Source organism: Aphelocoma coerulescens, assembly GCF_041296385.1.
Source record: "Aphelocoma coerulescens isolate FSJ_1873_10779 chromosome W unlocalized genomic scaffold, UR_Acoe_1.0 ChrW_unloc_scaf_2, whole genome shotgun sequence".
NCBI lineage: Eukaryota > Metazoa > Chordata > Aves > Passeriformes > Corvidae > Aphelocoma > Aphelocoma coerulescens.
Window position 1 is genome coordinate 4,896,131 of NW_027184081.1, and position 72,089 is coordinate 4,968,219.

At 46.0% G+C, this 72,089-nt stretch overlaps 1 long non-coding RNA gene across 3 annotated transcripts; it reads left to right on the forward strand.

The window, feature by feature from the left end:
- The first annotated feature begins 2,262 nt into the window (after window positions 1-2,262).
- On the forward strand, window positions 2,263-16,928 carry LOC138102809 (uncharacterized). 3 transcript variants are annotated; one of them, XR_011147551.1, is made up of 5 exons: window positions 2,263-2,386; window positions 2,900-3,106; window positions 7,045-7,227; window positions 9,883-10,010; window positions 16,208-16,928. It is a non-coding gene; the product is annotated as an uncharacterized lncRNA (long non-coding RNA). The 3 variants fall into 3 exon arrangements; XR_011147550.1 differs by lacking the exon at window positions 16,208-16,928 and having other exon boundaries at window positions 9,883-10,679; XR_011147552.1 differs by lacking the exons at window positions 7,045-7,227; window positions 16,208-16,928 and having other exon boundaries at window positions 9,883-10,679.
- The last annotated feature ends 55,161 nt before the right edge of the window (window positions 16,929-72,089 follow it).

A 72,089-nucleotide genomic window follows, 5' to 3' on the forward strand; every position in this document is an offset into this window, starting at 1 on the left:
CTCCTTATTAGCACTAGGCACTAGCCAATGGAAATTGTCCAAAATATTGCCAGAGTGGGAAAGCATAGAAGAGCGTGACCATGAATTAATCATTAACGCCCTAGGCACAGCTAGTGAAAACATTTCCTTAGCCCTTAGATGTACACAAGCACAGTTGTGGATGCAATCATTAGCTGCTTCAGTCATTTGAGAAAGAAGAGAAGGTACATCCCCTACCAAAATTCGTAAAATTGTTTGGGATAAAGCCTCAGATTTAGAAAAAGAACTCCAATCCTGGTGGGTTTTAGATAATTTTACCTATAACCCTGTGACAAGCATAGTAACAGCTTTTGTTTTAACTATATACAATGCATCAGTAAGCTTGATACATACAATTGTTGCTTTATGGTTAAATCATGAGGGGACCATATTATATCCCTCTGAACAGAGGATGTGGGCACAAAAAGTTGACAGAAAGTGGAAAACTATTAACTTAGAATCCTGCTCTATAAAAGAAAATTTAAAGTTTATATGTGAAAGAAGTGTAAATGATGACAAAGATATTTGTTTAGATACAGAGCAGAGCATTTATCACTTTGAAATGCATTCCATTAACCAAACAACCCTACTTGTATATACAGGACAAGGTTGTGTAGGCCTTAGAACATCATGTCCTACTATAATGGTAGATGAAATCACTGTGACTGAAACTCAATTTAACCTGTGCATTTGTAATTTTATCAAAATTGAAGGATGTGACTTTTCCTATCAAGCACCTGTTATATTGCACCAACAGATAAAAGAAAATTTGATTATTGTGCAAGAAATATTGCCTGTGCCTATAGGAATGAACTTAACCTTAGTCACACAATTACTGAAACACAATGAATTAAAGGAAATTCTTGAAGAAGTTAAAAATGCAGGAAAGAAAACTCTAATTACAATACACCATGACAGAGACCATACAGAGAGTATTTAAAAGATTAGAAAAAGACTCATCTCATCATTGGTGGGATGTGCTTTTTAGATGGTCACCAACAGCAACCGGTTTACTTAATGCCCTGGTGCACCCAATTATTGTTTTACTTATTTTAGTTAGTATAAGTTTGATTTTGCCTATTGTAATATTTGTTTGGAACTGGAGAGTGCTACGACGAATAGCAACCCTGACTTCAGCATCAAGGGCATATGGTACTATTTTAAGACTCCTACTGTACAACTTAGATAGATGAAGAAGAATCTATATATTAGTAAAAGAATTTACTAATCCTAAAGAAGAAGGGAGGAAATGAGTCAAGGTTCTAAAAAGTTAAAATTTTAGCTAAGAGTTAAAAGAAATTTGAATTGATTAAGATATAAAGTAGAAAAACAAAAGATAAGTTAATGATTAGTAGATGCCTAAGCTAGACCTAAGTGATGTATTATTTGCCATTATATTTTTGTTTTAAGTTTTGTTTATAGAAAGTAACAGAATAAATGAACTGTCATCAAAACAAATTGAAACTAATAGAACCAAGAACAGCACCTGGGTTTCATAATAATTAATCAAAAGTAGGAGATCTTGGACTACGCCAAGAAGTCATGAAGGCCTGCCAACAGCAAGAAGGTAAAAAGGTCACTGTGAGGAAGACATTCCTAACTTCATCTTTCAGTACCACTGACCCAATTCAAGACCACTGACCCAATTCAAGAGAGAAACTGCACATGCGTGAAAGACTAATGATCTCATTTTAATACAAAGCGGAAGATGGGAGGTGCTGGGGTCATACATATGTAGAAGATGTAAAACTTTGAGTAATAAATAGAGAACAAAAAACCTTGTATTTTGCTGGCATGTCTTTAGGAGGCTACTCCCATGCCGCCTGCCGGTGCCTGAATAAACATACCACTCTTTAATTAGTTAGAGGATCTTTTGTCTGTGGATATCGGGATTTAACAAATCAGTACCTTTAAGTTGAGCCTGTTTTGCCCTTGGAGTGTTTTCTCCCTGTCCTTATCTCAACTCATGAACCCTTCATTAAATTTTCCTCTCCTCTGTCCAGCTGTAGCAGGGGAGGGTGTGTGAGCAGTTTTCGTGGGTGCTTGGCATTTGGGCAGTGTAAAACCACGACTCCACATAAATGACAATAATGTCCACAGAGTCCTTTTGATACAGGGAGCTTAGAATTTTAAGAGTTAACTACTGACCGTGGTATTGCTAGTATTGCTAAATTTTGCAGCTCCTTGCTTAACACTCGTGCTTGCCAGGCAAAGGGAATGATGTAAGGGAGGATAAGGGGAGGATCCAGGACCACTGACAAGGGGAAGAAACTGTGACCAAAGATCCTACTCTTGGACCCTGAAAACCAGCCTAAGGCAGCTTAGAAGTTTGGACTTGGGCAGGAACACAAGGAATCTGCACAAGAAGGTGAGGTAAAAAGTTCAACCCTGTTGGAACCCTGGGTTTAGAGAATTTAGGTTTCTGGGATATAATTATATATATATATGGAGGATTTTGGGAGTGGATTTGTTCTTCTTTTCTCCTTCTTCACAAATCTGGGTGTTCTGGTATTGGGTCAAAAAATCTGCAGTGCGGATCATGAATAGTTAGTTATTGGATTATAAGTAAAAATAAATTCTTTGGCATTTCATAATTGGACAGTTTGGACTTTAAATGGCCTTGGAAGTTAGAACTCGGGGCCATTTTCCACCTTGTTAACTTGGAGGCACACTCTGTGCAGCTGTGCTATAGATAAGAAAATAATAAACATCATTTAGAAGAAAAGCCTGGCGTCTTCTATGTTTCAATCCGAACTCTGAGTAAAAGAACTCGTGATTCAGAGGCAAAACAAAAATAGAGACATGGACAATTGGTGCCCGCGTGTGAGGACTCAGAGTTTGGAAAATGAGAAAATTAATAATTGGTGCTCCCTTGTGCCAGGACTCAGAGTTTGGACTCCCTGAAGAAAACAAGAGAAAAGAAGAAAAAGCAGCTTTGAGCTGGAAAAGGAAAAGGAAGAAGAATATTCCCCAGGGAAAAAAGAAAAAGGACCTCGGACCCTAGTGGCGGGTGAAAGGAACCAGGACCGTACTTCTGAACAGTTACGGAACAGAGGGAACTGAGGAAAACTTCTGACGGCAAAGTCAGGTATGGATTATATGCTTCAGGGTTAATCCTAGAGTCATAATGGGAAATGTTATGTCAAAATCGCAGAGAGATGCTTTTAATAAGTTAATAAGCAGCCTCCCGTGGAAATGGTCCAGCTGCAAAGCTTCTTCCCATTTGCAGAGCTGTATACAAAGTTATAGCAAGCAAAAATCAGATAGAACAGCGCAGCGAGATGCCAGCAGCTTCTCACACCGATATGGCTCACGCACAGCCTATGCTGCCTGGACAGGAGAGGGAGGGAGCCCCGCCTCCTTCTCAGGCTCAGGCGGCGGGAGCTAAAACTCCGGAACAGAAGGAGTTTGTAACAGAGCACGAGCTGCCTGAAATGCTAAACACAATTGCCAGCGCAGCAGGTACGGCAAAAGCAAAGCAGATGTAAGGAATGAGACAACTCTTAGTAAAAGTTAAAATAATTTATTAAAAACAGAAAAATTGAAAAAAAAATACAAAAATTAGCAAAATATAAAAATTTGGGATCCTAGTGGCTCAGGAGGTATGCCCCAGGAGCGCAGGGATTAGAGATCTTCAGGCTTAGACAGCACTGAACCTCTGGTGGAAGAACTTGCAGTGCTGGGCTGACTTTTAGCTAATCCAAAAGTCAAAGGTAAAAATTATTAAAGGCTCCTTAATAGGAGTAAGGCTTAAGTACCCAGCACTGGCACCCACTACAGCTGATCTGCACTGGTCTGCACTGCTCTGAGGGGTGCATCATTGTTTTATAGTGCCTTTGCTCAGCCCCAGTCCGCCCACAGCCCGCCCACAGCACACCCCTTTGGTCCAAAGTGATTGGTGCTTTCCTTTTGACAGATCATCTCTGTCTACCAATAGCTCGTCGTTGTCAGGGGGGTGGTAACAGCTGAAGTAAGGGTGGTAACATGTCCTCATTAAGATTCAGGTTGCTATGGAGCTTGCCTGCAAAATAACGGCTATGGGCTAAAAATAGCTGCTGGCTGTTAGAAACTGGGGTTTTGAAGTTGGTCCTGAGGTTAAAGTGCAAAGCAAAACCCTCAAAAAAACCCTTAAAATACATCCAATACCTCCCAAAACATCCACAAAGCAGACAATGAACATAGGAGAAACAACTCTTACAGTGTACAAGTGGTTTAAAGTTTGAAAAAAGGGATTTTTAACTAGGAAACTTCTAACTGGGAATTTTAACTGGGACTGGTGCAAATACACTGTTTTGAACAAGTGAAAACACTAATAATGAAGCTTGATAGTGAAAACCCTAATAATAAAGCTTGATTTTTGTACCTGGGTTGATGGGTTAACTTTATCATTCAATTAAAAGAACTGTTTAACTCAAAATTAACTAATTAAGGCACTTAACATGCAAAGACCAAGCTAATTAGGGATTTCATGTATGACAGCAGATAACACAGGGGGTTCAGGGAAGCCCGGGTTCATCCCTGGTCGATTCGCGAACCGCGGCGTGGACCGACCCAGGACTGGAGCAGTCAAAGCAGTAGGGGCCGCCCCAGACAACCGAGAGAGAAGCAGAATGTGATACTTTACCCGTCGCTGCGGTGCGTGGTACCCCTCAGTTGCCTGCTTTTGTGCAAAATTCTGCAGAGTCCAACCCTGGAGACTTGCTCCAAAACTTTTTAATACAGCTACAAAGCTGCACACGGGACATGTGCTTCCTGCAAAATGGCGGCGCACAGCTCACTTCCGCCGTACAACAAAATGGCGGCGCCCTAGTCACTTCCGTAAACAATGCCTACGTACTTCGGCCTGCGCCATCTTGTGACCAACAAGTTGCTTGTCCTCCAGCTACAGCACCACCTGTGGCCACTTCTATTATTGCACCCTCAAATATATATAATTGTATTAGTTTGAAAACAAACTAGTGGGAGACACCAAGTCAGAATAACAATTTCATAGGGAAATAAAAAGAGGGAAAAAAAATAAAATATAAAGGCAGATAACACTGGGTTAAACTGACAGAGTCAAGATACAACCTGACACCCTGTTAATCAGGGTGGTGGTAGCAGTCCAGTAGAATGGTGGCTGCAGTCCTCCTGAAGCAGTGATTCTGTAGAAAGAAGGTCTGCTCTTCCTCAGAAGGTCCAGTGGTGGCTATGTAGCTCCTGTCCTCTGGAGATCCAATGGACAGGTTGTCTCTGGTGTTCAGAATCTCAAATTATATCCAGGATGGGATGCTTGGTTCCTCCCTCTGGGTGGAGCATCTCACAATGGGGTAATGAGTCATGAGGCCAAGTGTTGATGAGGCTCATTAACAGAAGATAGTCTGGGGGGAGGAGGGAAGGAAACACTGCCCACCTGATTTCAACAGCTCATGAGGATGGTAATAGAATACACTGCAACCCAGGACAATAATAAACAGACACAAAGACAACCACATTTCTGCACAGGGGAAGAAAGCATGAATGCAGCTTTGAAGCCAGAGGGAAAAACATCTTTACAAGGCATAAATGTACAAAATGCAAATAATCTGCACAATGCAAATAGAGAATTAGTCACATTTTCTCCTAATTTATGAGTATTTTCAAACAATAATCCAAGTAATTCTTCAAAAGATATGCCTAACCCTACCAACTGGACAGAGATTAGAAGAAAGGCACTGAAGGAAGGAGATTTCAATATGGCAGCAACAGGAATGATAGTGATGCCAATAAGATATGGTAAAAAGAATGCAAATCCCTGATGGATACCGCTGACACATGACATCATTTAAGACTTGAGACAAGCGATTAAAGACAGCTGCTTATGTTCTCCATATTTCAAACAGCTATTGAAAGGCATCTTCAATAACTATGATTTGGTGCCTTATGATTGTAAATACATAGCATCTATGGTCCTGACAGACTCACATGCTACGGGAAGTCAGATGGAGAAGAGCTCTCGCCAAACTGATAGAGACTTATGCTGGGGATGTAAATGCAGCTCTTACATTAACAGAAATAGCAGGTGATGCTCCCCATGACAAACCAGAAGACCAAGCGGACTTGCCTCAGGAAGTGATTTCAGACATCAAAGAAGAACCTCAGAAGGCAATTCTGCAAATTCAACCTACTGGAATCCCAGAGGGTGTTTATACAGAAGTAAGACAAGGAGTATCTGAATCATTTGCTTCTTTTGTAGACCGCTTTACTCAAGCAATAGAAAGACAATGCAGTGATGAAGTGGCACATCCCCATCTACTTCGAAGCCTCGCATTTGCTAATGCAAATGAAGAATGCAAGCTCCTAATAAGTGCCTTACCGGATCCACAGCCAACCTTCCCTCAAATGATAGAGACCTGCAGCAAGATAAGCACTCCTCAACATATAGCAGTAATACAAGCGAACATCTTAGGGGAACAACTTGGGAAAGTCCTTGAAGCAGCAGACCAAAGACTTGCAAAAACCCTTGCTGCTCTCCATGTAACTCCTCATTAAGACGATTCCGCAGAAGTAATGGCAGCATAACTCAGTCTCATAATCTGAAGGTTGTGAGTTCAATTTCTTAGAGATTTTCTTACCCTACAGATCTCCAAAACCAATTTTCACAACGCTTGAAATGATAGCTCAGATCGTAATCAGAGCCAGATCAAGGTTGCTGTCAATGGCAGGCAAAGATTTTGCAATATTTTGATTGGGCATTGCAAAACAACCCGAGGAAGACTACATACTTCATCTGAGGAAGACCTTTACTTCATCCCAGGGACCCTGGCCCGCGACCACCAGGCGTCACTGCACAAGCGCACTGATATGTTAATGACTTTAGAGCTAATTATAATGTGAAGCAGGGACAGGTGATGAATATGTATAGGCATATTGTGTAATCTGATGCATATGTAGTTTGTAACTAGATAAATATTAAGCCAAGAGCCGCTGAAGATGCGCATGTCTTTGGAGGAAAAATCCCCCATGTGCCTCAGCTGATTAAAACATACCTACTTTGCAACTTTCAAGTTGTGGAGTCTTTTCCGCGGATCACTTTGGCGAGCCATCCAGGAGCTTGTCTACCTGGCTGAAGTATTGGCTGAGGGGGCAGACATGCTAGCCATGGCCCGGGAGATTTTCCTGGTGGAACTCCACTTCTCGGCTCGCTCACTGCGGGGGCAGACAACGACCTGCTGGGACTGCGGACAAACGGTATGTTTATGTTTCCTAATGGGTGGTGCCTGTAAGTTGTACACAAGGCTAGGGCAGCTGATAGGTCACCAGAGATGTCTGGTGCACAGCACAGTCCTCATTGTAGAGCCCAGATTAGGAGCCAGCAGTTTGAGGGGACCTATTATCGGTCCCAAGTGTGTCCCTGGGCAGGTAAACCAGGGGACTGTGTGTGTGGGGCCCCTCTGTATAAACAGTATTGACATTTATTGCTGCTATTTTATTGTTGCTGCTATTTTGTGTGTGCTTGTGTATGACTGAATTTTGTGTGTGACTTATTAGTTTTAAGCTTTGTGAGAAATGAAGCAAGAGATGGAATGCATGAGTAATAAACAATGAGTGCTTGGCTGTGGCTAAGTGTGACTATTTTTGGTTTATTAGTGTGTGTTTGGGCTGGTTGGTTGCTTTATTTTTATTGTAGGGGTGAAAATTTGCCATGTGCTCCATGCATTTAAAAGTGTGTCTTGGGGTGACTTTATGATGTGTATCCCATATCGCTGCCCTATGCCCAGAAATTAATTTTTGTGCCTTTCTATGCCTTTAAACTGAGCCTGAGAGGGGGAAGGAAATTTATTTTTCCCAAACCTGGTGGGGGAGGGGTGGTGACATGCCTTCTCTCAGAGGATATATTTCTAAATTAGGCCAAACCGGCACAAAGTGTAAAGTTATTAATTTTTAATAAGTAAAAACAACAGTGGCTAAGCAGGGAGGGAGGTCGTTGCCCCCCTCCATCCCTCAACAATTATATAATAGAAGCATAGCCCCTAACTCCTTTAGTTCTTTTGTCCTACCTGCACGCATGAAAGAAGGGATTTTTTGTTTTGTGTGTGAGCATAAGGAGACTTTAGCCCCACACCAGCTGTGGGTTTTAGCACAGTGTGAGTTTGGTGGTAGTCGGAGATACTACGATTCGACCTATTTGGCAGACAGACATCCATGCCCAGAGTGTCGGGAAAGAAAGGGGCACCTTGTTTTAAAGTTTTTGTGTGGAAAAGAGTATCATGGGCTTAAAAACAGTAGCATGTTAGAAAAGGATTGGGAGGAGGTGTTAAAGGTAGAATGCAGGTGGGAGCAAGGAAGGCTTGGCAGAAAGCTTAGAAAAGCTTACAAGGAGTGGCTTATACACAATATGGGAGACATGGAGTGGGTGACACAGTATTTGAGTGAACTTGAGCTTTGAGTAAGATGGGAACCGGACAGAGCAAGGAAATCTCTAGAGCAAGCCCGCTTGGTTGTGTTTTGGCACGTTGGAAAGAGATAGTAGGAACTGGAGGCACGGAAGATAAGAGGACTCTAGTAAAGTATTGCATCCAATGGTGGCCACTGTATAAATTAGAAGATGGGACAAAGTGGCCACCTAATGGAACCTTAGATTTTAATACTTTGTTGCAGTTAATGTTGTTTTTAAGGCAGGAAGGCAAATGGGAAGAAGTGTCCTACAGTGACACATTTTTTTCTCTCCGAAATCACCCTGAATGGCAAAAAGACTGTGGACTCACAACCCCTCGTGATCCTTTGGTGTTAGCTCTTGAAAAGGAAAATAAGAAAGACTGAGGAAGGATTAGGCGGTGTTGTTCGTCATGCAGTATAGGTCAGAGATGCACAAGGTCGGATAAAGTCTATAAGGCAGTGGCTCAGGGAAAAGATGATGACTGTTAGAAGCTCCGCGGGACGAGGAGCCCGGATCCCAGCGGGGGGAGAGAGAGAGACAATCCAAACCAATATGGTTGATAAACGAACTCTGTTTATTAGCAGTCTAAAGGCACTTATATAGTATACTAGCTTGTTAGCTCCTAAGTGGCTTAAAGCTTATCAAGACACATTTCTATTTCTACATAATTGGACTTACATTGGTGTGGGAGACAGAGGAGTAGAAACTCCTGCAATTAAAGGAGGCTTTGATTTACAACCCTGGAAGAGACTAGGTCTGGCTTAATTGACAGAGATTTGTGGACTTTAAGCAACAGGATTACAAACTTGTGTTCCTATCATTATAAGTAAAATTGTACACTGGGTGTTTTGGTGAAGGGTTTTAAAATATAATAGTGTGATTTTATATAGTTTAAGTTAAGAATTTAGATGATATAAGAGAGACATCTGTGTGTACGTGACATGAGAAGTTATTGGTCAAGACATAGCTGCATTGCAGTGAGAAGTGCCACAGGTGATAGGTCATTAATCTAAAACAAAGTGTCGTGTTAAGTATCTATTGGATTAGAAAGTTATAAATTACGATGTAACCCTAAATCTTGTGACTAGTCACCATTACTCGTATGTGTTGTAAAATCTCATGCCTCGACTGATGCGTTTGTTATTTTAAACAATAAATTCGTGTAGTTGCATAGTCCCATCCCTTAAAGTTATTTTCCTCCCACACGTGAAGCGCGAGAAACAGACACATTGGCAAGTTTCCACAGTCTTGTTATGATCAAAAGAATTCTGTGCTCACCTCCCTTGTTCACTCCTGGATAGCACAGCTGCAAGTTTTTCACTCCCGTGCTCTTTCTCAGGCCTGTTTGTTTCCTTCACACAGGGACTTTCCCATGGAAAGTTTTTCTCACACACAAGCCTAAAATCTTCCAGGCCTATTGCTTGCACAGTTCTTTTATTGATCCCAATAATTCTATTTCCCAACAGATGACGAACTAAGCAATTTGCTCAAGCCTTCCCTCAGGAGACGGGAAGAGGATGAGGACTCGGAAGGAACACCAACACCAACTCACTCTCCTCCGGGAAGCCCTGTTTCGTCCCAAACCAGGAAGCAGGTATTGCTGGCGCCCCTACGAGAAGCAGTGGCACCTGATGGGGGCACAATGTTGGTTAGAGTGCCTTTTTCCACTGCTGACCTGGACAGGTGGAATTAGGTTGCTAAAAATTACCAAAGCGACCCAGGAGGTACTGCCGAATGTTTGCGGCTCATAATAAAACAACATAATCCAGACTGGGGTGATATACAATTATTGTTGTGTGGCTTAACGGAAACAGCAAGACAATTGGTTATGAAAACAGCAAAAGATTTTGCATAAGATTGGTATAAAGCACAACAATTAGATGTAAAAGATTAGTTTCCACTCCAAGAACCACACTGGAGTCCAAATAGTGTTGGAGAATGGTTAGAGGATCAGGGACATGGATCATTGATAAAGGGAACAAATCAATAACTGTACAAGCAAAAGCCTGCAAGCAAAGGCCTGCATGAGGAAAAGCCTCCATGAGAAAGTGCCTGTGTGAGAAACAAGCCTGGAAACAAAAAGGGAGTTTTTTAGGAGGTACAGTGCTGTTCTCATAAAAATGTGCTGACCATGAGAAGGGAGGAAAATCTTTGATCTCTCAAGACAAAACATAAAGCTTGCCAAATGTAGCCTTTTATCTAACCCAATTATGTAGAAGTAAGAATGCACCTTTGTAAGTTTAAACTAATTAAAGAACTGATAAGCTTGTATACTTTCACACTATATAAGTGTCTTTGTATTGCTAATAAACGAAGCTTGCTTACCGATCACATTGATTGTCTGCATGGCTTCCCCCTACCCGAAGTCGGCAAAATAGAACAGTCGAATTGGAGAAATTAAAAGCTTATCAAGAGTGGGTAGCAAAAGGTATGGAGAGGGCCGTTCCCAAAACTTTAAATTGGTCGGCTTTATATGTAGTAAAACAGGGTCCTTCCGAGTCGCCATCTGAATTCTTGGATCGCCTGAGGGACGCAATGCACCACAATAAATTGCTGGACCCCGAGACTGAGGTAGGGATACAACAGCTTGTATCCTTGTTTCTAGGGCAATCCACTGCAGATATTAGACATAAATTGCAGAAGCTTCAGGCACCAGGGGGGAGAAACCTAGAGACTGTTAGAAGTGGCATGGAAAGTATTTAGCAATCGGGAAGAAAGCTCCAAACAAGAGTTGAAGAAATTAGTTGCAGTAGTGAGGGAAGGAAATAGCAAAAGACTTAGACAGGGAGCCCCCAGAGAAGGACCTCACAGACAGGGCCCACCCTGGCTAGGTAAAGACCAGTGCGCGATTTGCAGAAAGTTCAGTCATTGGAAGAATCAGTGCCTGGAAAGAAAACAAGAAGATTGCCAGAATAAAGGAGACCACCGAGAGAGGGGGAAGGTGGTTGCGCACGGAAAAGAAGATTGAAGGGGACCAGGGGATTCTACCCTAGCAGATCCACTGGTTATAATGAAGCTAGGGGAAAAAGAAAAAAAAAGTGGAATTTCTGGTGGATACCGGAGCAACACATTTGGTTTTAAATAAAGCTTTGATGCCTGTGAGGGATGATTATATTGTGGTTACAGGGGCAACTGGCCAATCTGAAAAAGCATACTTTTGTAAACCATTGAAGTACAAACTTGGAAAGCAATGGGGTATTCATAAATTTCTATGCATACCCAACTCCTCGAAAGCACTTTTGGGCAGAGATTTATTGGAACAATTACAAGCGGTCATTACATTCAAAAATGGGGAAATTACTCTGGAGGTAAATGATCAGCAGTATGTAGAAATACTGAGTTTAATATTAACAACTACTGAAACCAAAGAAGAAATTAATGAGGAAATATTAAGCCAGGTGTACCCTGGAGTATGGGCAACTAAAGTACCAGGAAGACCAAAGAATGCACTTCCCATCCAAATTAAAGGGGGGAAGCAGGCAGTCAGGATTAAACAATACCCCCTGAGAAAGGAGGATAGAGAGGGGATTACCCCAGTGACTGACAATCTTTTACAATTGGGATTGCTAAAGGAGTGCCAATCAGATTTTAACACTCCCATTGTCTTGGTTTTGAAAGACAGGTGTCTGCTAAGGAAGGCAGAAGCCTCCCTTGAAGTGGCAGATGTAACCCCTTTCCCTCCGAGTTATTATAATTTTGAAATCAAGGGCCTTTAGGCAAAGATGTGGGAAATAGGAATAACAGTTCTTTACTATTATATATATAACCAGTCAAACAAACAACAATAACTATGGCAGTAACAGCAAACAATCACAAACCCAGTCCCAGCCTTCTCCGCTGTCAGGCCCTTTCCCCTCGGGTGCAGTTCTGCTTGCAGCCAGAAGGGGCGGTGGCGGCTCCTGGTGAGCAGGGCAGGTGCAATGGTTTCCCCGTGGCTGCAGGGGGCACTCTGGAGCGAGCTCGGGGAGCACGCAGCACCGGTGGCCTGGGGTCCCGGGGAAGGATGGAACAAAGAAGCTTCACAAACCCCTGGACAGCTGGCCCTGGTTTCCGGCTGGACCTTCGGGAACAGCAGGCTGGAGCAGCAGGCTGAGCACAAATCCCGGGTGGCAGACGGGATGTATCCAAGCGGGGAATCCCCCGGAGGTCTAGGCAGGCAGGGCGAGCACAGCTACAACGCAGCGAAGGCTCGAAGCAGCGGCGGGGCAGGGCGGCCACAGCCCGGCCTCCAGCGGGGCAGGGAAGGTGGGCTGGGGATCCTAGGATCTTTCTCCGCAGAAAGAAAAAACGGCCGAAAAAAACCAGCAGCTTCTCTCTCCCAACACCGAGAGTGAACTGACCCCACACCCAGGTGAAACAAAAGAGTAGCCAGGCACACCCCACCCCCAATGGGTAGCTCTTTGTTTTCTTAAGTATCCAGCGATCAGCGATTAGTTCCCTTAGCAACATGTATGGGGGGGGGGGGGGGGGGGGAAATTCCTTTAACAGAAAAAAACCTAGGACTAAACTAAAATCCCAACACCCATTTTACCTGTTAGAAAGCCTGATGGGTCATACTGAGTGGTACAGGACCTAAGAGATGTTAACAAAATAACTGAGGATCTCTATCTTGTGGTGGCCAACCCATACACTTTGCTAAAATGTTTAACACCAGAACTAACCTGGTTTACTGTTTTAGATTTGAAGGATGCCTTCTTTTGCCTCCCTCTCCATGAAGTCAGCCAGAAAATTTTTGCATTTGAATGGGAAAGTCCTAAGAGTGGATGAAAAACCCAGCTCACATGGACAGTGTTGCCTCAAGTATTCAAGAACAGCCCCACACTGTTTGGCCAGCAATTTGCAAAAGACTTGGAATCTTGGGAAGCTCCGTGAGAGGAAGTGTACTGGTTTGGCTTAATTTAGAAATATATCCTCTGAGAGAAGGCAGGCCACAACCACCCCTCTCCCACCAGGTTTGGGAAAAAATTGAATTTTCCCTGAAGGAAAGTGAAAGAGATAAAAACTATTTATTTAGCAAACACACAGGAAAAGAATAATAATGCTAAATAATATAACTTCTTGCTGTGGAGAGAAAAACCTGGGAAAATTTCAGAGTCCTCCCGTAGTCTCTCTCTCCCCCTCCTTGGTGCTGGGACGGGGTGGTGGGCCCCCCTCCAGGGCCAAGGCCTTGGTGGAAATTCCTCCCAATGTATTCTGATGTTGAAAGAGTCCAGCAGAGAAAAAGGGACAAAAACGAAATCCCAGGAAAACAAAAGTTCAACTCTCCGGAGGAAAAGGAGCTGAAAAACTGGCCGAAAGCTGGCTGGAAAGCAAGCAGGATGCTTTCTCTGCTCCTGCTCTCCCAGCCGCAGAACGCCAAAGCCAAAAAAAAAAAAAATGCAGAGAATGAGAGTGTATTATCTCTGTGTCCTTGAGGGTTTTTTTTCTTCTCTCTCCACTCAGGTTCAGTTTAAAAGCATAGAAAGGTATATATACTAATTTCTGGGCATAGTGCAGCGATAAGGAATACAATATCAAGTCACCCCAAGACAGGAAGGAAAACTACTACAGTATGTAGACAACCTCCTAATAGCTACCCAGACAAAAGAGGCTTGCAAGGACTGGAAGGTAAACCTCTTAAACTTTTTGAGGCTCCAGGGATACAGAGTATCCAAGAAAAAGGCTCAGGTGGTAAAGCAGAAGGTAATTACCTGGGCTATAAAATCAGTGCTGGGCAGCGAACTTTGGGGCAAGACCGCAAAGAAGCAATATGCCAGACTCCAAAACCCCAGACAGTAAAGGAGTTGTGGACCTTTTTGAGGATGAGGGGGTGGTGCAGGTTGTGGATTTATAACTATGGACTACTTGTAAAACCCTTGTATGCTCGTATCACAAATGGAAGCAGAGACATCCAGTGGACAAAAGAGGCCACATGGGCCTTTAACCAGCTGAAGAATGCTCTTATGTCAGTCCCAGCCTTGGGACTCCCAGACGTGAGTAAACCATTCTTTCTGTTTTCCCATGAAAAACAAGAGATTGCTCTAGGGATCCTGGCACAGGACCTCTAACGCAGTTCTGTGCTCGTGGCACGAGCTCTGGCGTGCCCTCGATCAGAGAGAGTCCAACTGCGTTACTTCTGTGCGTCTCAGAAGTGACTTCGGCATCAAGAAGGGTGCTGCTGGTTGAGATAGCTAGCTGGCTTCTTTGCAGAGGAAACACGGCAGGAACTGATGATATAGGTTCACGTTAGTTTGGAGGTAAAGGAAGGGAGAGGCTGTTCTGGTCTTGCCGACTTTGGGTAGGGGAAGCCATGCAGACAATCAATGTGATCGGTAAGCAAGCTTCATTTATTAGCAATACAAAGGCACTTATATAGTGTGAAAGTATACAAGCTTATCAGTTCTTTAATTAGTTTAAACTTACAAAGGTGCATTCTTACTTCTACATAATTGGGTTAGACAAAAGACTACATTTGGCAAGCTTTATGTTTTGTCTTGAGAGATCAAAGTTTTCCTCCCTTCTCATGGTCAGCACATTTTTATGAGAACAGCACTGTACCTCCTAAAATCTCCCTTTTTGTTTCCAGGCCTGTTTCTCACACAGGCACTTTCTCATGGAGGCTTTTCCTCATGCAGGCCTTTGCTTGCAGGCCTTTGCTTTGTACAGTTCTGTTATTGATTTGTTCCCTTTATCAATGATCCATGTCCCTGATCCTCTAATCATTCTGCAACATGGTCTGACTTCTAACAGGTTTATTGTCAGAAGTTCAGCAACCAGAACATGGCAATGATCTTAAGCTGGGATCCTCCCGAGCGGCTTTCCCTCAGTTTTATAGGGGGTTTGAAAACCACGGGGAAAGGGGAAAGCAACCAATGAGTTACAAGCCAGGGGGAGGATACAATTCAACAAGAACCAATGGGGGAAACTGAGAGGCAGGAGATACAACAAAGAACCAGTGAACAACTGAGTAACCAAGAATTTTCCCGAACGGGAGGAGGCAGCTTAGACCCGGGCGCCGCCTAGGGGGGATACAGCTTAGGCTTCTGAGCCGCCCCTCGACCCATCCTCCGAGTCTGTGTCTTGGGGAAGCTCGATCCAGGGGAGGGGCTGGGATTGATTGGCATCTTTTGAGGGGGGCCCGCGTGCTGGAGAGCTCGCCAGAGTAACGACATGAACACCGATACAATTTGAGCATCATTCTCCCCTTTAACTACACAAGCTCATATCTACTTTTGCAAACATTCACGCCCAGTCCGTCCCTCTAGACCACCCCTAATCTGCGGGGGAGCCGACCAGTGTATTGCTTTTCCCAGGACTTTCAGGGGTGCCTGCTGCCAGGTGCTTTCCAGGCTTGCCTGCATCCGGGGGCCAGTTCAGGGGTTTTTCCTCAGCAACCCTGGGTTGTCCAATTTTTCCAGGGGTATCATATGCCCCTGTTCCACAAGAAATCCCTCTACAGGCATCTCGCTGCCCCAGCCCCGCAGTGGGCTGGGTCATAGCGACAGACCTCGGCCCGTAACGATGGGCAGTGGCCTACTTCCCTAAGTAGCTAGATGCAGCAGCCAAGGGATGGCCCAGGTGCCTCAGAGCTGTTGCAGCAGTCGTGCTAAACATCCAAGAAGCACGCAAATTCACATTAGGCCAGAAAATGACCATGCTAGTGTCCCACACAGAGTCTGCAGTGCTGGAAACAAAAGGTGGACACTGGCTTTCCCCACAGAGGTTCTTAAAATACCAAGCCATCATGGTGGAACAGGATGATGTTGAAATAGTGGTAACTAATATTATCAACCCAGCTTCTTTTCTCTGCAGAAACCAAGGGGAACCTGTACACCACGACTGTCTGGAAACCATTGAGGCTACCTACTCCAGTCATCCGGACCTGAAAAATACCCCTTTGGACAATGCAGAGACCTGGTTCATTGATGGAAGCAGTTATGTCATCAGTGGAAAGTGACACGCTGGATATGCAGTTACCACTGGCCCAGAGGTATTAGAATCTGGGCTTCTACCAACAAACACCTCTGCACAAAAGGCTGAGATAATTGCCCTAATCTGTGCCTTGGAAATGGCAAAAGGAAAGAGTAAACATCTACACAGACTCGAGTTATGCATTTGGGGTTGTACATGCACGTGGAATCATTTGGAGAGAGAGAGGACTGTTAAACTCACAATAGAAAAACATCAAGCATGCACATGAAATAACACAGCTGTTAGAAACTGTCCAGTTATCTGAGAAGGTAGCAATCAAGCACATTAAGGCACACCAAAGGGTGAGTTCAGAATTGGAAGAAGGAAATGAGATGGCGGATTGAGAGGTAAAAAAAGCTGCATAAGGTGAGATAATAACTGAGGGAGCCCTGATCCCAGATGGACAGATTTCTCTAGAAGGTAAGCCGATGTATAACAAAAAGGACAGAAAGCTAATTAAAATTGAGACAGGAACATATAATCAAGAGGGATGAATTATTACTGCAGAAGGAAAATTAGTCATTCCCTCTTATTTGTTGTGGTCATTAGTAAAGGAAGAACACCAGAAAACCCATTGGGGAACAGATGTCCTATATAACTATTTAATTGAAAGAATTATCACAAGAAACCTACAAGCTACTGCTATACAGGTAACCCAACTAACGCAGCATTTGGTGCTCGAGGCACGAGCTCTGGCGTGCCCCAGGTCAGAGACAGTCCAGCTGCGTTACTTCTGCCCCTCACAGAAGCGACTTCAGGATCAGGAAAAGAGCTGCTTGCTGGGCTAGCTAGCTGGCTTCTCAGCAGAGGAAACACAGCAGGAGCCAATGGGATCGGCTCACGTTAGCTCGGAGACAAAGGAAGAGAGAGGCTGTTCGGGTCTGGCTTCTAACAGGTTTAATGTGATGGGATGATGATGGGATCGGATTGATGGGAATCGATGGGATGGCTCCTCGGAGCCTTGTCCTCAGTTTTATAGGGAATTTGAAAACCCCGGTGAAAGGGGAAAACAACCAATGAGTTACAAGCCGGGGGGGGGGGGGATACAATTTAACAAGAACCACTGGCGTAAACTGAGAGGTGGGAGTTGTAACAGAACCAATGAACGACCGAGTAACCGAGAATTTTCCCGAACCGGGGGAGGCGGCTTATACCCGGGCACCACCCAGGGGGGTGCAGCTTAGGCTTCTGAGCCGCCCCCTGAGTCTGCCTCTTCGGGGAACTCAATCCAGGGGAGGGGATGGGATTGATTGGCATTACGCAGCCCCAGCCCGGCAGTGGGCTGGGTCACCCCAACACCCAACAATGTGATCTTTGCCTCCAGACTAAGCCCAAGAATACCCCTAAACCAAAAATGGGTCAAATTGGGAAGGGCCATGGGCCTGGGCAACAGTAGCAGATTGATTTCATGGAACTCCTTAGAAAAGGGGGGTACCGATATTTGTTGGTATTAACAAATACCTTTTCAGGAGGGCCAGAAGCCTTCCCCACCAGAACCGCTAAAGCTCGGGAGGTAACTAAAGCATTGTTACAAGAAATAATACTACGTTTCAGAGTCCCAGCCACAATTTCCTCAGACAGAGGACCACAGTTTATTTCAAAGGTGGTACAGCAGATTAGCTGTCATTTGGGCATAGATTGGGAACTTCATACTCCATATCGCCCTCAATCAAGTGGCCAAGTAGAGAAAATGAACCACTTAATTAAACAACAAATTGTACGGTTAGGACAAGAAGCCAACTTATCTTGGCCCCAATCTCTCCCACTTGCATTTTTACAAATAAGAACTAAACCCAGAACTAAGGAAAAGTTAAGTCCTTTTGAGATGCTTTATGGGAGACCATATGGAGTGCAAAAAGGAATATCTAATCAAATTGGGAAAGAAACACTAGCCACCTATATGGTAGCTTTGAGCAAGCAGCTCGGGAAATTGAAAAGCATGTGGCTGAGACCCAAAGCCTGGGTTTAGATGTTCTTGTACACGATATACAGCCTGAGGATTATGTATATGTTAAGTCTTTTGCAGAAAAGACTCTGGAGCCAAAGTGGGAAGGACCATTCCAGGTGCTTCTCACTACTTTCACAGTGATCAAGATTAAAGAACAGAACACCTAGATTCATCACACCTGAGTAAAGAAAGTTCCAGAGGCCCTATGAAGAGTGACCCCTGGTGGTGATGAACTGAAACTAAAGCTTACCTGAGGTAGAACTGTGGCTGACAAATAACGAGTTCATGACTCGTCCTAACCAATGCAGCTGTGCAAATTGCAAACCGTGGGTATTGTGTTACTGTGATAGCTGTGGGGAATGTTTTTATTGCCACATTTCTAGGGCGCGACCAAGGTGTAGGGAGTGTTTTAGAGGTGAAAACGAGGAGTTGATAATTTGTGAATATTTGTGTGGGAAACAAATCACATTGCCACACAATTAGGAAGTCCCAGAATGCGACTGGGAAGGAGCCAAATTAAATTGGAAAGAGATAAAGGCCAACCCATCATGGGTTTAGTGGAAATCATTCTTTCCACAATTATATTTGTAATTCTAATCTGTGAGGCTGCCTATGGACAAAAAGACATCTGGTCACAAGGAGGAATGGCTGTGCAAAAGAAACATGGGAGTATTACAATAGATGCCCCAACAAGTGTTTTTGTAGAAATTGTAGTTTTGCAAGATGGACACTTATACGAGAAAGATGAATGGATTATCAAAACAGAACACCCATATAATCCAGCACCACATTGCTTCCTTATTGGAACTAAAGGACCCACCAGTGTAGGATGCCGAATAGCTGATCACAGAAAATATGAGACCAACCTGGATAACCATAGCAGATGATGAGGACAGGAAAAACAGGCAAACACTCACTTGCTATTTAGATAATGATCTTAGCCCAGTGTGCTGGTTTAACTTTAAGCTAAATAACACACAAATAATTGCCTGTTATCTTTGCTATCCAGTAGTTTGGAGATTTGAGTTCCAACTTCAAGCTCTACCCAAACTCACGACAACTACAACTCAAGCTCCAACAACTCAAACCACCACACAAGCTAAAAGAGAAAAATCTAGACCAAGGATTTATGAAATTGCTCCATATGTGGTACGAAATACAGGTCAACAACTATTATTATTTAATTCGGAATGGTCTCTTAAACGTGTAGAGCTACTAATGCAGATCAATATTTCTGAGATCCAGCCAGCCTGTTCCCCCTTAATACAGACTTCCTTTAAAGGATGGGCTGCATGGCTGCAAAAACAAACACCCCTCAGAAGTAGAACACAAAGAGATCTAACCCGCATGTTAGGAACAGGACTGGGGGTCCTAAATGGAATTGATCAGGAAGTATTGATGAATAAACTAGCCACTGCAACCAGTGACTTGACAAAATTGAAACAACCTCTGCAATCATCTTTACTGGAACTAGGAAATAACCACTGGCAAATTTCAAAAATACTCCCAGATTTTGCAAAAGCCAATGATCAAGATCACAAGCTAATAATTAATGCACTTGGTGCAGTCCAAGACAATGTATCACTAGCCCTTAGCTGCATTCAGGCACAGCTGTGGATGCAGTCAACGGCTTCCTTAATTATAAGAGAAGGGAATGAAGGGGTTTTCCCTATTGAAATCTGAGAAGCTGTCTGGAATAATGCCACTGGGCCAGAAAGAAAACTCCAGTCTTGGTAGACTTTGGTAAACTTCACTTATGATCCAATTACTAATATAGCTGCAGCCTTTGTTCTAACTATACATAATACTACCATTCACGTAATCCACCCTATTGTTGCATTAGGACTAAGTCATGAGGGAACAGTCTTCTACCCCTCCGAACATAAAGTATAGGCCTGGATGACAAAAGAAAAGTGTCAAATTGTGAATCTGGAATCCTGTATCACACGAGAACAACAAGGGTTTATCTGTGAAAGTAATACAATTAATGCCAAAGGCATATGCCTTGATGCTGAGCAAGGCATTTGTCATTATGAAATCCATCCAGATACTACTCAGAAGACAGTACTCGTATATATCGGTCAAGGTTGTCTATGTTTGAGAATTGCTTTTGTAGAAATAGATGATAACAAAGTTTTCTTGAAAAAATATTCTAGTTTTTGTGTTTGTAATTTTACTAGAATGTCTGGGTGAGACTTTTCGTACTCAGCACCAATTGTATCCCATCAATTGGTAAGGTCAAACTACATCCTGTACCACCAATTGTCGCCCACGCCTATTGGAATGGACCTCACATTAGTAAAGCAACTAGTAGAGTATCAAGACATGATTGAAATTCTGAAAGAAATCCGAAGAAATGGGAAAAAGACATTGGTTACTGTTCATCATGACACACAGGAAATAAGTAAAGTTTTGGAAAGGGTGAAACAAGATGCAACCCATAACTGGTCAGATGCGTTATTTGAATGGTCACCCACTGCAACTGCCATTTTGAATACGCTATGTCACCCCATAATTGTGTTGTTGATTTTAGTAAGTGTTAGCCTTGTGTTATCCATCATGCTGCTTGTTTGGAACTATAGAATGTTAAGAAAATTATCCTTTTTAACCATTCTGATAAATGCGCATGGTAAAACACTAAGAGATGCTTATCGTAAGTTTGTTAGATGAAGAATCTGTGTATTAGTAAAATAATTTACTAACTTTATAGAAAAGGGGGAACTGATACAGGGGGCTTAGAATTTTAAGAGTTAACTACTGACAGCGGTATTGCTAGTATTGCTAAATTTTGCAGCTGCTTGCTAAACAATGTATATTGCTTGCTTAACACTCGTGCTTGCCAGGCAAGGGGAAGGATGTAAGGGAGGATAAGGGGAGGATCCAGGACCATTGACAGGAGGAAGAAACCGTGACTGAGGATCCTGCTCTCGGACCCTGAAAACCAGCCTAAGCCAGCTTAGAAGTTTGGACTTGGGCCAGGAACACAAGGAGTCTGCGCAAGAAGGTGAAGTAAAAAGTTCAACCCGAGGAAGACTACATACTTCATCTGAAGAAGACCTTTACTTCATCCCAAGGACCCCGACCCATGACCACCAGGTGGCACTGCGCAAGCACACTGATATGTTAATGACTTTAGAGCTAATTATAATGTGAAGCAGGGACAGGTAATGAATATGTATAGGCATATTGTGTAATCTGATGCATATGTAGTTTGTAACTAGATAAATACTAAGCCAAGAGCCGCTGAAGATGCACATGTCTTTGGAAGAAAATTCCCCCATGCACCTCAGCTGATTAAAACATACCTACTTTGCAACTTTCGAGTTGTGGAGTCTTTTCTGCATATCACTTTCACATAACCTCAGGGGAAGTAACCGCAAAACAGGCATCCCTGCTCAGGGGAGAAACCACACATTTCCAGGAAAATGTATAGAAGATTTCTGCTTTGTGAAAGTTTTGTGCGACTTTTATAGTTTGTAAAGTGAGGTGTCTGTCAGTCAGAAATCCATCTTATCTTTCCAGATCTCACTTCAAAAGTAAGATGTTTATTGTTAGTTGGCAGATGCCAGACCAATGTTAACCCCCTGGCGCCAAAATAACTACAAGACTGCTTGTCCTCTTTGAGTTATCTGACTGGTTAACAAGCAACAGATAAGCTCTTGTGGGGGGAGAGATGCTCTGCTACATTCCCCTTGTTAACAGAATAAGCAAGGCAGTGTGACTGTAAGGGAGAGTCTTTTTGCTGCTGCACATGCAAAACTGTTTTCACACAGAAGCCAGAGGCACGAGACTGCATCTTCTTGGGGCTCAGTTCTCTCTCTGGCCTACAGTGAGGACAGCGAAAGTCTTCTGCCTGCTGGATTCTCATTTGAAATTCCCTCTCCTTTCTGGGCGGTGAGATCAGGTGGTTATACTGTGTCCTAGGTTACAATGTAAGATGTAACCAAAAGTATGTATTCTATTATCATCTTCACAAGCTGTTAAAGCAGGTGGGGCAGTGTTCGTTATCTCCTTCTATGACACATCCCTGATAACTCCCTCCAGAGGGATATCTTCTGTTAATGGGCCATCTAACCCCACTGCATGACTCATAAAATTACATCATCCCATTGTGAGATGGTCCGCCCAGGGGGAGGAGCCAAGCATTCCTACCTGGATATAATCTGAGGTTTGGAAAACCACAGTCAGCCCTTACCTACTGGATTCCCAGAGAACAAGAGCTACTACTGGACCTTCAGAGGAAGACCAGACCCTTCTACAGGATCACTGCTTCAACAGGACCACTTCATCTGGACTGCTACCACCACCCTGACTAACAGGGTGTCAGGTTGTATCCTGACTCTGTCAGTGTTCTTGTACTATTGCATTTAATTTTCCTATTAAATTATAATTCTGACTTGTGTTCTCCCACTGGTTTGTTTTCAAACTAGTAGATACTGTAAGAAAACATATCTGAAAATGTCTTCAGAATGAAGAAAATTTAATTGATAGCTCTGTAAAAATTTGAACTGGGTTTTACTGACTGGTAACTGAGCAAATAGATCATTAGTTTTCTGTGGGTTTTAAGAAGGCTGAGTGCTCTCACCCACATCTATGAATTATGAACTGCTGTAGATAATTGTGGATCTATTTCACTGATTTACATCACTTCTACAGGTAAGACTATAGAATATAATCTGCCTTGCTCTCTTCATAGAAACTGGCTGGACTGCAGGAAGAATTTGTGCTTTTAAAGAAAGAACTGGAGTCCTACCACAATTTACTTCCTGTAACTATTTTTCCCACTGTTCTATTTTATTTGCCATACGATTAATTTTAATGGACTTCATAATGAAAAGAGTATAGTTGTGATGGTTTCAGTGGACAAGAAGATGTCCTACAGGTCTATTAATGGTGTAAACTGAAGACTTTACTTAAATAGAAGGCTATCTTTATTAATCAAAGCCAAGAAATTAAGTATGCTTACCAGGCAAACTTTATTCTAACAAAAAGGACAAATTTGCTGGGTGGATTAGTGCCGCTGTTATCCCCAGAGAACGGCAAAATCACGACATAAGTCCAGGTCAGATGATACGGCCAAAGCAGAGCTGAGCCATTTGATGAATAGCTTGTCTTTTATAGTGTGGTTCGCAATAAAGAAATTACATGATTGGCCTATTCACCCACCACCTCTCAAGGTGATAGGTTGAGCAGTAAGACACCCATTTCCAAATATTATTCTCACAAGACTGAAAACAATTCCACTGTTCCCACAACAACCTGCATGTGTAGAAATGGTTTACATTCTCTCAAACTGTTGTCCATCCAGTTCGCATGAGAACGAAAGCTTTCACAGAGAAGCTGGGAGAAGCTGGATTTCTCTAACTGCTTTCTTATGAGAAAGAAAAGTTTCACAGGAAAATTCCTCTGCTCCTGCCTTTTAGCATCCACAGATTAGTATCAAGGTGAATTAGCTAGAAATTAGACAAATATGGAAGAAAATGTAATTCCTTAGTATAACAGTATATTTGAGATTTACCAGTATATTGGCTATACATGTCACCAGACTGTCAATATGGTGGACAAAGCACATTGTGCAGAGGTTAGAGCTCTGAGCAAGATTTTAATGATTATTAATAGCCAAATGTAGGCATTGTCCCCTAAACTGGCTACTCCATCATTTTCTTTGGTTTCTCTCAACAGTTCTGGGTATTCAGGTCTCTGAAAAAACAACTTTCTCATTTAGGTTACTAAAATGCTGTTTTGAAAACCCGTCTTGTTGAGCTTTTGACGGGGTACCCTTCCTTCTCGGACCAGGGTAAGAGAGCAGAGGAGGCTGCTGTTCTGCTAAATTCTTTGTTTCATAGTCTCACAGCTTTCTTGAAGGCAGAATTCGAAGGGGGTTACATGATAAAGCCAAGCAGCAACAGCAATCAGCAGGCAAAACTAGCTTCTTCTATTTCTATATGCTCTATATGCTCTATACTCGATATGCTTTATACTCTATATTTTTTCTTACAGAAGTGTGGATTATATTTGCTAACTGACCAATAAGATTAACACATGATTCTAGTTTTCCTTTTCTTAACCTATCCTGGTCTAATTCTAACAGTCGTAAGTCTTACACAAGTGTTACATAGGTATTACACAGATTTGCCTATACAGTTTCTATCAGTTCTTATTGTTTATGTGAATACTTTATCTAAAAAATGTGAACAGTATAATTCTATCTATATTTTGTCTAAAGTAAAGAATTCTGTGAAAAGGTAACACTGCTGCAGCAAGAACTGTGTTTAAGGTCTCTGCTACAGCTTTTTAATGTTTAAGGCACTTAGCATGTATTTCTACTAAAAGTTAAAAAATCTATATTTCTATTTCACTTTGGTGTGGCTTCATGTATCTCAGCTTGTCCAAAGGTTTTAATTCAACCCCTGTGCTTTGGCTTCCCTCTGGGCCTGGATCCAGAGGAGCTTTCACTCCAACACTGTCTGTGTATCTTTTCTCCACTTTATATTTTGGCTATAGTCACTATTGGTCCCTGTGCTAGAAGTTACTATCAGACTGCTGTGGGAAGCATCTTTTATAAAATAATTTTATTCTTTTCAAATTAGAATGCTTGTTACAAAAGACTGTTTCAGTTAAGGGTAATTTTAATGAACAACTTTATAAGTAGCTTAAAAATTATGGGTAAACAAGTGTCTTTGGTTCGTGTGGCCAGGTTTTGGTAGTGGGGGGGCTACAGAGTTGGCTTCTGTGAGAAGCTGATAAAAGCTTCCCCCACGTCCAGCAGAGCCAATGCCAGCCAGCTCCAGGACGGAACCACCGCTAGCCAAGGCAGAGTCAATCAACAATGGAAGTAACACCTCTGGGATAAGATATTTAAGAAGGGAAAAAAGTTATTGCACAGATGTGATTGTGCTCAGAGAAGAGAGAAGTGAGAATATGTGAGAGGAACAACTCTGCAGACACCAAGGTCAATGGAGAAGGAGGGGGAGGAGGTGCTCTAGGTGTCAGAGCTAAGATTCCTCTCTGTAGATACAAAAATGCTGCTAGCAAGGATTTTCTTGCTATTTTCTAAGTCCGCGAGAGACTTTTCTCTCTCACAGAAGAGGTAGCAGAGTATGTAAACAACCAAGCCACCTGCAACCTTGAAAAGTCTTGTTTATGGTATAGTAGAAAAATATTTTGACAATGGATGTTTTAGGATTTTAGCCAATCACCCCAAGGGGTGGCTGATCCTTTGTCCAATTAGACTATGAAGAAAAAAGTCTATAAAAGAGTTTGTAAAATAATTAAATAAATCAATCTTGCTGCACAATTCCTGCCTGCTGGATCTTCTCTCCTCCTCCTCCCTGTGGCTGCAGGACATGTTGATATACCCTAGGGCCCAGGCCTGTGGAAATACCTCTCTAGCCCATGGTGAAGACCATGGTGAAGCAGCTGACTCCCTGCAGCCCATGGAGCACCATGGGGATGCAGATATCCACCTGCAGTCTGTGGAGGAGACCCATACTGGAGCAGGTGGAGGCCTCAAAGAAGATTGTGACCACATAGAAAGCCCATGCTGAATCAGGATCAGGGCAGGGACCTGCAGACCTAGGGACAGAGGAGCCGATGCTGGAGCAGGTTTGCTAGCAGGGCTTGTGACCATGTCGAGGACCCACACTAGAGCAGCCTGTTTCTGAAGGACTACACCCCATGGAAAGGAATCCACATTGGAGCAGTTTGGGAAGAACTGTAGCCCATAGGAAGGAATCATGTTGGAGAAGTTCGTGGAGGACTATTTCCTATGGGAGGGATCTCACACTGGAGCAGGGGAAGGACTATCCCTGAGGAAGCAGAGGCAAAAACAATATGTGATGAACCGACCGTAACCCCCATTCCCTGTCTCCCTGTGTTGCTGCCTGTTCTGAGCTTCCCCTCCCCCTCCCAAAGGCACGTGCTCCTGCCCATGTGCTCTGAGCTCCTTTGTTCTAAGCGCAGGCAAAACCAAATGTAACTCAAACTCTTTAGCAGTGTCTGATTGGCCGGTCACCCCTAGTCTGCCCCCAGTCCTCCCCTTCCCCCTTCTCCGAATAAAAGAGAAGCTCAAGTGAGGCCCCACCCTCTTTTGGCTCTGCTACCCTTTCTGCGAAGATCTCTTGTCATCTGTTTCTTTTTGAAAGCTTCTAACTGTGGGAAATTGAGCTAGCCGAGAGCTATATTTCTCCCTCTTTACTTCTGCTAGAGGTATTTGCTTTGCAGCTGATACAGTTACCGATTTTAGAGCTATTAAAATGCTAGATTGCCTGTGCTACCTCTCTGGGTTGCTCAAGGCTTTCTAAGGCATTGAACTACTAGCGCTATCCGGTAAAAAGCTGAAAAGATATCTCCCTCATTTAGCGCCCAGTGTGAAATCTCTGAACCCTGGTTCTGAGAGACTTTTAGGGTGTCCCAGCAGCTGCGTGTCTGCTGGAGTTAGCTCTGCACGTCCTGCTGTGCCAGCTCTGTGTAGCGAGTTGTTACTTTTTGTGTAACAGTGAGCCCAGAGTCTCAGCCTTTACCCTCCTCCACACCACGTGGCGAGGGAATGGCTTTAATGTGGAAGACCCTTCTCGCATGTTTTTTTTTTCTCCAGACCTGCTTTCCTGTGATAAATCGAGAATTCTGGTGAGTATTTCCCTGCTGGTTTAGGGGCTCCTGTCTTAAGCTGGTGCCAGTTCAAACTTTCTCTTTTTTTTCCTCCTTTTTGTGATTAGGGGTTGAGGTTTGTGGTGCTGCATTCATAATGGGATCTGAGGTTTCTGCACACCATAGAGAAATATACTACCAAATTCAAAGCTACCTTTCTTGTACTGGGCATAAATACCCTAAAAATCTAGTTCAATCATTTGTACTATGGCTTTTTCAGAACTTTCCTAATCTGACCTCTGATGACATTAGATCTTCTGAATTTTGGGATAAGGTGGGGAGAAAACTCTCCTCTCTTAGGCGTGCAGGAGACGAAACAGTTTCAAAATTCTTCCCTCTCCTACTACTAAGTTATACTTTGCTGGAGAAAAAAGCAGTACATGAAAAGCCTCCACAAAAACCCTCTTTCCATCCCCTTATACCCTCTTCCAACCCCTGTGTCCCGGACCCCTCTTCCCCTATGCTGGAAAACACAGATAGAGCAGACTGCTTTTTAGCACAGGAGAGCTATGGACCTCCTGGCTCACCTGTATTTCCTCAGCACCTTGCTTTGGACGGGAATCCGGAGCCAGTCCCAGGACCTTTTCAAAACCTCTTCTCTACTCCCTTTTCTCCAGTTTCTAGCCCTAATGTTTCAAGCGTGCGTAAAATCCCCTTCTCCCCTGATCTCTTTGTTCCCAGGGACAGCCATTGCCATGTCCTCGCAGCCCGGGCAAAACCTCCTCTCCCCAACCCCTTTTCTCCGAGTTTGTTTGTCTCCAATAATGGCGGACGCAATGTTTCTTCATCCCCAAACTACACCTCCCACAATCCGTTTCTCCCCCATCCCACAAATCCCTTCTTGTCCCCATCCCCTCCCACTCTCGCCTCGGAACCTGACCCCGCCCCCAACCCTGCCCCCACAGAGTCGTGTTTCACCCCTCCCTCTGTTCCCACCCATGACTCAAGTATCACCCCTGCCTCCCACAACCCCGCCCCCAAACCGTCCCCTCCTCTGGCCATGTCCCCGCCTCAACTCCCGGCCCCTTCCCCTCCACTCCCCGCCCCTGCTTCCCATTGTCCCGCCCAAGGTTCCCACAATCATGTGACTACCTCTGTAAATCCGGGAACCCATGGCTACCAGGAAGTAACTCCTGCTGCTACTACTACACTCTCTCGTATTAGCAATGGAGCAAACCCTGGCTGGACGCCCTTTCCTTATTCTAATGTTAAGGATTTGTGCAAGGCAATTAAGGAGTTTGGGATGCATAGTAATTATTTTAAGAGACTTTTAAGTGCTACTTTTGCAACTCACTTACTTGTACCTCATGATTTAGTTACATTGATGCAAACTCTTCTCATACCTGGTGATTTTGTGTTGTGGAAAAAGCAATGGAAAAATAATTTTATCTGATTTATTAAAAAATTTGTGGCAAACTCCAGATAATTACCTGGACTTTGAGAACAATTATATCACATTAGACCTTTTATCTGGTGACAATAATATGGCAAATCCCCAAAAACAAGCAATGCTTATCTCTCGTCCAGTTCTTACTGAAATCACACGTGCTGCTGAAAAAGCCTTAATATTACTACCATCTCAAACTCCTACATCTCATTATTTCAACATCAAACCATTGCCAAATGAAAATATTATTCACTTTTATAACCGTTTGTGTGAAGCTATCTTTTCCCAGGTCCCTAATCCTGAACTCCAACAAGCACTCCTACTCGAACTTCTCCAAGTGAATACGAATGATGCTTGCAAACAAGTCATCCTCACTCTCCCACTGCATCATCCTCCAACTGTTGAATCCATCCTCGAAGTCTGTACAAAGAAGGTGCAGCTGAACACAGCTGCTCCCTGTTTGAAAAAAGTAGGGATGGTTGGGGAAGTTGTGGAGAATGCTACGGGTACAGGGGAAACTCAATCGCTTGGTAACTTTGTATGCTATCATTGTCAGAAAAAGGGACATTTAGCTCGCAATTGCAGAACAATTATAATTGCTGATAAAAACTCTTCAAAGACTGTTTCCCCAGGTCAACAGCAGGGAAACTTGTGACTCAACACGTCCTAACAGCTCCCCGTTCAGACAAAAATAGCGCTGCAGACAAAGCAACTTGGACTTCTGGACTCAGGTTTAAGGTAACCTGTGATAAAGCACACCATTTCAACAACAACAAACAGACTGTAATACCCATCTCATTCCAGAATGTGGGCCACATGCCAGACTCTACATACCTTTTTGTTATTGGGGACACTTGGGAAACACTTGCTGGGATAGAGGTTACACCCACACTCATTAAAGTGGATCAGAACGGGGGTTCTAATCTAACTGCACAATGTATGTATCCACCGTACTTTATGCCAAAGGGTCAAGTCATTGCACAGGCCATTCCACTGCCCAAATACCTGCCCACAGATAGTCATATCCCAGCCATCTGTTGGACTGAGATCTGGGAAACAATAAACCTCTAGTAGAATGTGAGCTCCGTCACAAATCACAAAAAATCAGTATAATGGGAATGATAGACACAGGTGCTGATGTGTCTGTCATTCCATTTGATAAGTGGCCGGCGCAATGGGAATTGCAGTCTCACGGCATCATACAAGGGATTGGAGGTACCCAAATTGCGAAGCAATCCAAAAACACCATTCAAATTGAAGGTCCAGAGGACAAATAGCGACACTTCGTCCATATGTCCTAGACACGAAATTCACCCTGTGGGGAAGGGATGCCATGTCTCAGTGGGGAACAAAAATTGATATCACCCCTAGACATCAAAATTTTCCCTGGCAGGCCACTGGAGCAGAGTGCCATCCACAGAAATTGACTTGGAAAACAGATGAACCAGTGTGGGTTAACCAGTGGTCGCTAAAAAAAGAAAACTTAGAGGCACTCAAAACATTAGTAGCTGAACAATTGCCTAAAGGAAATATAGTTCCAACTAACAGCCCATGGAACACACCCGCGTTTGTAATACAAAATCTGGGAAAGAACAAATACAGGCTACTCCAAGATCTTAGAGGAATCAAAGAGGTTATTGATGACATTGGACCCCTTCAACCAGGTATGCCATCACCTTCAATGCTCCCACAACATTGGCATTTATCGGTCCTTGATATTAAAGATTGCTTCTTTCATATTCTACTCCACCCTGCAGATGCCCCTCCATTTGCATTTTCTGTGCCCTCTATTAATTGAGAAACTCCCATGGAACGTTATCATTGGCTTGTGCTTCCCCAAGGTATGAAAAATTCCCCAACTCTCTGCCAAGAGTATATCGCTAAAGGTCTATCTCCCATCCATGCCAAAGCAGAGAAAGCCATGATCCTACATTACATGGATGATGTGCTGGTGTGTGCTCCCAATAATCAGTATCTCGAGCAGACACTTAACATGGTGATTGAGGCCCTAGAGGCCAAGGGCTTTGAATTACAACCTGAAAAAATGCAGAGAGCAAGCCCTTGGAACGACCTCAGACTCAAAATCACAGAGACCTCTATCACCCCAACACCCGCCACCATTAATAATAACCCAAAAACATTAGAGGAAGTGCAACAGATCTGTGGGACACTGACCTATCTAAGGTCCTGGTTAGGACTCACCACAGAGGATGTAGCTCCTATTGCAAACCTGGTAAAAGGAGAAGGCAGTCCAGCATCCCCTAGATCCCTGACAGAAGAGGCAAGGCAGTCTCTCAAAAAGATACAAGAGCTCATTTCCACCAGACAAGCACACAGGTATCAGCCCTCCCTACCCTTTAAGCTTGTCATTCTAGGGGAGGTACCACACTTTCACGGACTCATATTTCAGTGGGACAAAGAGCAGAAGGAACCCCTCATCATAATTGAATGGGTATTCCTTCCACTCCAACCTCCTAAAACCATAACACAGCCACAAGAACTAATGGAAAAAATTATCATGAAGGGTAGAGCAAGGCTCTGCACCCTGGCAGGATGTGACTTTGCATGCATCTACTTACCGGTAACAGCAGACGCATTAGATCCCCTACTCCAAAATAATATAAATTTACAATTTGCATTAGGTAGTTACTCAGGCCAAATCTCCAATCATTGCCCAAAACATGACATGTTTAATCTGGCATTCTCGTTCATCTCTCAAGAGATTCAAAGTAGAAAACCCCTCAATGCAATCACCATTTTTACCGATGCTTCAGGAAAAAGTCCACGATCTCATGGAAAAATCCAAAGACACAAAAGTGGGAATCTGATATCAAGGTAATCCAGGGATCACCACAATTAGGTGAACTAACAGCTGTCATTAGAGCATTTGAGAGGTTCAAAGAACCCTTTAATTTGGTCACAGACTCAGCATATGTAGCTGTAGTAACTGTTAGAGCTGAGCATACTCTCCTAAAAGAAATCTCAAACAAGAAAGTTTATGATTTGCTCTCAAAGCTAATTTACCTTGTTTCCCGCAGAAAGCATCCCTATTTTGTCATGCATGTGAGGTCACATACAAACCTGCCAGGATTTATTGCAGAAGGTAATCGTAGACCTGATGCTCTGGCTATGCCAGCAGACATAGTTCTATCAGCCGACTTACCAAAGCTCCCCCAAGTTTTTGAACAAGCAAAATTGAGCCATGCTATGCACCATCAAAATATTCCTGCTCTTATCCACATGTTCCATCTGTCACGGACACAGGCAAAAGCAATAGTGACAACATGTCCCAATTGCCAGAAGCTACAGCTTCCATCACAGGGCATGGGGGTCAATCCCAGAGGCATTAATAGCGGTGAAGTGTGGCAGATGGACGTCACGCATTTCCCTGAATTTGGGAGATTAAAATCCGTTCATGTTTCTATTGATACTTTCTCTGGTGCTCTGTATGCCTCTGCACATGCAGGGGAAAAGGCTAAGGTTGTTGAAAAACATCTTGTCCAAGGTTTCGCTGTGCTTGGTATACCTGAGGAGATAAGAACTGATAATGGACCTGCCTACACCTCTGTCTTGGGGTGACCTTATGATGTGTATCCCATATCACTGCCTATGCCCAGAAATTAATTTCTGTGCCTTTCTATGCCTCTAAACTGAGCCTGAGAGGGGGAAGGAAAACCTGAGCAAAACTTTTTCAATGCAGTTTGCAGCTTGTTCAAGGCCACACACAGATAGCAATTTGTTTTCCCAGCTGCGGCAGGGGAGGGAGGAAGCACCCGGCTTTCTGTTTCCCGAGGACAGTTTTTGGCTTGTTCAGCTGCTTGGTTCTCTGGAGAGAGACTGAGAGTTGAACTTTTCCTTCCCTGGAATTTTGGATTTTCTCCCTTTCCTACTGGACTGCTTGATTGCTTTAACATCAGCGCACATCGGGAGGACTTTCCACCAGGCACAGAGGGCCTGGCCCTGGGCCAAGCCCCAGCTCCGAGGAGACCAAAGGGAGGACTCTAACGCTTTCCCAGGTTTTTCCTCCACAGCGAAAGATTTTATTATTTAGCATTATTTTCCTTTCCCGTGTGTTCGGTAAATAAATAGTTTTATCTCCTTCACTTTCCTTCGAGGAAAATTTATTTTTTCCCGAACCTGGTGGGGGAGGGGTGGTTGTGCCTTCTCTCAGAGGATATATTTCTAAATTTGGCCAAACCAGAACAAATTTAGTGGCGCCCAACTGCGTGGCTCAAAGGAAAGTGAAAAATAAAACTGTGCTAATTACGTTTTGGTTTGAATTTACTTATACTGTGTTGGGGTAAAGTAGTCACCATGCTGGTTGAGTTCATAATGTCTCTCTGGCTCGATGTACTCATGTCTTTCTGGTCCTTCGGCTTCATTGAGGTACTGGTGGTTTTTTGGTCCCTAGGGTTGTTTGCCTATCCACAACTTCTCCCATCTCGTCCCTGATATGTAAATTTTAGAAAGAAGGGAGACGAATTCGGATTTCAATTTGCTGTGTTCCGTGATAATGATTTATAAGAAGTTGACAGAGGTACAGGCAGCTGTTTGAAGTGTGTATGATAAATGGTTTCTCCCTCCTAACCCCAGTCCTAGCTTCGGTAGCCTGTTTTGGGAATTTATTAGTAATTGCACCCAGATTGTTAGAGGAGGAGGAGTCAGGGTTTCCCTTCCCTTTAAATTTGATAGGTTATCTTTTGAGAGTATTCACTTTCCCCTGGATGTTAAAGAGACCACCTTCCTGGTATTTCTGGCATTTAATCTGGTAACCTTCCTCTATGTGGTTCGCAGCTTGTCTAGAATGAGAGCTCAGATTTCCAGGGCAACTGCCGAGACACCGGACCCAGAGGTGGAACATCCTGAGTGGTGTGGGGAACGGGAGGACATCGGCCAAACCCTAAAGAAATTCTCTGACCCAATGGTTTGTAATTTTCCCCCTGAACACGTTCAGAAACCAGCTGAGGTGGCAAAATATCTGAAAGAGAAATACAATGACAATTCCAATGAGAACAAGCTCATTGCAATATGTTGGGCTCTGGCATATGCCTATCGCACACTGCAGCAGGTAAAGGTAGAGAGGCAGGAAGATAAATCAGCAAAGCCTGGAGACACCCCAGTCACTCAGGCTGCAGCCACACCCGACAGCAAGCCCAAACCAGATGGAGAGTCTAAGACATTGACAGTGGCTCCGGTCACGAGGAAAAAACACACAACCAAAACTGATCGCCCAGTGAAAGATGAGGATAATGCAGGGGAAGGGGCCTCAAAAGATGCAGAGGAAGGAACCTCAAAACCACCAACTGACTCAGGCACAGAAACCATTACTGAGTCTATGTCCATAAAGGACCTTCACAGCCTAAGAAAGGATTACACCCGACGGTCCGATGAATCCATTATAAGTTGGATGGTCCGTATTTGGGATGCGGCAGGTGATGATGTGATGCTGGATGGTGCTGAAGCGAGGCATTTGGGATCCCTGTCACATGATCCAGTGATCGACCAAGCGATGATAAGGGAGGCTGACTCTACCAGTGTCTGGAGACGGGTCTTGGCAGGCGTGGTTGAAAGATATATGTGCAGAGATGATCTCCACATGCAGCAAACCCCGTGGAAGACCACAGAACAAGGGATCCATCGCCTGAGAGAACTAGGGGTGGTAGAGGTTGTCTTCACAGATGACCCAGGATTGAGGAGTCCAGACCGGGCCAGAGTTATTCCATACATGTGGCGAAAACTCATACGACTTGAGCCATAAGAATACGCTTCTGCTTTAGCAATAATGAAACCAGACTATGGTGTGAATGAGACTGTGCGGGATATGGCAGTGAAGCTCTGAGCATATGCAGACTCTGTGCATGGCCCAACACATGCAAAAATCGCAGCTGTGGAAACACATGTGCAGAAAATGGAAGATGAAATTAAAAATAATCACCAGGAGATTAAAGAGTGCCTTCTCCGCGTCCAGAGAGAAGGAACATCTCACAAAGTGAGCTGTGGAAATTCCTGTGTGACAGTGGGGAAAACATGACGAGGTGGGGTGGACAACCCACCTCTGCTCTGGCAGCACGAGGGAGTGAATTGAAGGAGCACAAGTCTCAGAAAGGAAGTTCTACCAAAAAGGAAGTAGCTCCAGTTGCCTGAAGCCAAACTGCCGGAAACGATGGAGAAGACGATGACATGTCCGATTCCCATGAAGGAACCTCTAAGATGCAGACTGTACTAGTTTGAAAACAAACCAGTGGGAGGCACCTAGTCAGAATAACAATTTAATGGGGAAATTAAAGAAAAGGAAAAAAAAAGTAAAAGCAAACACTGGTTCAAACTGACAGAGTCAAGATACAACCTGAGTCCCTGTTTGTCAGGGTGGTGGTAGCAGACTGATAGAATGGTGGCTGCAGTCCTCTGAAGTGGTGATCCTGTAAAAATAGACCTGCTCTTCCTCAGAAGGTCCAATGGTGGCTGTGTAGCTCCTGTCCTCTGGAAATCCAGTGTAAGGGTTGTCTCTGGTGTTCAGAAACTCAGATTATATCGAGGATGGAATGCTTGGTTCCTCCCTCTGGGTGGAGCATCTCACAATGGGGTAATGAGCCATGAGGCAAGGTGTTGATGGGCTCATTAACAGAAGGTAGTCTGGAGGGAGTTATCTCTGCGTCATGCAGCAGGACAATGATGGGCCATTAACAGAAAGATAGCCTGGGGGGAGGAGGCAAGGAAAACACTGCCCCACCTGATTTCAACAGCTCATGAGGATGGTAATAGAATACACTGCAACCTAGGACATTATCTGTTGCTGCCTGTTCTGAGCTTCCCCTCCCCCTCCCTAAGACACGTGCTCCTGCCACATGCTCCGATCTCCTTTGTTCGAAGCCCGGGCAAAACCAAATGTAACTCAAACTCTTCAGCAGTGTCTGATTGGCCAGTCACCCCGGGTCCGCCCCCAGTCCTCCCCTTCCCCCTTCTCCGAATAAAGGATAGTCAAGGGGAGGCTCCGCTCTCTCTCAGCTCAGCTTTTCCTGTGAACATCTGTAGTTGTCTCTCTCCTTTTTTAAGGCTTCTAACTGCAGGGAATTGAGCGGGCAGGGAGCTATATTTCTCCCTCTTTGCTTCTGCTGATGGTATTTGCTCTGCAGCTGATACAGGTACCGATTTTAGAGCTATTAAAGTGCTAGATCGCCTGTGCTGCCTCTCTGGGTTGCTCGAGGCTTTCTAAGGCATTGAAATACAAGCGCTAGCCGGTATAAAGCTGAAAAGATACCATCCACATTTGGAGCTCAATGTGCTATCTCTGAACTCCAGTTCTGAGAGACTTTCAGGGTGTCCCGGCAGCTGTGTGTCTGCTGGAGTTAGCTCAGCACGTCGTGCCGTGCCAGCTCTGTGTAGCGAGCTGTTACTTTTTGCGTAACAGCGAGCCCAGAGCCTCAGCCTGTACCTCCCCCACACCACGTGGGGAGGGAACGGCTGGAAAGCAGAAGACCCTTCTCGCATGTTTTTTTTCTCCGGACCTGCTTTCCTGTGGTAAAATCCAGATTTCTGGTGAGTATCCCCGCTGGTTTAGGGGCTCCTGTATTAAGCTGGTGCCGGTTCAAACTTTCTCTTTTTTTTCCTCCTTTTGGGCGAGTTGGGTTGAGGTTCGTGGTGTTGCTTTCATAATGGGATCTGAAGTTTCTGCACACCATAGAGAAATATACCACCAAGTTCAAAGCTACCTTTCCTTAACTGGGCATAAATACCCTAAAAATCTAGTTCAATCTTTTGTACCATGGCTTTTTCAGTACTTTCCTAATCTTACCTCCGAAGACATAAGATCTGCTGAATTTTGGGATAAGGTGGGGAGAAAACTTTCCTCTCTTAGGCGTGCAGGAGATGAAAGAGTTTCAAAATTCTTTCCTCTCCTGTTACTAAGTTATACTTTGCCTGAGAAAAAGGCAGTACATGAAAAGCCTCTGCAAGAAACCCCTGTTAATTCCCTTATACCCTCTTCCAACCCCTGTGTCCCGGACCCCTCTTCGCCTACGCTGGAAAACACAGCTAGAGCAGACTGCTTTTTAGTACAGGAGAGCAATCGTCCTCCTGGCTCACCTGTGTTTCCTCAGCACCCTGCCTCAGACGGGAATCCGGAGCCCGTCCCAGGACCTTCCCAACCCCTTTTCTCACCTCCCTTGTCCCCAGTTTCTCGCCCTCATGTTTCAAGCGCGTGTAAAAACCCCTTCTCCCCTGATGTCTTTGTTCCCAGGGACAGCCATTGCCATGTGCTCGAAGCCCGGGGAAAAACCCCTCCCCCCAACCCCTTTTCTCCGAGTTTGTTTGTCTCCAATAATGGCGGCCGGGATGTTCCTTCCTCTCCAAACGACGCCTCCCACAATCCCTTTCTCCCCCACCCCACAAACCCCTTCTTGTCCCCATCCCCTCCCACTCCCGTGTCACAACCTGACCCCGCCCCTAACCCCGCCCCCACAGAGTCGTGTTTCACCCCTCCCTCTGTGCCCGCCCATGGCTCAAGTACCGCCCCGGCCTCCCACAACCCCTTGGAACTACCTCGGACTCAAAATCACAGAGACCTCTATCACCCCAACACCCGCCACCATTAATAATAACCCAAAAACATTAGAGGAAGAGCAACAGATCTGTGGGACACTGACCTATTTAAAACCCTGGTTAGGACTCACCACAGAGGATGTAGCTCCTATTGCAAACCTGTTGCGAGGGGAAGGCAGTCCAGCATCCCCTAGATCCCTGACAGAAGAGGCAAGGCACTCTCAGAAAGATACAAGAGCTCATTTCCACCAGACAAGCACACAGGTATCAGCCCTCCCTACCCTTTAAGCTTGTCATTCTAGGGAAGGCACCACGCTTTCACGGCCTCATATTTCAGTGGGGCAAAGAGAAGAAGGACCACCTCATCATAATTGAATGGGTTTTCCTTCCACTCCAACCTCCTAAAACCATCACACAGCCACAAGAATTAATAGGAAAAATTATCATGAGGGGTAGAGCAAGGCTCCACACCCTGGCAGGATGTGACTTTGCATGCATCTACTTACCTGTAACAACAGACGCATTAGATCACCTACTCCAAAATAATATAAATTTACAATTTGCATTAGATAGTTACTCAGGCCAAATCTCCAATCATTACCCAAAGCATGACATGTTCAATCTGCCATTCTCTTTCATCCCTCGAGAGATTCAAAGCAGAAAACCCCTCGATGCGATTACCGTTTTTGCCGATGCTTCAAGGAAAAGTAAGAAGTCCGTGGTCACATGGAAAAATTCAAAGACGCAAAAGTGGGAATCTGACATCAAGGTAATCCAAGGATCACCACAAGTAGCTGAATTAGCAGCTGTCATTAGAGCATTTGAGAGGTTCAAAGAACCCTTTAATTTGGTCACAGACTCAGCATATGTAGCTGTAGTAAATGTTAGAGCTGAGCATGCTCTCCTAAAAGAAATCTCAAACAAAAAAATTTATGATTTGCTCTCAAAATTAATTTATCTGGTTTCCCACAGAGAGCATCCCTATTTTGTCATGCATGTGAGGTCACATACAAACCTGCCAGGATTTATTGCAGAAGGTAATCGTAGAGCTGATGCTCTGGCTATGCCAGCAGACATAGTTTTATCAGCCGACTTACCAAAGCTCCCCCAAGTTTTTGAACAGGCAAAATTGAGCCATGCTATGTACCATCAAAATATTCCTGCTCTCATCCGCATGTTCCATCTGTCACGGACGCAAGCAAAAGCAATAGTGGCAACATGTCCCAATTGCCAGAAGCTACAGCTTCCATCACTGGGCATGGGAGTCAATCCCAGAGGCATTAATAGTGGTGAAGTGTGGCAGATGGACGTCACACATTTCCCTGAATTTGGGAGATTAAAATACGTTCATGTTTCTATTGATACCTTCTCTGGTGCTATGTATGCCTCTGCACATGCAGGTGAGAAAGCTAAGGACGTTGAAAAACATCTTGTCCAAGCTTTTGCTGTGCTTGGTATACCTGAGGAGATAAAAACTGATAATGGACCTGCCTCCACCTCTCAGGAGTTTAAAAACTTCCGTCAGCAGTGGGGATTTCGACATGTTACAGGTATTCCTCACTCCCCAACTGGACAAGGCATTGTTGAACATGCCCATCAAACCCTCAAGCGAATGCTGCTACAACAATCAGGGACCACCAAACTCAACTCACCTGTCCTCAGACTCAGCAAAGCACTGTTTATCATAAACTTCCTGAATGGCACCTTTGAGGATCCAAACCCGCCCATCTATCATCATTTCCAGAACACCAGGAGACAGAAACTGAAGGAGAATCCAGAAGTCCTGATCCGGGACCCAGAGACTCAAAACATCCAAGGACCATACAGACTTGTAGCTTGGGGACGTGGGTATGCCAGTGTATCTACCCCTCAAGGACTGAGATGGATCCCAGGGAAATGGGTAAAACCTTATGTCACTTCCTCAAAAATTAAGGAGGTTAAAACAGCCTCCTGGAAGAGATGCCGTAAAAAGGATCCAAATTTTGCACCCTCATGTAAACCCCCTACTGCAGATTTTGATGTTAATCCCTTAAGTTAAGTTGCCCTGTTTTGCACTCAGGTTCTGCACTGTATTCTGTAAGTCTTCGTCCTGATACTCCATACCATAGATGTCCTGACTAACCCCTGAGTTTTGACTGGGGAACTAGTTTAAAGGCATCCTAGGTACTATCGAGTTGTAGGGACAATAGATTCCAATTATGTTTTGCACTGTTGTTCTGTTACTGTTCTATGTACTTTGAGTTACTAAGAGTTACAACCCAGCTTTAAATAAAAAAAAATAGGGAATTGTTGCTGCCTGTTCTGAGCTTCCCCTCCCCCTCCCAAAGACACGTGCTCCTGCCACATGCTCCGATCTCCTTTGTTCGAAGCCCGGGCAAAACCAAATGTAACTCAAACTCTTCAGGAGTGTCTGATTGGCCAGTCACCCCGGGTCCGCCCCCAGTCCTCCCCTTCCCCCTTCTCCGAATAAAGGATAGTCAAGGGGAGGCTCCGCTCTCTCTCAGCTCAGCTTTTCCTGTGAACATCTGTAGTTGTCTCTCTCCTTTTTTAAGGCTTCTAACTGCAGGGAATTGAGCGGGCAGGGAGCTATATTTCTCCCTCTTTGCTTCTGCTGATGGTATTTGCTCTGCAGCTGATACAGGTACCGATTTTAGAGCTATTAAAGTGCTAGATCGCCTGTGCTGCCTCTCTGGGTTGCTCGAGGCTTTCTAAGGCATTGAAATACAAGCGCTAGCAGGTATAAAGCTGAAAAGATACCATCCACAATTATCTACCCCTTATTCTATTACCATCTACATCATCCCAAATCAATACCTTCCCTTAATTCTACACACACATATATATACAGTGAAACCCTACACACAGTTCTCACCTAAGATTAGGTCTCCTTGTGGTACAAAACGGGTTTCCCCATCTTTCTGCATTACCCACCAAGTGTAACCAGGTCCTTGAGCAAAGACAATCCCACGGATGGGTTTGCCTTTGCCTGAGGAGGGATTAATCCAAAGAGTCTGTCACGGGTTCGGTTTGTAACCGGGCAGAAACATCAATTTAGTGTAGTGGTTTGGTCCAAAATACTCATTACTGTTTATCTTCTGTGAGATAAGAATTAGGAGACATGCAAAGCAGGCACCAAACTTGAAAGAATATAAAGAAGTTTATTAACAGACCTAAAAGAAGGGAAAAAAAAAAGATACCATACCTTCAGAAATCTCCTCCTCCCCCCACCTTCCTCCCTTCTCCCACTGACAATGTAAAAAGACAACCCTTAAGATGTTCAGTCTGTTTACCACTTCCATAATAACCTTGTTCAGTCCATTTAGAAAGAGAAGTCTCTTCTTGTTTGTGCTATGAAAACAGTATCACAACGAGACAGCCACCCACTTCCAAATATTGTTCAGTCCATTTAGGAAGAGGTCTCTCTGCTCGCGATGTGAGTCCCTTTCCCCGACTTGCAGCTTTTCCCGCAACTGCTTTCGAGGGTCCACTCTTGAAGTTTTTTGGGGTACAATTTTAAGTTTGAGCCGTTCAGAAACAAAAAACAGAGGCCCTTCTCCTTCCCTGGGAGCAAAGGGTCTTCCTCATCTTCATCTTTAAGACTATCTCTGGGAGCTTCTCTAGGAACTGGGGTTTTCTCCATTCCCGTTTGGAGCAAAAGTCCTCATCTGGTCCATCTCTCCCTGTCCAAACTTCTCATGAAATTACAGCTGCCTCAGCATCTGCCTATCTCAGCACAGGTGCTTTTGCTTACAAGTTGAACACTCCACCCCCCATATCTTCATGAAATTACAACGGGATACTCTGATGTATCATAGCTTCTCAACAGACTTTCAGCTTTAAGTATCTCCTCTTTCTCTTCCCTCAGGTTTTCAGCTCTTCACAGCAATAAAAGGGTTAATCTCACCTCGGCCTTGCAGCTTTGCAGCTGGAATGTTGATTTTTTCTTATCGCAGTGGAGAAGGGGGAGAGCCAAGCCGCTCCGGCTGCCCACGGCAAGGCAGTGGGGGGGGGGGGGGGGGGGGGTCCACGGATGGAACAGGCCCATGGCTTCCGGGTGGCCGTGGCCCGGCCCGGCCCGGCCCGAATAGGGCCTGGCTGGGCCTGCTGGCCCCCACATGCGGCCCACAGCCATCTGTGCCAGCACCAGAAACGAGAAAGAGAGCTTGGGGGGGAGTTTGTCTATTCTTAAGTGTGGATCACAGAGGTGGTGACAACTTTAAGTGGCTTAGAGAATTGTCCATATTCAACCTGGCCATCTGATAGGTTCTATCAGGTCATAGAGTAAGCTGTAAGCACCACTTAGCAAGGACATCCCTTCTGGGACTACTCTTGCTAACCTATGACACAGTCTTTCCTAAAATACCTCTCATGTGTACCACAGGGACTCTATCTCCATTCACTGTGTGCAAGGATTCAGACTTGCAGGGACCAGCTCGATTGATGGACCCTCGGGTATTGACCATCCAGGTGGCCTTCGCTAAGTTCACTTCCCAATTTTTGAAGGTTCCCCCACCAAGTGCCTTTAGGGTGGTTTTAAGTAGTCCATTGCAGTGTTCAACTTTTCCGGCAGCTGGTGCATGATAAGAAATATGATATATCCATTCAATACCGTGTTCTCTAGCCCAGGTGTTGATGAGGCTGTTCTTAAAATGAGTCCCGTTGTCTGACTCGATCCTGTCAGGGGTGCCATGTCTCCACAGGACTTGCTTTTCCAGGCCCAAGATGGTGTTCCGGGCTGTAGCATGAGGCACAGGGAAGGTCTCCAGCCATCCAGTGGTTGCTTCAACCATGGTCAACACATAGCGCTTGCCGTGGCAGGTTTGGGGAAGGGTGATGTAATCAACTTGCCAGGCTTCCCCATACCTGTACTTTGACCATCGTCCACCGTACCACAGAGGCTTCACCCGCTTGGCCTGTTTGATTGCAGCACAGGTCTCACAACTGTGGATGACCCGTGAGATGCTGTCCATGGTAAGGTCCACCCCTCGGTCACGGGCCCATCGGTATATTGCATCTCTCCCCTGATGACCAGAGGCATCATGGGCCCAACGAGCTAGGAATAATTCTCCCTTGTGCTGCCAGTCCAGATCCACCTGAGAAACTTTCACCTTGGCAGCTCGATCCACCTGCTCGTTGTTGCGATGTTCTTCATTAGCCCGACTCTTGGGTACGTGCGCATCCACGTGTCGAACCTTCACGGTCAGCTTCTCTACTCGGGCGGCGATGTCCTGCCAAATCTCAGCGGCCCAGATGGCTTTCCCTCTGCGCTGCCAGCTGGCCTTTCTCCAGCGAACCAGCCATCCCCACAGAGCATTAGCTACCATCCACGAGTCGGTGTAGAGATAGAGCCTCGGCCACTTCTCTCTTTCAGCAATATCCAAAGCCAGCTGGACAGCTTTAAGCTCTGCAACCTGACTCAATCCACCTTGTCCCTCGGTAGCTTGTTCAACTCGTCGTATGGGGCTCCATACTGCAGCTTTCCACTTCCGGCTAGCGCCTACAATTCGGCAGGAACCATCAGTGAAGAGGGCGTAACGTCTTTCAGTCTCCAGTAGCTCATTATATGGTGGGGCTTCCTCAGCACGAGTCACCTGCTCTTCCTCTTCTTCAAAAGATAACCCAAAAGTCTCACCTTCAGGCCAGTTTGTTATAATTTCCAGAATCCCAGGGCGATTCGGGTTTCCAATACAGGCATGCTGTGTGATGAGAGCAATCCATTTGCTCCATGTGGTGTCGGTGGCATGATGGGTGGAAGGAACCTTTCCCTTGAACATCCACCCCAGCACTGGTAGTCGGGGTGCCAGGAGGAGTTGTGCCTCTGTGCCGATTACCTCCGAGGCAGCTTGGACTCCTTCATAGGCGGCCAAGATTTCCTTCTCTGTGGGAGTGTAGTTGGCTTCAGACCCTTTGTAGCTTCGGCTCCAGAATCCCAGTGGTCGGCCCCGAGTCTCACCAGGCACCTTCTGCCAGAGGCTCCAGGACAGACCATGGCTCCCGGCTGCACAGTAGAGCACGTTCTTCACCTCTGGTCCTGTCCTGACTGGGCCAAAGGCTACCGCATGAGCGATTTCCTGCTTGATTTGGGCGAAGACTTGGTGCTGTTCAGGGCCCCAGTGGAAATCCTTCTTGCGGGTAATCTGGTAGAGAGGGCTCACGATCTGGCTGTACTCGGGAATGTGCATTCTCCAGAAACCTATGGAGCCTAGGAAAGCTTGTGTTTCCTTCTTACTGGTCGGTGGAGACATCCCAGTGATCTTATTGATGACCTCGGTGGGAATCTGACTTCGTCCATCTTGCCACTTTACTCCCAGGAACTGGATCTCTCGGGCAGGTCCCTTGACTTTGCTCCTTTTGATGGCAAAGCCGGCTTCCAGGAGAATCTGGATGATTTTCTCTCCTTTGTCAAATACTTCCTTTGCTGTGTTTCCCCACATGATGATGTTGTCGATGTATTGCAGATATTCTGGAGCCTCACCCTTTTCTCGTGCAGTCTGGATCAGTCCATGGCAGATGGTGGGACTGTGCTTCCACCCCTGGGGCAGTCGGTTCCAGGTGTACTGCACACCCCTCCAGGTGAAAGCAAACTGGAGCCTACATTCTGCTGCCAGAGGAATGGAGAAGAAGGCATTGGCAATGTCAATAGTGGAGTACCACTTCGCTGCTTTGGACTCCAGCTCGTACTGAAGTTCCAACATATCTGGCACAGCAGCACTCAATGGTGGCGTGACCTCATTCAGGCCACGGTAATCCACCGTCAGCTTCCATTCTCCACTGGACTTACGCGCTGGCCATATAGGGCTGTTGAAAGGTGAACGGGCCTTGCTGACCACCCCTTGGCTCTCCAATTTGCGAATCATCTCATGGATGGGAACCACAGGGTCTCTGTCGGTGCGGTATTGCCGACGGTGCACTGTTGCTGTGGCGATTGGTACCTGTTGTTCTTCAACTCTTAGCAGTCCCGCGGCAGAGGGGTCATCTGAGAGGCCAGGCAATGTACTCAGTTGTCTGATATCTTCCGTCTCCACAGCAGCTATCCCAAAAGCCCAACGATGTCCTTTTGGGTCTTTGAAATATCCATTTCTGAGATAGTCTATGCCGAGGATGCACGGGGCCTCTGGGCCAGTCACAATGGGGTGTTTCTGCCACTCGTTCCCAGTTAAACTCACTTCAGCTTCCAGTACAGTCAGCTGCTGGGATCCTCCTGTCACCCCAGAAGTAGAAATGGGTTCTGTTCCCACATACCTTGATGGCATCAGAGTACATTGAGCGCCAGTGTCAACCAAAGCCGTGTATTTTTGTGGTTCAGATGTGCCAGGCCATCGGATCCACACAGTCCAAAAGATCCGATTTTCCCTTTCCTCTACCTGGCTAGAGGCAGGGCCCCTCTATTCCTGGTCATGGTACATGTTCTTCCTTCCGATTAATATGCTCCTGAGGTCCCTTCAAGAGGATCGGTCATATTATCATTCCGGTACCGTCTGGATTTCTGTGCACGAGAGACTGGAGCAGCGTTGACTCTGGATGAGCTTCTTGTGGTAGTTGCCCCTCTTTTTAGTTCACGTACCCTGGCTGCTAAGGAGGAGGTGGGTTTTCCATGCCACTTATTCATGTCCTCTCCATGTTCCTGAAGGAACAACCAGAGATTACCTCGTGGGGTGTATCCTTTCTCCCTGGTTGGGGGATGCCTGCTCCTAATGGCAGAGACTCTTGCTGGTTCTGGCGAGATGTGGTAAATCTCTTCCTTAAGTTCCTTTTTCAATTTCTGATGGCCTTCTTCAATCAAGCTCCGGACTTGCTCAGCCAGCCTTGTTTCCACGGATGAGACATGGGTGTGAAACGGGGCTGTGACAGTGTCCTCGTAGATCCTTAGTTTGTTCACCAAGACGCCCACCCTGTCCTTGCCTTCCCTCCATTGCAGCATTTCCAGGTAACGGGAGTACATCTCTGGTCCAAGGCATGCAAACCTCAACCATATCTGTGATGTGCACTGGACACCATCTGGGCTCTTAGGAAATCTCTTGTCTTCTGAGAAAATGATCTCCAACACAGCCAATTCCCTCAGGCACCGGATTCCTTGTTCCATTGTGCTCCATTTCCCTTGGTGCACCTGGAGGTCTTCTTTACAAAGGTACCTGTCCCTTACACTTGTAAGCAGTCGCCGCCAGAGGCTGAGAGTTTCTTGCGTTCTCCCAATCCCCTGGTCAATGACCACATCCCGAGACAGAGATCCCAGTTGCCTGGCCTCACTTCCATCCAGAATGGTGTCATTGGCTGCAGCATCCCAGATGCAGAGCAACCAGGTCAGGATGGACTCATTCGTCTGGCGCATGAATTCCCTCCGCAGGTCACGCAGCTCACCCAGGGATAGCGATGATGATCTCTGGGTCTGCCTCTTCTGCTGAGTGTGAAGGTCCTGCTGCATCCTCATCAGTCACTATGCGGACTGATTTGCTTTTTGATTTCTTCTTCTGAACGGGGGCAACTGCAATCGGTTTGGGGTGTTCTGGTTCAGTGACAGTTTGTGTGGAGATGCTGACAGACCCTTTGGTTTCTTTCTCCTCTGTGTCAGTCAGCGATGGACACTGTTGCTTTGCATTTGGTTTCTTTCTTCCCTGTGACAGTCTGTGTAGACATGGTGTTTGTTGCTCTGCTCTTTTTCCCTCCCTCATCTTGAGGATGCTGTGCCATAGCTGTGTTTCTAAGCATAGTGTACACGGTGCAGGCTGTACAGAGAAGCCAAAGCAGAACTAACAGCAAGTTTATACTGTCTTTGACATCCGGAGGGAATTCAATATTTTCAAAAACTGCTGTGCCTGGCCTGAAAGGCTGGAAGAAACCACTCTCTACTCCTCCCACCAGGGGCTGGGTGCGATTGTAGAGGAGATCCCAGACACAGGAGCCCAGACTAGGAAAGCCAAACAAAATTGAGTATATATTCCGAATGGTATTCATCGCCTCACAGGTTATTATGCTATAGACATAATAAACCATTAAAGCAATTCTCATACCATTCCCTGGTTTTAACAGGAGTAATACAACAGGCAGGTAGTTCCCCACTTGAGGAAAAATATAGAGAGCAAGATACAGCACCCATGTAGAAAAGCTGAGCACCATGGTGAATAGGTTTCTGTTAATGCAAAATTGTAATTCTGACTTTCTCTCAGAGGAGGCCCCACATTGGGCTCCAAATTATGTACTAGTTTGAAAACAAACCAGTGGGAGGCACCAAGTCAGAATAACAATTTAATGGGGAAAGTAAAGAAAAGGAAAAACTAAAAGAAAACACTGGTTCAAACTGACAGAGTCAAGATACAACCTGAGTCCCTGTGTAGGCAGGGTGGTGGTAGCAGTCTGGTAGAATGGTGGCTGCAGTCCTCTTAAGTGGTGATCCTGTAGTAAAAGGGTCTGCTCTTCCTCAGAAAGTCCAGTGGTGGCTGTGTAGCTCCTTTCCCCTGGAAATCCAGTGGAAAAGGTTGTCTCTGGTATTCAGAGTCCCAGATTATATCCACGATGGGATGCTTGGTTCTTCCCTCTGGGTGGAGCATCTCACAATGGGGTAATGAGTCATGAGGTCAAGTGTTGATTAGGCTCGTTAACAGAAGATAGTCTGGAGGGAGTTATCTCTGAGTCATGCGGCAGGACAATGATGGGCCATTAACAGAAAGATAGTCTGGGGGGAGGAGGCAAGGAAAACACTGCCCCACCTGATTTCAACAGCTCATGAGGATGGTAATAGAATACATTGCAACCCAGGACACAGACCCAAGAAAAGAAGGATAACCAGGCATAGAGGGGCCCTGCCTCTAGCCAGGTAGAGGTTAGGGAAAACCGTGTTGTTCAGACTGTGTGGATTCGTTGGCCTGGTACATCAGAACCACAAAGATATGATGCCTTGGTTGACACTGGTGCGCAGTGTACAATAATTCCATCGCAGCATGTGGGGATAGAATCTGTTTCTATTTCTGGTGTAACAGGTGGATCACAAAATTTGACCTTGGTGGAAGCTGAGGTGAGCCTGACTAGAAATGAGTGGAAGAAACATCTCATTGTGACTTGTGAGGAATGAGACAACTCTTAGTAAAAATTAAAATAATTTATTGAAAACAGAAAAATAAAAAAAATTACAGAAATTAGAAAAATATAAAAATTTGGGATCCTATGGCTCAATAGATGGTATGCCCCAGGAGCCCAGGGATTTTAGATCTTCTGGCTGAAACAGCACTGGACCTCAGGTATAGAAAAAGGACTTACAGTGCTAGGCTGGCTTTTGGCTAGTCCAAAAGCAAAAAAAATATTTCTAAAGGCTCCTTAATAGGAGTAGGCTTTCCCAGCACTGACCTCCACCTCAGCAAGGCAGGAGGGAGAAAAGGGGCGTGTCTCTGTCTGGCCCGTTGTTTTATAGTGCCTTTGCTCCGCCCCAGTCCACCCACAGCCCGCCCACAGCCAGCCCCTTTGGTTTAAAGTGGTTGGTGTTTTCCCTTTTGACAGACTATCTCTGTTCACCAATGGCTCATCCTTGTCAGAGGGGTGGTACTGGTTGAGATAAGGGTGCTACAAGGCCTTCGTTAAAATTCAGGTTGCCATGGAGCTTGCCTACAGGAAAATGGCTATGGGGCTGGGCTGGCTGTTTGAACTAGGGTTTTGACATTTTCCTTGGAACCAAAGTGCAAGTAAAAACACCTAAAAAAAGTAGTAAAATACATCCAACACATCTTATAACACTTGTAAAAGTATACAGTAAACACAGGAAAGATAACTCTTATGGTGTACAAGTGGTTTGAAGTTTTAAAAGGGAGCATTATATTGGGAATTTTAACTGGGGAATTTTTACTGGGAAGGGTGCAACTCTCTCCTAATAAACTACTTTGAACAATTGAAAACACTGGTAATAGAATTTGATTTTTGTACCTGGGCTGATGGGTTAATTCTAACATTCAATTTAAAAATATTTAACTCAAAATTAATTAATTAAAGCACTTAATATGCAAAGACCAAGCACAAATAGGGATTTCATGTATGACAGACTGGTCCAGAGGCCCCGTGCATTTTGGGTATAGGCTTCCTCCAAAACAGGTATTTCAGAGACCCAAAGGGACTCAAGTGGGCTTTTGGAATAGCTGCTCTGAAGACAGAGGGCATTAAGCAACTGAACACTTTGACCGGACTATCAGAGAACCCGTCTGCAGTCGGCCTTCTGAAGGTGGAAGAACAAAGAGTACCAATTGCTACCTCGACAGTGCATTACCGACAGTACTGGTCAACTCGAGATGCTGTGATTCCCATCCACAAGATGATCCGTGAGCTAGAGAGCCAAGGGGTGGTCAGCAAGACCCACTCACCCTTCAATTGTCCCATTTGGCCTGTGCGCAAATCTGAAGGGGAATGGAGATTGACTGTGGACTATCGTGACTTGAACGAAGTGACTCCACCATTGAGCGCTGCTGTGCCGGACATTTTGGAGCTCCAGTACGAGCTGGAGTCCAAAGCAGCGAAGTGGTATGCCACTATTGACATTGCCAATGCATTTTTCTCCATTCCTCTGGCAGCAGAGTGCAGGCCCCAGTTTGCTTTCACCTGGAGGGGTGTGCAGTACACCTGGAACCGACTGCCCCAGGGGTGGAAGCACAGTCCCACCATCTGCCATGGACTGATCCAGACTGCACTAGAACAGGGTGAGGCTCCAGAACATTTGCAGTACATTGAAGACATCATTGTGTGTGGGAACACTGCACCGGAAGTATTTGAGAAAGGAGAGAGAACCATCCAAATTCTCCTGGAAGCTGGTTTCGCCATCAAGAAGAGCAAAGTCAAAGGGCCTGCTCAAGAGATCCAGTTTCTGGGAGTGAAGTGGCAAGACGGACGATGTCAGATTCCCACCGAGGTCATCAATAATATCACAGCAGTGTCTCCACCAACCAATAAGAAGGAGATGCATGACGCATACTTTCCTAGGTGCCATAGGTTTCTGGAGGATGCATATTCCTGAGTACAGCCAGATCGTGAGTCCTCTTTACGTGGTTACCTGCAAGAAGAACGATTTCCATTGGGGTCCTGAACAGCAACAAGCTTTTGCCCAAATCAAGCAGGAAATCGCTCATGCTGTAGCCTTTGGCCCAGTCAGGACAGGACCCGAAGTGAAGAACATGCCCTACTCTGCAGCTGGGAGCCATGGTCTGTCCTGGAGTCTCTGGCAGAAGGTGTCTGGTGAGACTCGGGGTCAACCACTGGGATTCTGGAGCCGAAGCTACAGAGGGTCTGAAGCCAACTACTCCCCAACAGAGAAGGAAATCTTGGCAGCCTATGGAGGAGTCCAAGCCGCCTCAGAAGTAATCGGCACTGAGGCACAACTCGTCCTGGCACCCCGACTACCAGTGCTGGGGTGGATGTTCAAAGCAAAGGTTCCCTCTACCCACCATGCCACCAATGCCACATGGAGCAAATGGATTGCTCTCATCACACAGCACGCCTGTATCAGAAAACTGAATCGCCCTGGGATTTTGGAAATAATCACAATTGGCCTGGAGGTGAAAACTTTGGTCTCGCTGATGAAGAAGAACAAGTGACACGTGCAGAAGAAGCCCCACCATACAACCAACTGCCATCAGAAGACACACGCTACGCTCTTTTCACCAACGGTTCTTGTCGCTACTGAAGGGAAGGTGGATCAAGCCAACTCGCTGAACTCAAAGCTGTTCAACTAGCCCTGGACATTGCTGAAAGAGAGAAGTGGCCAAAGCTCTACCTCTAAACTGATTCATGGATGGTAGCCAATGCTCTGTGGGGATGGTTAGAAAAGTGGGAAAAAGCTAATTGGCAGCGTAGGGGAAAACCAATCTGGGCTGCTGAAGAGTGGAAAAACATCGCTGCCTGAGTAAGAAAGCTGGTTGTTAAAGTCCGCCATGTAGATGCCCATGTCCCGAAGAGTAGGGCTAATGAAGAACACCAAAACAACAAGCAGGTAGATCAGGCTGCAAAGATAGAAGTGTCACAGGTAGACTTGGACTGGAAACATAAAGGAGAGTTGTTCCTAGCTTGATGGGCCCATGAGGCCTCAGGTCATCAAGGCAGAGATGCCACCTATAGGCGGGCACGAGATCGAGGGGTGGATCTAACCATGGACAGTATCTCCCAGGTGATCCATGACTGTGAGACATGTGCTGTGATCAAGCAGGCCAAGTGGGTGAAGCCCCTGTGGTATGGTGGGTGGTGGTCCAAATACAAGTATGGGGAGGCCTGGCAGATTGATTACATCACACTGCCTCAAACCCGCCAAGGTAAGCGCCATGTGCTCACAATGGTAGAAGCCACCACAGGACGGCTGGAGACCTACCCTGTGCCTCACACTACTGCCTGTAATACCATCCTGGGCCTTGAAAAGCAAGTCCTTTGGAGGCATGGCACCCCTGAGAGAATTGAATCTGACAATGGGACTCATTTTAAGAACAGCCTTATTAACACCTGGGCTAGAGAACATGGAATTGAGTGGGTGTACCATATCCCTTACCATGCACCAGCTGCAGGCAAAGTGGAACGCTGCAATGGATTGTTAAAAAACACTTTGAAGGCACAAGGTGGAGGAACTTTCAAAAATTGGGAACAGCATCTAGCAAAGGCCACCTGGTTAGTTAACACCCGAGGTTCCACCAATAGAGCTGGTCCAACCCAATCTGGATCCCTGCATATAACAGATGGAGATAAGGTCCCAGTAGTGCATGTCAGAGGTCTGTTAGGAAAGACTGTGTGGATGAATTCTGCCTCGAGTATAGACAAACCCATCCGTGGGGTTGTCTTTGCTCAGGGACCTGGTTGCACATGGTGGGTAATGCAGAAAGATGGAACAACACGTTGTGTACCACAGGGAGATCTGATTATTGTATGAGAACCACCTGTAGTGTGAAATGCTTATATACCCCTGCTTGCTGATTGTCACTGTCACTGTTCGTATATAGCTGTATAGATATAGATATAGATATAGATATAGATATAGATATAGATGTATATATGTATTAATGTGTGTGTAGAATTAGAATATCTTAGTTTGGGCATTGAGCCAACAATATGGGATAAGGGGTGGAATGTCTTGGGGTGACTTTATGATGTGTATCCCATATCGCTGCCTATGCCCAGAAATTAATTCTTGTGCCTTTCTATGCCTCTAAACTGAGTGTGAGAGGGGGAAGGAAAAACTGAGAAAACCTTTTTCAAAGCAGTTTGCAGCTTGTTCAAGGTCACACACAGATAGCAATTTGTTTCCCAGCTGTGGCAGGGGAGGGAGGAAGCAGCCGGCTTGCTGTTTCCCGAGGACAGTTTTTTGGCCAGTGGTTCAGCTGCTTGGTTCTCCAGAGAGAGACTGAGAGCTGAATTTTTCCTTCCCTGGAATTTTGGATTTTCTCCCTTTTCTACTGGACTGCTTGATTGCTTTAACGTCAGTGCACATCGGGAGGACTTTCCACCGGGCACAGAGGGACTGGCTACTTATTTAACCCTGTCTGACTCAGGGATGCCCGTAATATATATAAAAAGAAAAAATAATAATTTTCCCTGTGTTAAATGTAATTTTTTGTTTATTGTGTGAATTTTAAAGTGTTTGTTGTGTATTACATTATTTTTATTGAACAGCTCCTAAACTGGGATTGTGTGTGTTGGGGTTTTTAGTTTAGTCCTAGTTTTTTTTCTTGTTAAAGGAATTTTTTCCCATATGCATGTTGCTAGGGGACAAATGGCCATACTTAAGAAAGACAAAAACAGCTGTCCATTGGGGGTGGGGTGGGCCTGGCTACTCCTTTGTTTTCACCTGGGTGTGGAGTCAGTTCACTCTCAGCGTCTGGAGAGAGAAGCTACGGAGAAAGGAGCTGCTGGTTCCTGTTTTCGGCTGTTTTTTTCTTTCTGCTGGAAACAACGCCGGGATCCCAAAGCTGCTGTCCCTGCCCTGCTGGAGGCTGGGCTGTGGCCGCCCTGCCCCGCTGCTGCTTTGAGCCTTCGCTGCGTTGTAGCCGTGCTCGCCCTGCCTGCCTGGACCTCCGGGGGGTTCCCCTTTTGGATGCATCTCGTCTGCCACCTGGGATTTGTGTTTGTCCCTGCCGCTCCAGCCTGCCGTTCCAGCCTGCTGTTTCCGAGAGTCTGGGATCGGCTGCCCAGTGGTTTGTGAAGCCTTTGTTCCATCCTTCCCCGGGATCCCAGGCCACCAGTGCCGCGTGCTCCCCGAGCTCTCTCCGGAGCGCCCCCTGCAGCCGCGGGGGAACCATCGCACCTGCCCTGCTCACCGGGAGCCGCCAGCGCCCCTACTGGCTGCGAGCGGAGCTGCACCCAAGGGGAAATAGCCTGACAGCCGAGAAGGCTGGGACTGGGTTTGTGTTTGCTGTTACTGTCATAGTTGTTGTTGTTGTTTTGTCTGACTGGTTATATATCTATATATATATATATATATAGTAAAGAACTGTTATTCCTATTTCCCACATCTTTGCCTAAAGGCCCTTGATTTCAAAATTATAATAACTCAGAGGGAACGGGGTTATATCTGCCCCTTCAAGGGAGGCTTCTGCCTTCCTTAGCAGATACCTGTCTTTCAAAACCGAGACAGTGTGTTTAGAGTGGTTTCGAGTGTCGGCATGGCGAGCGTTACTGTTTTAGTGTTAATCTGGATTTGTGTTATTTTTCCAGAGGAAAGATAAGTGAAATGAAGTACATAGAGTTCTTCTTAGAATTAAGAAGTAATCAGGATTTGAGAAAGACAATGTTAAATTGTTGGCAGCTCCTGGAATGAGGGAGAGAGGAGCTGACAGAGGAATGGAAGAAAGTATTTTGGGTTTGGAAACCGATGAAGGGTTTAGTCTGATAGCAGGGGCTTAATAGGGAAGTCCCAGAGAAAGTTGTGAGGGTATTAAAAATGCCCTGACTGGAATGATATGCCAGTGGTATTTAGATACATTGTTGCTAGGGATTTGAGAAAGTTGTTAGAAAGTGGCCTGGAAAGTGTACAACAAAAACCCAAAGCTGCATTAGTGGAACAAAAAAAAGGGGGGGTGAGACACTGTGGGGAAAGAGGCAGAGAATGAATTGCAGGCATTTGGACAGAGATCGGTGTGCTTTTTGTAATGAGAAGAGCCATTGGAAGCAGGAATGTCCATGGAGAAAGGGACAATCAGGAGCTGCTCGACCCTGGACTCCACCTTGGGCTCCCAATCAGGCAGTAACGCTCCTAATGTTAGAAGATGTGTGATGGGAATCAGGTGAGTCATTCCCAGCTGACCCTCTGTCTTGGGGTGATTTTATGATAATACTCTATTCCCCTATCATCTGCTTTATGCCCAGAAATGGGTCCTGCAGCTTTAAGCTGGGTCCGAGGGAAGGGGGGGGGGGGGGGGGGAAGCCAGGGAAATTCTTCAGTGCTGTTTGTGCTCAGCTTTGCAGAGGGAGAGAGTTACATTCTTGGCTTTTAGCTAGCTTGTTAGCTGAGGCAAGAAGTTTTCCCAGGACTGCATCTAGAAATCATCCAGTGATTTCTGTGGCTTCTTCTGGAACTGTTCGGCTTAGCTTCGGTCCGAGAACCAGATCATCAAGTGCCGTGGACTGGAAGGGACCTTGGGAGAAAGTCGAGCCAGCTACAGAAAGAACTCGAAATCTACCAGCTTTCTCCACAGCAAAGAGGTTTAATATTTAACATTATTCATCTTTTCCCATGCCCTCCGGGCACTCTGTTTGTTAAATAAGCAGTTCTTTTCACTTTCTTCCAAGAAATTCCTTTTGTATTGGTGGGGGAGGGAGTGCCAAAACCTGTCTTCCTTAGAGGAGATGTTCATCCCAGAGTGTTTTCCTCTTAAACTTGTCTCAAACCGAGACACCGTCTAGTTACATAAATGCTGGGGAATGAGAAAATGGATTTCTTAGTAGATACGGGAGTGGTGTATTCAGTTTTATATACATGTAAAGGAAAATTTACTTAGGAAACTATTAATGTTGTTGGTACCACAGGGCAAAAGGAAAATTGGCCTTTCGTTCAACCATTAAAATTTGGAATTGGTAAACAGGTGTTGGCCCTTTATTACCGCAGGCCTGGTTCCTACGATATAGCACCGTGTCCCGGAGCCATAGGGAGGAGGAGGAAAGAAGATCCAGCAGGCAGGAATTGTGCAGCAAGATTGATTAATTTAATTATTTTACAAACTCTTTTATAGACTTTTCTCTTCATAGTCTAAGTGGACAAAGGATCAGCCACCCCTTGGGGTGATTGTCTAAAATCCTAAAACATGCATTGTCAAAATATTTTTCTACTATACCATAAACAAGACTTTTCAAGGTTGCAGGTGTCTTGGTTGTTTACATTCCCATAAACATAGTTCTACAAGGTCGCAGGTGTTCATAGTTTATAGAACTCTGCAAATACCTTCATGAGAGAGAAAAGTCTCTCACGGACTTAGAAAATAGCAAGAAAATCCTTGCTAGCAGCATTTTTGTATATACAATTTCCCCTTTTTGTTTTATAAGATAACAACTCTACTATTAATTAAAAAAAGAAATCTACATCAGTTATTAATTCCAAATATGTCCTTAAGCCTTTAACTATCTGACTCCATAACAAGAAATTTAAAGTTCAGTCTCTGCTTGTGGAAGGACCATCCCAGTCTCTGCTTGTGGAAGGACCATCTGCCTGATGGTTGACATCCTGGTCATCATCAGAAGAGTCATTAGGCTGATGATCTACATTGTGGTCGCCATTTGGATGATTGGCGTTCTGGTCATCATTTGGAGGTTGCCTGTTCTGCCTCTGGTGCCGTAGGTCAGGGCGAACGCATTTTGCAGGTAGCCACCGTATCCCAGTATCTGTGGAAACGCAAGCATACCCACGACCCCAGACGATAAGCTCATGTGGGACTTCCCATTGGTTAGTGAGTAAATTCCGCACCCAGACTTTTGCCCGGGGCAGTTGTGTGTCTCCTGCAGACTGCAATGAGAGAAAATGATTCAGAATAACAGGATTATTTGAATTTTGTGGTACTGTAAGGTGATTAATTGTATACAAAGCTTTTGCTAGTCGGCTCTGTGGGGTTTCTCCATGCATTCCCCTTTTCTGTTTGTCCAAAACACGCTTCAAGGTACCATGAGCGCGTTCGACAATGGCTTGGCCAGTAGGAGAATGTTGGATACCAAAGGTATGGTCTACACCCCATAGGTGTAAAAACTGCTGCGTCTTCTCCGAGGCGTAGGCAGGACCATTATCAGTTTTCACAGAAGCTGGCACACCCAGGACTGAGAAAGCCAATTTCCAATGGGCAATGACATCACGGCCCTTCTCTCCAGTGTGAGCAGTAGCCCACATAGCCGAGGAGAAAGTGTCAATAGACACGTGCACATATTTCAGCCGACCAAATTCTGGGATGTGAGTTACATCCGTTTGCCAAATCTGCAAGGCTTTTAGCCCTCTGGGGTTTACCCCCGCTGGCAAAGGCGCAGCGAGTCCACGACAGTCAGCACAAGCGCTGACAATGTCGCGCGCCTTGGTTGGTGTTAAATGAAACTGCTTCTGCAGGGTATGTGCACTTTGATGGAAGAAACCGTGCAATGCCTTGGCTTGTGCAATTTTGTCAGGCTGAGGCCCTACCCACGCAGGGTTGGCCAGCATGTCAGCCCTGGCATTGCCTTCTGTTAGGAACCCTGGTAAATTGGTGTGGCTTCGAATGTGCAGAATGTAATACAGATGCACTCGAGCCTGAATTGCAGACCAAAAGGCTTGCAACAGCGAAAACAGAGCTGCATTGTTCACCTCCTTCAGAAGTGAACTATCTAAGCGTTGGGTGATATCTGCTACATAAGCAGAGTCAGTAACCAAATTCAAAGGTTCCTGTGAGAATCGCTGAAAAGCCATGGTAACAGCCCTTAATTCAACTAACTGAGCAGAGCCTGACTTGGATTGGTGTGTTAATGAACCACCACAAGGCAGTGTAGGATACTGTGCACCCTTACACACAGTGACCCCTACTAAAAATTTGTCCCAATCCGTACGCCCCAAGCTGCCAACACATCCCGTCCCCAAAGGTTACTGGAAGTGGTAGCAACATATGGCCTAATTGTAGCTGTGTGCCCCTCTGAGTCTTTCACCATCACAGGCCGTTCGCTTAAATAGCTCTGTGTGGTTCCTCCTACTCCTGCGATGGCCGATCCCACCGGGGCTAAAGGCCATGAGGGAGTCCATGCAGAGAAGGAGATGATAGTTACATCAGCACCCGTATCAATCAAATCTCAAAGCTGAATTATAATTAGTTCGGACGCACTATTACCGTGGAGTCCTGAAAGGTCCAGAAGCGAGACCGGCGCAGCCTTTTCGCGGCTACAGTTGCCTTACCACCTGGGGCTGGAACCTCATCTGCCTCACTGCCTGACAAGGAATCATCAGGCAAAGGCAACTTTGGGGTGCTGGGAGTGAACAGAAATGAGTGGGAAGGGGCACTTTGGCCAAGTTTGCTAGAGGCAGAACAGACAGCACAGACTGCAGTCGGCTGTGCTGCAGTTTGAACAGCAGTTTCTTTACGGGAGGCCATCTCGGCCAGTCCCGACCGAACCGGTACTGGAACTGCTGCCGCCGTCTCTGGGGCTACAGCTGCTCTCGGCACCGCACCCAGCTTGTCTCTTGCACCGCAGCTGCGTTCGGCATGGTCGCGGCTTCCGCGGCTGTTTAGCGCTCCCCGGCCGCGCTCGGCGCCACCGTCTCTGGCCTGCGCTCTGCGGACGCGCCCGGAGCTGCCGCTGGCCGGTTCTCGGCGGTCGTGCCTGGCGCCGCTGCCCCTGTCCGCGTCTCCGCAGCCGCTGTCTCTGGCAGCGTCTCTGCAGCTGCCGCCGCTTTCGGGTTAGCCGCTGGCTGCGCCGTTTCTTGGCTTGGAGCCACTTCTCCCGCGGCTGGCAGCGCTGTGGGAGCAGGCAGCGCGGGCGGTGCAGGCGCGGCACATCCTGCACAGCAGCGGGCCTCGGGCATTTGCTGCTCTAGCAGTGAATGCAGGTCTTCCATCCTTCGGGATAGATTCGGTAACTCTGTCAGCAAAGGCAGATGCCGTATTAAAAGGTCGATGGCTCGGTTCTGCGACTGCGCAGAACAGTCCAGCGCCAAGGAGGGCAGCGGATCACAGCCAGGCAGTCTCGGGGCAGGCACGCCCGGAGCTACGCCAGCTAAGAAGTTAGATCCAGGTGCATACGGAACCGAGCTAGGAGCTGCTCTGGGTGTCCAAGTTGCTAAGCCGCTGATTTGCAGCCCTGGATAAGCCGTGGCCGCCACCCAGCCGAACAGCAAGGCAGGCTGTGCGCCCTCCTGCTTCCTTGACCCCACCGCCTCTGCCTCTGCGCGGTCCCTGGGGGGCTGCGGAGTCCTGCAATTGTGCAGGGTGAGCCTGCGCAGGCTCTGCCTGTGGAGCCGGGGGGGTTTTTCCAAATCCACCATCATTTGCCCAGGAAGCACAGTCAACGGGGCCCCCCTCAAACATTCCTCTGTCACTCATCACCGAGATAGGTGAGCCAGCCCTGCTATCACAGTCAAGGTCTGTCAGCAGGATAAATAATGAACGCCAGGTTTTGTATAATTCTAACTCTGCTGGGTCCCCAGTTGGGAGCTCGTGTCGGACAGCACAGCCGAGATCCTGCCATAAGGCAAAGTCCAGGGCACTCTGTCCATGGAAATCCCTTTTAAAGTAGTGCAGACTAACAATTCCCGAACTGAGTTTTCAGGAATGGAGGTATGCAATATGCCAAACACACCTTTCCAGACCATTACCGCAGCGTCGGTCTGTGAGCCGCTGTTCGCCATTTCTCAGTTCTGTCGGACCTCCTGGTCCCGGGGGGAAGGGGAACAGCATACTTCCAGAGGAATTTGGCTTGGCTCCCAGCAGCAGGACACATCAGAGAGTGCAAATCACGTTGGGCAGCACCAAATATTACCGCAGGCCTGGTTCCTACGGTATATCACTGTGTCCTGCAGCCATAGGGAGGAGGAGGAGGAGATGATCCAGCAGGCAGGAATTGTGTAGCAAGATTGATTTATTTAATTATTTTAAAACTCTTTTATAGACTGTTTTCTTCATAGTCTAATTGGATAAAGGACCAGCCACCCCCTGGGGGTGATTGGCTGAAATCCTAAAACATCCATTGTCAAAATATTTTTCTACTATACCATAAACAAGACTTTTCAAGGTTGCAGGTGGCTTGGTTGTTTACATTCCCTGCTACCTCTTCTGTGAGAGAGAAAAGTCTCTCACGGACTTAGAAAATAACAAGAAAATCCTCGCTAGCAGCATTTTTGTACCTACAGCCCTTCAAATTCTTTTTATACCTGAATGTCCCATACCATTACTAGGAAGAGATGGATTGAGTAAATTAAATGGGCAACTTACATTTGAAAAATAAAAATAATATTTAAAAAAAAAATCTAAGTTCACATTTGTAGCTGGTTGGGTTTTTAACCGGGCAGAAACACCAATTTAGTGTAGTGGTTTGGTCCAAAATACTCATTACTCTTTACCTTCTGTGAGATAAGAATTAGGAGAAATGCAAAGCAGGCACCAAACTTGAAAGAATATAAAGAAGTTTATTAACAGACCTAAAAGAAGAGAAGAAAAAAAAATCATACCACACCTTCAGAACTCTTCTCCTCCCCACACCTTCCTCCCTTCTCCCACTGACAATGAAAATACAACCCTTAAGATGCTCAGTCTGTTTATCACTTCTATAATAACCTTGTTCAGTCCATTTAGGAAGAGAAGTCTCTCTGCTCGCATGCGAGTCCCTTCTCCTAACTTGCAGCTTTTCCCACAACTGCTTTCGAGGGTCCACTCTTGTAGTTTTTGGGGTACAATTTTAAGGTTGAGCCATTCAGAAACAAAGGTTCTCTTCACCCATCTTTGGGAGCATTTCATCTCTAAGAACAGAGGCCCTTCTCCTTTCCGGGGAGCAAAGGGTCTTCCTCATCTCCATCTTTAGGACTATCTCTGGGAGCATCTCTAGGAACTGAGGTTTTCTCCTTTCCCATTTGGAGCAAAAGTCCTCATCTGGTCCATCTCTCCCTGTCCAAACTTCTCATGAAATTACAGCTGCGTCAGCATCTGCCTATCTCAGCGCAGGTGCTTTTGCTTACGAGTTGAACAGTCCCCCCCCCCCATATCTTCATGAAATTACAACAGGATACTCTGATATATCATAGCTTTACAACAGACTTTCAGCTTTAAGCATCTCCTCTTTCTCTTCCCTCAGGTTTTCAGCTCTTCACAGCACTAAAAGGGTTAATCTCACCTAGGCCTTGCAGCTGGAATGTGGCTTATCGAAGTGGAGAGTGGGGGAGCCCAGCCGCTCAGGCTGCCCACAGCAGGGCTGTGGCGGGGGGGGGTTCCGTGGGTGGAACAGGGCCCATTGGCTCCAGGATGGCTGTGGCCCGGCCCAGCCTGGCGCGGCCCAGCCTGGGCCGGGCCCACTGGCCCCCACATGGGGCCCGCAGCCACCTGTCCCCGCTCCAGAAACTAGAGAGAGCTGGAGGGGGGGGTTGTATATTCTTAAGTGTGTATCACAGAGGTGGTCACAATTTCAAGTGGCTTAAAGAATTGTCCATATTCAAACTGGCCAGCTGATAGGTTCTGTCAGGTCATGGGGGAAGCTGTAAGCACTCCTTTGCAAGAACATCACTTCCGAAACTATGCTAGGTAACCCATGACAACGTTCCTGAAAAAAAAGCCTTGGAGGCCCAAGTCTTTCTTTTACAGAATTCTGAACCTGAAGCAGAAATACTGAAGGAAGTGGACAATGCTGGTATGGGCCACTGGAATTCCTGAATGGTGGGAAAGCAGAACCGGTAAAGATCATTTTGAAACCAAACACCAGACTGGTAAGATGTAAACAATACCCTTTGGAATTGGAGACTAGGAAAGGACTGGAATCATAATAGAAACTTTTCTTGAACACAAACTGCCAGGGCTCTGTGGACAATACAAAAAGAAGTATCAGAAATCAGGCTCATGAGGACTTTGTGCTGCACTTTTAGATAAAGGCAAAGTCATACAATTCGCATAATCACCAGTAGCAAGTTTCTGGCTGCAGGCTCCTCTGATACAATGAGCTGGCTTAGTTTGTCCTGGGGCCAAGGGATTGGTACAGCACTACACAGGCCTGGGCCTGCTCAGATTAACTGTTATGTGGAAAGGCTGTACCTCGGAACTGGAAGGGTACTTGCACTTTAGGAGATTTACTATCTCACAAGGACAAAGGAGTCGGGGCCAGGAAAGACAAGAGGCTATCCGTCAAACTTCTGAGCCCCTTTCTAAAAGAGAAGTGAGCCTGGATGCAGGAAAGCCTTTCAGGAATTGAAACATGCTTTAATGACTGCTCCTGCATTGGGACTACTGGACTTAGAAAAACCTTTTGAACTGGTTTTTTTTTTTTTTTGCCTTAGGGCAGTAGTTCCAACAGTCCTCCCTATCCAGGAAGCAAGAACATTAACCCTGGCACAGCAATTGACTGTTTTTGTGCCCCATACAATTACAGTGGTGGTGGAACAAAAAGGAGGACACATTTATTACCAAGCAGGATGTTAATATACCAGGCAATATTGTTAGAACAAGATGATGTGGAGTTAAAAGTAACTGCCCTTCTGAATCCAGCAGTGTTCTTAACAGCTGACCTGGGAAAAAGGGGAACTGGTCCATGATTGTTTGCAGACCACTGAACAGGTGTACTCCAGTCTAGATGACCTACAGGACACTCCTCTAGAAGAAGCTCACTTTCAAGGGGTATGCAGAAAAGTATCCTTAATATCCAAAATAGTGAAGCACTCCTCAGTTTCCTTAATTGTAGTTAAAACTGTATAAGGATTTGCTACCATGGGGTGTATATCTTGCACTATTTTATTAATAGCACTGAGATTGTGCACTGGCCTGTATTCATTAGTACGTGGCTTCTTTACTGGTAGGGTAGGAGTATAATACTCTGACTCACATTCCCTTAGTAATCCATGTTGCACAACTTTAGCAATTAATTCTTCTAACCCTTTCTAGCTTCTAATTTCAAAGGATATTGTTTCTGCCTTACCAGTCAGGCGTCAGGTTTCAACTGTATTCTTACTGGTTCTGCTGCTTTTGATTTCTCTGGAATTCTGGCATCCCACACCAACGGAGTGACAGTGTTTTCCACCTCCTCTGGGATTCCCTCTCTTGCCTTTGGTTGCTGTAACAACATAAAAACCTGAGCCTCCAGGGTTTTACTTTCAGAACTACATACTTATATTTGTCCATTTTCAAATATTATTGTTGCATTTAATCTACTTAAAATATCTCCCCCTAACAAAAGCATTAGGCATTCAGGCACATATAGAAATTGATGTGTTAACCACTGTTTACCTGATGCCAGAGGTGGCCACCTAAAACACAGACTAGACAAGAATAACAGAATAAAAGTAGGTATTTATTTGAAAGGCCTTCAAAGGTACACCCTGGGCAGTCAGAAGGCTACACACAAGATGGACACTGGGTCACGGATTCTTCACATTTTTGTAATTTTGGTCTATTTGCATATCAGGGTTAATTCTCCAATTATAACCTCAGTTCATGATGTTGATGCCATGAAGATTTTTTGCCTTTTCTTTTATACCCATTATACCTTTTTACAACTTCTGTATTCTTAGTGCTTTTTGCCTACATTCTTAGACTTATTTGTCAAGATAGGAGACTAAACATTTTAGAAGCTTCGTAGGTAGGGGTTAGTGTGCTCCAGACCCCAAGGTCTTCTCCGGAACACATTCTGTAAACTAAGATAGAACCATCCAGGGAAAGGCTCCTTGAGGAGGTGGGGGGGCTCATTCAAGCCTCTCATTGGGGAATTTTTGATAGATATACTAATTAGTAAGACCTATAATGTTATACCAGATCTTTTGGGGTTGTGAACTGTGGTGTGCATTTCAGTGCATTCAACCTGGACGTAGTGCACCTAAGGATCTGTTGGGGTCTCCTCCCCCGCCATGTAGCCCTGAGGGAGGCACGGGGTTTCCCTGCCCCTGCTCAGCCTCGTTCCCCATTGGTTGGTTTGTGTTCCCCTGCGCGGGCAAAAGCAGCTTGGGTGCTGACTGTAAGAGTCTCTCGGCAGAGCCCGGCCATGCGGCTGGGGAAATAAACATCTCTGAAACATCTAGCAAGAATCCGTCCGTATATATTTCTTTTCCACGGGACTCCTGGTTGGATATAGGCGTGTTGCAGTATCCCCACTGCAACATTATGGTGGAGAATGCAGGCAGAACGATCCCCGATCCCTAAGCGACTTTGTGTGAGTAAACCCTGGAAACTTTGGATTCCTCTTCTTGGTTTTGTTTCGCTATTCCATATCTGGACTATGGAAGAATCGTGGGAAATGGGGCTCTCTGAGCCACAGAAAAAAATGTATCTAGAAGTAAAAGGAATCCTTGAACAACAAAACAGAAAAGTATTGGAACCGGGAGATCTTGAACATTTTTTTATCTGGCTTTTCAAAGGGTTCCCCTGTATTTCTCGAGACTTACTTTTTGATATCGGACCTCCTGGATATTATCAGGAGTGTTACTGGAACAAGATCTGTGATAAGCTAAGCGATGGACGAGCGATAGAAGCTGTCCGTGGATCCTATGTAATCACTGATGCTCTTCAGGAGCATCTGTATGGTCCCATTACCCCTAAAGCAGAAGATCATACCTCTCCCGTGGCCGAGACCGCGTGGCGGCCACCCCAGGAGTGTATGACTGCAGCCGTGCCGGTGGAGGTGCCTGCGCTGGATGTGCCCGGCCCCCTCGGGAGCGCGTGCCTTACTGCGGACCCCATCCCTGTCTCGGGGTCCCCGGCCACCCGGCCGCGAGTGAGGGAGCCATGGGTGCCGTGGGCCACGAGCAGCCAGGAACCGGAGATCAGCGTGGAAGCCTGCTCTGAGCATACGGCTCAGAGAGCCCTGTGGAGGGGGAAGCGGCGGTTTCCACAGTGACACGAGAAGCCGCGCAGCGCAGCGCCGAGCCGAAACGAGGCCGCTCTCGAAGCAGCGTAGAGTTTGCGGAGCAGAGCCGCTCACGGGGTGTGGGGCCAGAGGCGATGGCAGCGCGGGGCCGCGCAGAGCCCAGACAGGCGCTGGAGCGGGGCCGTGCAGAGAGCTCAGAGCGGCCGCGGCGCGGGGGCCTGACCGAGACGTCGGAGTCGGCGAGGCGGCGGCCACGCGGGACCGGCACCCACGACAAACACGCAAGCACGTGATAGGAGACGTTCTAGCAACGAAAGTCACAGGAACTGTGAAATGGTACAATGTAAAAAACAACTATGGATTTATAACACGAGATGATACAGGGGAAGATTTATTCATCCATAGAACTGCCGTTATGCACAAAATTATAAACACTATCCATTCCAGCAATTTCCCTATCCACAGCCTAATTTCCCCTTTTACCCTATACCCAATATGAACCCTTTCCTAAGTTTACCCTATCCCCAGTTTATTCCTAATCCGTTTTTCACTCCATGGCTTCCTTATACAGTTCCATTTCCCTACAATTCCTCTCCGATGCCGATGGGGGGATGAAAAGGGGGAGGGAAGGAACCCTCTCCTGCCTCAGTTCCCCACAGGCATGTCCAGAGAGTTCTGTCTCCCTTCTGTCAGCCCTAAGATGTTCCACAGAATCTGTTTGGACATTTAAAGACTCAGGAGGGTGGCTTGTTTTGTTTTGAAACAGTTCTTGTTATGGTTATCCAGTTGTCTTCATTCTCCTTTTATTAAAATAAAACGGGTGAGATGTTGGGGTCTCCTCCCCCGCCATGTAGCCCTGAGGGAGGCACGGGGTTTCCCTGCCCCTGCTCAGCCTCGTTCCCCATTGGTTGGTTTGTGTTCCCCTGCGCGGGCAAAAGCAGCTCGGGTGCTGACTGTAAGAGTCTCTCGGCAGAGCCCGGCCATGCGGCTGGGGAAATAAACATCTCTGAAACATCTAGCAAGAATCCGTCCATATATATTTCTTTTCCACGGGACTCCTGGTTGGATATAGGCGTGTTGCAGTATCCTCACTGCAACAAGGATCCTTAAAATAAATACCAAGGTAAAATTCCTTTTTCCCTTCTAACCGTGTTTGACTCTTGATTTTAAGACCAGGAAAAGGCATCAGTTGCTGGCAACCATGAAGGGACCCTGAAGACCTTGAAACTTGCAGTCTTGGGTTGGAACACATCTTGCTTTGCCCCTTTCTCTGCCAGCAAATTACAGAGGGGCCAGAACTACGATCCAGGACTGTGACCAGGACTTTAGGACCCAGCACGGAAAGGCAGAAGCACAGAAAGGAAGTTAAGTTAAAAAGGGGACTGGTATTGTGCTAGCACTAGGGAAGGAGATCTCTGAGGGAGGTGGAAAGGTTGGGGGCAGAGAAGCCCACGAAAGGGGAAAGCTTAAACCTTTCAATCCACAAGAGCCCAGAGTCTGTACTCCATGCAGCTGCAGGAGTGGCTCAGAGGTTTGAGAGGCTGGTTGGTTGGTTGGTTGGGATGTTGGGATGCTGTGGGTTCTAATACTGTTGAGACCAGATTTTTGCACATGCACATTTACTGTTTGCTAAAACTAGTTGCTTTTTAGTATTTTAAAGTGCTGTAGTTTGTGTAGTAAGCTAGATAAACTGCCTGGGAAGTCGGAATTCCAAGGCCGGATTGCAGGCTGAATTCTGGAGTCAAAAGCTTCCCTCTGGCAGAGTTTTTCTGTCTGTGAGCAAACATGGGTGGTGTTTTTTCAGATGAAAATGAGAAAATCCCTCGTAACAGCCCATTAGAGTTGATAATAAAACACTGGAAATGGCTTACAGGGCAGAGAACTACCCTGGACACCCGAGAATTGGTGAGGTTGTCAACATGGGTTTGGCTGATTTTAAAGTTAAGTCAGGGAAACTGGCCTCACTTTGGTAGCTTGGAAAATTGCATCATTACTGACCTGATGGTAGAACTGAGATCATTACGTAGGTTTGATGAACTAAGATATGCAGAACTTTTTACTATGTATCTGAACAGAGAAGAAGCATATGTGATTGTTGCAATGGGGATGTTGCAAAACGCGTATCAATCAATGAGGCTCGTGGAAAAGAAATATAAGGACTGATTCTTGATGTTTCAGAGAGATGTTTATTTGTCCAGCCACATGGCCGGGGCTCTGCCGAGGAACTGCTGCAATCCCGGGACCCAAGGGTCCTTGCCCGCACAGGGGAACACAAAACAACCAATGGGGAACGAGGCTGACCAGGGGCTAGGGAAACCCCGTGTTTCCCCCCAGCGCCACTCTCCGAGGGCCACATGGCAGGGGGGAAGGGACCCCAACATGTGATAGAGAAGGACACTATGGAAATGACTTTAAGAAAGAGAAAGGGAGGGGAAAAGCTGCAGCAAGCTAGCTTGGATATGACTAGGGAAATCGATATGACAGATGTAGATATAGTGGCCCCAGCTTTGCGCGACAGGGAGGGGTCTCCCCACCCTGTTCAACCACCGGGGCAGTCCGCACAGGTGGGGGTGGGGGACAGAGGAGCGGGACAGCCGGTGGGGGTGGGGGCACGGGGCAGAGGGCAGAGGGGTGTCAGGTCTGCCGCCACCTCCTCTGCCACCTCCGTCACCAGGGCAGCCTGTACAGGTGGGGGTCAGGGCAGGGGGTGGAGGGGCGATGGCTCCTCTGCTGCCGCCTCCATGGCCTCCGCCACCGGGGCAGCCCATACAGGTGGGGGATGGAGGAGCGGCAGCACCGCCGCTTCCACCGCCGCTTCCACCTCCGCCTCCACCGCCGTCGGAGCAGGGGTGGGGGAGGGAGCAAGCAGCCAGCTCCAAGCCAGAGGAGCGGCACGGGGCCTCCCTCCACCAGTCTCATCAGGGGCGGAGGGCAGGCATGGAGGTGGGCATGCCACCGCCCCCTGACCGCCCCAGAGGCAGAGAAGGGGTGGACTGGCCACCAGCCCCTGACATTTCCAGAGGCGGGGACGGAGGCGGGGAAGGGGCAGGCTGGCCGCCTCTCCCCGAGATCCCCGAACATGGAAGTGAAGGCAGAAATGGACACAGGCAGTTCCGAGTGCCTTCCCCAGTACGGCGAACTGCAGGTTTCCGAGCTAGAGACAGGAGAAGCCAGTCGCTCTCCCCACCCTGCGGCACGGCCAATGTTAAAGCTGAGGGCAGACGGGATGGCCCTGACCCAGGCAGCTCTTGCGGAGCTAGGGATGGGAGAAGCTGCTTGCAGCCCCTGCCTCACTACCCCTCCACTGCCGCTAAAAGCAAGACAGTCCCTGATCAACATTCAGCTAGAACAATCTTTAATACCAATGAAGCAGTTTCAATTAAAAGCGAATGGGATGATTCTAATACAGATGGTTCCCACGGAGCGGGTGGTAGAAAAAGTGGGAGGATAGCCTGAGAAGCTACGAAAGCAGTCAGTTCCATCGCTAAACACACAAGGTCCAAAGCAGATAAAGGGGGGGAGGAAGAACCTGCATTAGAAGCACCTCTGAGACAAGCTGTGGGAAATCAATGAGTGATTTATATAAAGACATCATTTTCCCTCGGACAATTACAGCAGTGGAAAAACTCGATTGGGAAGTACAGGGACAACCTGGAGAGAGTAGCTATGCATGTAGAAATGGCCATAAAATCCCAAAACCCAGATTGGGGTGATCTAAATGTTATGCTAGATGAATTATTGGATAAAATAGAGAGAGAAATGGTCAACAAAGCTGCTATATCTGCTATAGAAACTCAAATTGCAACTGAGAATCTCCAAGGGTCAGTTAATGACATTTATCCCCTAGCGAACTCTAACTGGGATCCCAATGTCCCAGAACAGATGGAAAAGCTGAAGCGATACCAGAAATGGGTGGTTGTTAACAATGTATTCTGTGTTAAATACTTTAAAAGGTAAACTGAGTCAAGACACTGTGGATGTGATTGGAGCTACAGGGGTAAGTGAAACAAGGCCTTTTCTCCAACCTTTAAAATTTAAATTGGGAAAACACTGGATGAATCACCAGTTCCTGTATATGCCAAATTCCCCAATGCCATTATTGGGCAGAGATTTATTGGAAAAATTGGAAGCAGAAATTAAGTTTTCCAAGGAGGGGGGAGTGAAAGTTATAATCCCAGAATCTAAAATTATCGAAGCAGCTGCTATACTTGTACAGGAATGCCATGGAAAAATTCCCAAAGAAGTTGAAGAGGCTGTCATTCAAATAGTGTGGGCCAATGATTCTCCTGGGAGATCCAAAAAAGCTGAACCTGTGAGTATCACACGCAAAGCAGGGGCTACACCAGTAAGGCAAAGACAATATCCTCTGAAATTAGAAGCTCGCAAGGGATTAGTACCTGTGATTGAAAAGTTTCTCAAATTTGGGTTGTTAGTGGAATGTGAATCCAGGTACAACACACTAATTTTGCCAGTAAAGAAAGCTGATGATAAAAGCTACAGGTTGGTACAGGATTTGAGGGAAATCAACAAGATAACAGAGGACATACACCCAGTGGTAGCGAAACCTTACACACTTTTGACAACACTAACAAATGAATTAGGGTGGTTCACTGTTTTAGATCTCAAGGATGCCTTTTTCTGCATTCCTGTGCATACGAATAGCCAAGAACTCTTTGCTTTTGAGTGGGAGAATCCTGAAACAGGGAGAAAGACCCAGCTCACCTGGACAGTTTTACCACAAGGATTCAAAAACAGCCTGACCATATTTGGAAACCAGCTGGCAAAGGAGCTTGAGGACTGGAGGAAACAAGAACCAGGAGGAGGTGTTCTCCAGTATGTTGATGACATCTTGATAGGGGCGAAGACATGAGATGACTGCTTAAAGCTCACTGTAAGTGTGTTGAACTTTTTAGGCCAAAGTGGGTATCAGGTCTCGAAAGAAAAGGCAGAGGTTGCCAGGGAAACAGTAATATACCTGGTCCTGTGTAGTGGTTTGGTTCAAAATATCCATTACTTACTTATTTTCCTTCTGTGAGATAAGAATTAGGAGAAAGCAAAGCAGGCACAAACCTTAAACAGTTGCAGTACAAAGGAAGAGTTTTATTACTAATAGAATTAAAAGTAAAGAGAAATAACAAGAAATTAAAGCATACCCCCTCCTCCTTTCCAGCACTTTCCTCCTTTTGCACAACTTACGCAAAGGGTAACAGAACATGGTATTTTAGTCAGTGTTGCAGTTCTTGATAAGTCTCTTTCATATGCTTAAGGACAAAAGGGTTTTCTTCAGCTGCACATGGTTCCCAAACTGCCACCAACAGCAGACCCGCCCAGAAAGAAACAATCTGCTGTGGTGTAAAACATCTCTCCCATGAAAAATCTCACAGTTCCTTCACACTGCCAAATATGGGCCATCACATGGGGTTATTAATCTTTTTAAGGATGAGTTATTTTGGCCTGAACACAAAGGCTTTTTTTTCGCCACAAGTCTCTAAAAAAAGCCTCTCAATGCTTCTGTGTAGCCTGGCATAGGCACTCTTCACACGTGAATTTTTCATCCCCCCATGTACTTCAAATGGATTAAAGAGACAAACAGTTTGTGATATTACAGTTTCTTACCACGGCATGCAAAAAGTTTTTTTAAGCTACATGCGAGAATCGCAACACTGCCCTATTTTTCTCCTGTCACCATGTTCAGCTTCGTCTCACGTGACTCACTTTCTCTTTTTCTCTGACTCTGAAACCGCCATGTTGAAGAGTGTCCTTGTTCAGGCTTTATGGTGGAGAAAGCCTCGCTCCCTTTGTGCGGCTGGCTGCATGGTGTCTTCTTCAGTTCAGGGTGAAGTGTGCTGGCTGCAGACAGGAGGCTATGCCGGCTCCCGTTGGCTCTGCTGGCTCCGCATGGAGAAGAGAGGATAAGGACCCACCGGTCCCAGGAAACTGCGCCAGACAGGTTTAGCTGTGTGGCAGTCCATGGCTGGTTTTAGCTGCCTGCGGCTCTGGGAAAGCTCCCCCCCGCAGCAACCCAGGGTCCATGCCACGGCCCAGCCTGGTGGGGCCTTGAGGCTCTGAGGCCCCCCCACCTACTGGCAGGCGAGCTTGAACAAAAGGCAATTCCCGCCTTTCCATGCGGTTTAGATATGTAAATTGAGGGAAGTGTCATTAGTCTAAAAGACTGTCCATCAACTCAGGTTCAACCCACTACAGCCTGGAAATTTTCCGTGGACATTGACAACTCAGCAGAGAATGGAAGGAAGCCATTTGCCGACTTCCAGAGCCCCACACCATAAGGGAAATACAGGCCTTCCTGGGAATGGTAGGCTGGTGTCAGCATTGGATATCAAACTACGGGCTACTGGTAAGACCTTTGAGGTCCTTAAAGCAGCTAAAAAGGGGACAATCATGTGGACAGAGAATGCTGGGGCTGCATTTAAACAGCTGAAATATTCCTTGGTGTCTGTACTAGTTTGAAAACAAACCAGTGGGAGGCACCAAGTCAGAATAACAATTTAATGGGGAAATTAAAGAAAAAGAAAAAAAACTAAAAGAAAACACTGGTTCAAACTGATAGAGTCAAGATACAACCTGAGTCCCTGTTAGGCAGGGTGGTGGTAGCAGACTGGTAGAATGGTGGCTGCAGTCCTCTGAGATGGTGATCCTGTAGAAAAAGGGTCTGCTCTTCCTCAGAAGGTCCAATGGTGGCTCTGTAGCTCCTGTCCTCTGGAAATCCAGTGGAAAAGGTTGTCTCTGGTGTTCAGAGTCCCAGATTATATCCAGGATGGGATGCTTGGTTCCTCCCTCTGGGTGGAGCATCTCACAATGGGGTAATGAGTCATGAGGTCAAGTGTTGATTAGGCTCATTAACAGAAGATAGTCCGGAGGGAGTTATCTCTGAGTCATGCAGCAGGACAATGGTGGGCCATTAACAGAAAGATAGTCTCGGGGGAGGAGGCAAGGAAACACTGCCCCACCTGATTTCAACAGCTCATGAGGATGGTAATATAATACACTGCAACCCAGGACAATGTCAGCCCCAGCTCTGGGGCTGCCGGACTTGACTATACCTTTTGAACTCTTTACACATGTTGCTCTAGGGGTACTGGCACAGCACCATGGAGACCAGCGAAGAGCTGTGGCCTATTTTTCAAAACAACTAGACAATGTAGCCCAGGGTTGGCCAAGATGCTTGAAAGCTGTGGCAGCAACAGTCCTTCTGATACAGGAGGCCCGTAAATTCACCCTTGGGCAGCACATTGTCGTGTATGTACTCCATGCAGTGATAAATGTACTGGAGCAAAAGGGGGGACACTGGCTATTCCTGACACTGAACCGTGCCATATGCCAAATCCCTCCTGATGGGAGAGAATTTTCTAAAAGTCCTTGCAAGGAGTTACAAAGATAAACTGAGACTTTTCCTGTAGTTTCAATGCTGCCGGATAGTTGTTTATTAAGTCTTATCAGAGGAACAGAGCCACTAGCGTGACCCAGGTAGAGCATAGAGCACAGAAAGCAGGAGTGAAGTCTCTAATTATCAAGATTTACACAGCCTTTTAAAGATAATTTAACCTATAGTTACTAAAAACGTATATCATTTTCACTTTCCTACCAATTAATCAGTAACACGGCCAGGAACTGTGGAATTCTCTATCCAATCATTCCAAACTACTTTTACTGCAGAACATGGAATAGTAGAAGGAGAAGAAGGTTTAGAGAACAACAACAATCCTCCATTTTGATATTTCTTACTCTTATCTATTTACTACAAAGAAAAGCCCAAAACCTCTAAAATTTTCACCCTGTGACAATCTTTTATAGTAGTCTATCACCTAATTCACACCACTGTATTTTCTAGTTCCTGCCTGATCGTTGGTAATTTTTTCCAAGGTTGGAGGTTAAAACAGTGTTGTTCAGGGGGGTAAGAACCCTTAAAAACAGGCAGAGAAATATTCTCGGCACTCTGGGTTCCTACAATTCCCCCTCCTGTTTGAACCAAAAACACTTCCTTGACAGCTTTGTCCGTGGCTCATCTAGCACAGTGAAGTATACAAGGTACAAATACTAAGAGAATTACAACAGTTAAAACATACAAACCTATCTTCAAAATTTTTCTCCATAAGGGTGTGAGGTCAAACCAATTGAACACATCATTCAACAAAGATCCACTTTCTTCTCCAAGTTTAGCTATTCCATCCTCTAATTGCCGTATACTTTCATGGATGGATTTCGAATGATCCGACAAATTCATACAACACATACCTTCAAATTCTTCACATCCATGTCCATGCACTAATAGAAGATAATCAATTGCTGCTCTGTTTTGCAGAGTCGCTTGTCTCACACTCTGAACATGAGTTAACATATCGCTCAGTGTGAGAGAGACAGCATGAGAGTTCTTACTTAGCCAACAGCCTAATTGATCCAATTGTCTTAAGGCTGCTCCTGCAGCAGCACCAGTGTCATAGGTTAGCAAGCTGAGTCTCGGAAGTGATGTTCTTCTTACAGCTTCCTCTGGGCCTGATAGAACCTATCAGCTGGCCAGTTTGAATACGGACAATTCTTTAAGCCACTTAAAGTTGTGACCGCGTCTGTGATACACACTTAAGAATAGACAAACTCCCCCCACCAAGCTCTCTCTCGTTTCCGGCCCTGGGACAGGTGGCTGCGGGGCCCGAGCGGGGGCCAGTGGGCCCGGCCCCTGCTCGGGCCAGGCCGGGCTGGACCACGGCTCCTGGATGACCCCTCCCAGTAGGGCTGTGGGCAGCCAGAGCAGCTCAGAACCCCCCACCCCCCCCCCCCCCAGCGGCCAAGATTTCAGCGAAAGAGGCACCACTGTCTGGCAGAGGTCAGGTGACCAACACCGATAAGCCACACAGCTGCAAGGCCGAGGTGAGATTAACCCTTTTATTGCTGTGAAGAGCTGAAAACCTGAGGGAAGAGAAAGGGGAGATGCTTAAAGCTGAAAGTCTGTTGTAAAGCTATGATATATCAGAGTATCCCGTTGTAATTTCATGAAGATATGGGGGGGGACTGTTCAACTCGTAAGCAAAAGCACCTGCGCTGAGATAGGCAGATGCTGACGCAGCTGTAATTTCATGAGAAGTTTGGACAGGGAGAGATGGACCAGATGAGGACTTTTGCTCCAAATGGGAAAGGAGAAAACCTCAGTTCCTAGAGATGCTCCCAGAGATAGTCCTAAAGATGGAGATGAGGAAGACCCTTTGCTCCCCGGAAAGGAGAAGGGCCTCTGTTCTTAGAGATGAAATGCTCCCAGA